General features: G+C 44.5%; 1 protein-coding gene across 1 annotated transcript; it reads right to left on the minus strand.

Moving 5' to 3' along the window:
- Positions 1–11,348: 11,348 nt before the first annotated feature.
- LOC147729587 (C-X-C chemokine receptor type 1-like) lies at positions 11,349–41,686 on the minus strand. Its single transcript, XM_086954480.1, has 2 exons — positions 41,631–41,686; positions 11,349–14,344 (listed from the first exon to the last, which is right to left on the minus strand). The coding sequence occupies exon 2, from the start codon at positions 14,316–14,318 to the stop codon at positions 13,263–13,265; it is 1,056 nt and encodes a 351-aa protein (XP_086810606.1). The 5' UTR covers positions 14,319–14,344; positions 41,631–41,686; the 3' UTR covers positions 11,349–13,262.
- Positions 41,687–72,089: the final 30,403 nt, after the last annotated feature.

Consider the following 72,089-nt stretch of genomic DNA (forward strand, 5'->3'; position numbering starts at 1 on the left):
TCTAGGATGATTTTATCAATTTTCTCAGTAAAAAAGCATGCTAACGCCTGACATTGTTGAGTATTTAATGGGGGTGCAGCAGCTGTAGTGTGTGCACCAGCCAGTTCTTTAACTTTGTTGAAAAGGGTTTTTGGCATATTTGTGGCTTCCACGATAGTTTTTGAGACGAAAACAGCTCTTGCTTTTGCACAGGCCGTGTGATAAAGATTCCTGGCTTCCTGGTAGCTTCTTTTTGCACCAGGGGTGTAATTCTTACGCCATTTGCGTTCGAGCGCTTTGCATTTGGATTTTTCGATCTTTAGGCTATCATTATACCATGGAGCCGGAGGGCGGTGTCTACTCCCTTTGATGCAAGTAGAGGGCAAACATTTGTTAGCTGCATCGCTAAGCCAATTTTGCGCTTCGGTTGCTAGGCAATCCATGTTAGAGCTACAGCTTGGTGGGTTTTGTTGTAGTGCCGAGTTTAGCAGTTCTAGGTCTACTAGCTTCCAGTTTTTCCTATATGAACCTTGAGCATCATATTGCAGGTTGGGGGAGGGTGGAAAAGTAATGCTGAATTTAATAAGATGGTGGTCAGACCAGCCTGTGGGCAAGGTGGCAATACAACTTAGTTCACTGATGTTGGATATTATAGGGTCCAGCAAGTGGCCAGCGATATGAGTAGGGCTAGAGTTTATCAGGGACAGATTTAAGGCCTTTACGGTCTTCAAGTAGGTTAGAACAGGAGGGGATGGTGGGGTCCTCTAGGTGCAGGTTCAAATCACCCAGCAGGGAAAAGTTGCTTAAAGTGATGTAATAAGGGGTGATAAGATTGGCTAAGTTGGATATCCATTGAGAGGAATTGCCTAGGGGTCGAGCAATCAGGATCTCACTCTCCTCCTGACTGAATCTATGTTTTCTCTTCCCATTCCCCGGGGACTCTGGCTGGTCATCCTCGCTGTAGGGGAAGTTGTTATCCTGTCTTGGTCCTGGCTGCTTAATTCTGCGTTCAGTTATTTATTTTTCCTTAGAGTCATATTTGTAATCTCTTTTTGCTGCTAGATGTTGAAAAGTAACGTTAGGCTGAGTAGCGTGAATTTTTGGCTGCTTTTTGGCCAGCCGTCACTTTTTTTCACGCTAACGTGTATTTTTTTATTGCCTTGACACTAGAGTTAGCGTCATTGTTTGCAGCCGGTGGCTGATCTTAATACCATTGCCCCTGTGTGAGGATGAAAGGGAGGCAATGAATGAGCATGTGGGTCAGGCAGTTTGGAAGCATATGAATCGGACAGTGTGTGGGGCATGTGAGTGAGACAATGTGAGCATGTGCGAATGGGCTATCATGTAAAGTAATATGGGGCATATTTACAAGCCCCTATCGCCACAGGAACGCCACTTTTTATGATGTTGCTGTGGTGATTAACCCTTCGCCTTATTTACAAGGCAGCGTTCAGCCTCTTAGCGTGGCTTAACACAGCCCTGTAAATAAGGCCCTGTTCCATGCTACACTTAGCATGAAAGGCACGCGCAATGGGTGCTGGGTGGGCGTTCCACCCCAAAACCCATAGATTTTGATGCTGCCCTCTATTTACAAGGGTGGCGTAAATAGGAGGCAGTACCAAAATTAAAGACCAGGGAAAAACTGGTCTTAACATGGCAGAACGAGCAGAAATGCTTTATTTCCCCTTGTTTTTCCTGTTTTCAAGTGTGCTGCATTGTGCAGCAGACATAGAAACAGCAAATTGCCAAGAATGATTGTTTATGTGAAAGGTGTCACTTCCTGCACATAAAAAATCATTAAAAAAATGACGATTTGCAAATTCTATGTGCCTTGAAGTGTCAGGTTTCTTTGGCTAGGCACACGATGAAAATACTTGGGTGTTTAGTTAGTGCCCTTTCAGAGCCTACGGTTGTTTAGCAAATTTATGTGAACATTTTGCTATAAAATGTACTATTTGACTCCATTTCTTTCATACTTTTCTTGAGATGAGAAGCTGCCCAGAACCCACACAGAAGAAGCAGAGCTCAGATGCATCACTCACTCAATGCACAACTTTGGGCGCAGCCTCATGCCCCACCACTTTGAAAGATCACTATTTGACACTGTAATTTGCAGCGGTCTAAATGAATCCACAGGAGGAGTGTGACTCGGTGCTGGACTGTTCAATAGGTAAATCAAACTGTTAAACTAGTGCCCTGTCTCATTTGCATGGCAATTTGATTTCACATGGCACACATTTTCCTGTTTATTCACTTATATCAAACCCTTCATATCCCAATTTTCGTGTGATTGGTGGAAATGATTTCACCGTTACTAGTGTAGGGTGTGAGTCTTTGTCCCTTAGCATTTGATGGAAGCAAACCCTCATTTACTCAATGTGACTGCCTCATCCTAGGGCCACTCCTCATCCCGGACAAAGGCCAAGAGGTGGGGGGGGGGCATTATTCAGGGTCTTTGAGTTTCCTCCCTAGGGTGGGCATTTTTCAGGTTCTTTGGGTTCTCTCCCTATGGTGGGCATTATTCAGTGTCTTTGGGGTTCCTCCCTAGGGTGGGAATTATTCAGGGTCTTCGGGTTCCCTCCCTGGGGTGGGCATTTTTCAGGGTCTTTGGATTTCCTCCCTAGGGTGGGCATTATTCAGGTTCTTTGGGTTCCCTCCCTAGGGTGGGCATTTTTCGGGGTCTTTGGGTTTCCTCCCTAGGGTGGGCATTTTTCAGGGTCTTTGGGTTTCCTCCATAGGGTGGGCATTATTCAGTGTCTTTGGGGTTCCTCCCTAGGGTGGGCATTTTTCAGGGTCATTGGGGTTCCTCCTAGGGTGGGCATTTTTCAGGGTCTTTGGGTTTCCTCCCTAGGGTGGGTATTTTTCAGGGTCTTTGTGTTTCCTCCCTATGGTGGGCATTATTCAGTGTCTTTGGGGTTCCTCCCTAGGGTGGGCATTTTTCAGAGTCTTTGGGTTTCCTCCCTAGGGTGGGCATTTTTCAGGGTCTTTGGGTTTCCTCCATTGAGTGGGCATTATTCAGTGTCTTTGGGGTTACTCCCTAGGGTGGGCATTTTTCAGGGTCTTTGGGGTTCCTCCCTAGGGTGGGTATTATTCGGGGTCTTTGGGTTCCCTTCCTAGATGGGGTTTGACTAATAATGCTACTGTTATAGCTGGAAAAGTGCCATACAAGACTACATTTGTGCACAAGTTAAAAAGATGTCAGAACTATCATGAACTCGTCTATCCTTAGAGATAGTCATCAATTGTTGAAATGTTGCTCCCCAAATGACGTCCCTACAACTGGTCACTGGGACTGTGCCCTACACATGTTTCATTTCATCTATGTATGTTGTGAAGGGTAGGAACAATGGGGTATATTTACAAGGGCATTGCAGCACAGGAACGTCACTTTTTCCGAGGTTCTGGTGGCGCAATGCCCCCCTCCATATTTACAAAGTGGCGTTAAGCCATTTTTGTGGCTTAAAGCCACTTTGTAAACATGGTACCCTTCAGGTATCTGTGTGAAAGGAGCATGTAATGGGTGTAGGTGTGGGTGTTCCCCCTCAACACATATTGCTTTTCGACGCTGCCCCAGATGTGCAATAATTTGTATATCTGAGGCAGCGCCAAAAACGAACGCCATGCCACAGCAGGCGTTAGAATTGCAAAAATTGGAGAAATACTTTTATTTTTCAGCGTTTTTGCTTTTTCTATGTATGCTGTTGTCTGCAGCACACATAGAAAGAGAAAAACGCCCAGAATGGTTGTTTATGTGCAGGAAAGTGTCCTTCCTGCACATAAACAATCATTAAATAATGACGATTTGCTACCTCTAGGTGTGCTGCGTTCTGCAATACACATAGAAGTCGCAAATCGCCATTATTTATTGTTTATGTACAGGTATGTGTCCCTTCCTACACATAAACAATAATTCCCGGGAACGCAGGTAACCTTGCACTTTGAAACAAGTGAGCCTGCATTGGCGCTTGGCAGCTAAATTTAGCGCTATTGCAGGGCAAAACGCAGGAATAAGCCGTATTGTTGTAAATACTGCACACCCCTGCGTTTCGGAAATATCGGTGCAAAGTGCTGCCAAATTTGCCATAGCTCCGCGCTCTGACATTTCCCTGTACATATGCCCCTATGTGATCCCTCCCTGCCATGACATACGTAGATGTATGGAGACCTGTAGGGTTGCAGTTCTTAGTGATTTCATGTAAAGTTGCCTGTGTATGATCACCTTTAAAAACAGCTAGAGCTGTATAAAATTCATGAATTTAAAAGGAACTCAATTTTATTGAGGCTTAGTGGTGCTTAAGCACTGCAAGCAAAGACGGATACATTCCAACTACTGGAACTGAACCTTGAGCAGATGTTACAGGATGTTTCGCATTTTGACCTCTACAAGAAAGTATTTATTTTGCTGTTTTCCTGCTGCACTGCCTGTAAGGTGCAAGCATGGCTCACTTATCTTGCACCACACCAATGTCTTTGGGAGAGAGTGATGCATGCATTACTGTAATGGCTTCCTTCTGGGACTAGCCCTTTCGAAGAACACAGTACTGTGTCTACACTGTGTTGGGAAGAACTGTAGCTAGTAATGTACCCAGGCTCTGTAGTCCCCCTGCCCCAGCAGCCTTCCAGTCACTGACACTAATACTTGGTTTGATTCACTAAACTACATGCCACTTTACACTAGAGGAAGCAAATGGCCGGCCCTTTTGGATGTTAAGGAACCCAGCACTACAGCTACCCTTGGGGTATCAGTTCTGCATTTAATTGAAGCTTGTACTACTCCTAACTCCGCTGCCTCTGTCCGAAGAAAGTCTGACTACTGCTGCACATGCTGTAAAAGTTGCGTTTGATGGAAGCTTACCCTGCTGTTGGCTCTGCTGCATCTATGCTCTTTCCGAAGAAAGTTGGCACTACCATTACCTGCTCTGTGTGTGATGGAAGCTTGCATTGCTGCTGGCTCTGCTGCCCTGTCCTCTGTCACAAGAAAGTGTGCCCTACCACTATCTGTTCTGTGTGTGATGGAAGCTTGCATTGCTGCTGGCTCTGCTGCCCTGTCCGCTGTCACAAGAAAGTGTGCCCTACCACTATCTGTTCTGTGTGTGATGGAAGCTTGCATTGCTGCTGGCTCTGCTGCCCATGTCCTCTGTCACAAGAAAGTCTGAACTGCCCCTACCCATACTGCACCTGTTCTGTGTGTGATGGAAGCTTGCCCTGCTGCTGGCTCTGCTGCCTTTGTCCTCTGTCAGAAGAAAGTCTGCACTGCCCCTACCCATACGGCACCTGTTCTGTGTTTGAGGAAGCTTGCATTGCTTCTGGCTCTGCTGCCCTGTCCTCTGTCAGAACAAAGTGTGCCCTACCGCTACTGTTCTGTGTGTGATGGAAGCTTGCCCTGCTGCTGGCTCTGCTGCCCTGTCCTCTGTCACAAGAGAGTGTGCCCTACCGCTACTGTTCTGTGTGTGATGGAAGCTTGCATTGCCACTGGCTCTGCTGCCTTTGTCCTCTGTCAGAAGAAAGTCTGCACTGCCCCTACCCATACAGCACCTGTTCTGTGTTTGAGGAAGTTTGCATTGCTGTTGGCTCTGCTGCATCTATGCTCTTTCCGAAGAAAGTGTGCCCTACCACTATCTGTTCTGTGTGTGATGGAAGCTTGCATTGCTGCTGGCTCTGCTGCCCTGTCCTCTGTCACAAGAAAGTGTGCCCTACCACTATCTGTTCTGTGTGTGACGGAAGCTTGCATTGCTGCTGGCTCTGCTGCACTTGTCCTCTGTCAGAAGAAAGTCTGAACTGCCCCTGCCCATACGGCACCTGTTCTGTGTTTGAGGAAGCTTGCCCTGCTGCTGGCTCTGCTGCCCCGTCCTATATCACAAGAAAGTGTGCCCTAACACAATCTGTTCTGTGTGTGACGGAAGCTTGCATTGCTGCTGGCTCTGCTGTCCTGTCCTCTGTCACAAGAAAGTGTGCCCTACCACTATCTGTTCTGTGTGTGATGGAAGCTTGCATTGCTGCTGGCTCTGCTGTCCTGTCCTCTGTCACAAGAAAGTGTGCCCTACCACTTACCTGTTCTGTGTGTGACGGAAGCTTGCATTGCTGCTGGCTCTGCTGCCCTGTCCTCTGTCACAAGAAAGTGTGCCCTACCACTTACCTGTTCTGTGTGTGACGGAAGCTTGCATTGCTGCTGGCTCTGCTGCCCTGTCCTCTATCACAAGAAAGTGTGCCCTACCACTACCTGTTCTGTGTGTGACGGAAGCTTGCATTGCTGCTGGCTCTGCTGCCCTGTCCTCTGTCACAAGAAAGTGTGCCCTACCACTATCTGTTCTGTGTGTGATGGAAGCTTGCATTGCTGCTGGCTCTGCTGCCCTGTCCTCTGTCACAAGAGAGTGTGCCCTACCACTATCTGTTCTGTGTGTGATGGAAGCTTGCATTGCTGCTGGCTCTGCTGCCCTGTCCTCTGTCATAAGAAAGTGTGCCCTACCACTATCTGTTCTGTGTGTGATGGAAGCTTGCATTGCTGCTGGCTCTGCTGCCCTGTCCTCTGTCACAAGAGAGTGTGCCCTACCACTATCTGTTCTGTGTGTGATGGAAGCTTGCATTGCTGCTGGCTCTGCTGCCCTGTCCTCTGTCATAAGAAAGCGTGCCCTACCACTATCTGTTCTGTGTGTGATGGAAGCTTGCCCTGCTGCTGGCTCTGCTGCCCTTTCCTCTGTCACAAGAGAGTGTGCCCTACCACTATCTGTTCTGTGTGTGATGGAAGCTTGCATTGCTGCTGGCTCTGCTGCCCATATCCTCTGTCACAAGAAAGTGTGCCCTACCACTATCTGTTCTGTGTGTGATGGAAGCTTGCATTGCTGCTGGCTCTGCTGCCCATGTCCTCTGTCAGAAGAAAGTCTGAACTGCCCCTGCCCATACTGCACCTGTTCTGTGTGTGATGGAAGCTTGCCCTGCTGCTGGCTCTGCTGCCCTGTCCTCTGTCACAAGAGAGTGTACCCTACCACTATCTGTTCTGTGTGTGATGGAAGCTTGCCCTGCTGCTGGCTCTGCTGCCCTGTCCTCTGTCACAAGAGAGTGTGCCCTACCACTATCTGTTCTGTGTGTGATGGAAGCTTGCATTGCTGCTGGCTCTGCTGCCCTGTCCTCTGTCACAAGAGAGTGTGCCCTACCACTATCTGTTCTGTGTGTGATGGAAGCTTGCATTGCTGCTGGCTCTGCTGCACTTGTCCTCTGGCAGCTGAAAGTCTGCACTGCCCCTACCCGTACTGCACCTGTTCCGTGTGTGGTGGAAGCTTTGTACTGCTGCTGTCTTTACTCTCTGTCCTGTAACAGACAGCAGACTGCACCCGTTAGAAACTGGCACTGCTGCTGTGTGTACCCCCTCTGTCCTGTGTGGATGAGACGTCGGCACTGTTGATACTCATGCTGCACCTGTTGTGTGTGTGATGGAAGCTTGCATTGCTGCTCTCTTTGCTCAGTCTGTCATCTATGGGACATCAGACTGTACCAGTTGGATGCTGCCACTGTTACTGGGAATAGGGTCTCTGTGTTGTGTGGATGAGACCTCGGCACTGCTGATACCCATGCTGCACGTGTTGTGTGTGTGATGGAAGCTCGCTCGGTTTGAGACTGTGCTGCCACAGTCTGTACCTCTTCTGTGTATATTAGCGAAGCTTGAGAAAACATTTAATTATACATAGGATAATATGATAAATTTTTTCAGTCCTAGTAGTTTTTAGTGTGATAATGTGATCTATTTAAAAGTTGTTTCCTAACTTTGGCCCAATATGCTCCAAGCAGACTTTATTTCTAAGCAGATTTATTCGCCTAGAGCTCATTCCTTAGTTATTGTAATTTACTATTGGTTCTTTATTTAGTGACTATTATACTATATATATATATATATATATATATATATATATATATATTTTTAAACCTTTGTGGAGACATTCTGATAGACATTCTTTTTATTTTGTTTCAATACTTAAAATATATACTATTAGTTTGTTCCGCGTTAATCGCATTAAAATATTACTTGTACTTTAGCTGAGGCATATTTATGGCAACAATGTTTTCAAGGAAAAATTAATTAGGCACTCGGTAATATCACATGTTTTATGGTACTTAATCCCGAAAACATCAGAGAAAGGATTTTGTAAACAGGCACAGAGCAAAATAGATGTCTATGTTCTTTGTGATGAATCTCACACGTACCACAAGGCTCACTGTTGGTTAACCAAATATTAAATCCAGTCAGTTTTCTGGAAACCCAAAATCAAGATTTATGAAGTTAATTTGCATATGATGAGTTTCAGTCCAAATTTCCTTATTGTTCCTAACTGTGAAAATCTAACGTGCATTTTTGCTAAAAAATAGTGCAGTGCAGCAAGTCACCTTACTGTGCTGCGCTGTGTGATAGAGAAAGGGCAGGAATGCACCGTATCTACCAACATAAAGCATATTTAGGCTGTCCTGTTTTAGGTTTAAACCTATAATAACTGATAAAACCCCACCGGAAGGGAAATGGCCCTGACCAGTGTAATCATATAAACACTGTAAAAAAAAACTGCACAACCACAAACTAAATGCCATTCAAAGAAAGGAAAAGGAGAGTGAAAGAGTAATTTGTATTTCTTTCTGAAGGGGCCAATACAATATAACTTTTTTATATAAGGTAGCTGTAAGAAAGACTGGGCTAACTTTATTCTGCTTGAGTTTTGTTGTGTAGGGATGTCACTAATATGTTGTTTCTTCTTCCTTTTTCCAGTTTTGTGGTCCTTTCGTCTAAAGATACAGGGGTTAGAAGCACGTTATAGGTGTTTTTTTAATTTATTTTATAAATTGTAGAGAAGCAGGAAATATCAAAATCAGATTTGATTTTTTGACTACGTTTGAGTCTTTTACTGATAGGAAAAATGTAGGATTGATAAGAATCTTTCCAATATATGTACCATCACATTAACCCACAGAGAAGGGGTGATAGCCCTTGATACATCATCCCCCTTTTCTAGTGAGTCAGTATTGATAGTAGGTGAATTGCCAAAAACCCCAGGCTTTAAACATTCAATGCAAGGTATAGTGATAGGTATATGTGAAACGAGTGCAGTCACAAACATCTGGGATAGTGGTGAAAACATAACACCAGCCTTTTGGAAAACTTGAAGAGCAGTGTCACTTGGAATGCTGCTGCAAAAAGTTCTTACTAAGTTCAACAAAGATTGTAGTGATATTGTATGTATTTGCAGTGATTCGGATACATATATGAAAAAGTTGTGATGACCTGTCAAAATCGATACCTGAGCTGAAGTGCTTCCCTGTAAGAGATCCTTGCCACTTGATAGAGAGTATGCTGAAAGCATCTTTACAATCTTCAGAGTTAATGAATAAAGCTATTGACTTTTTAGTCTATTCTAGTGCACTGTTTTGTTATGCGGGGAAACTAAAATGCAAATATTTCTCATTATGTGCTTTGTGTGGCATCAAAGAAAAAGTCATCCCAACTGTGTCACTTGGCTTGTGGTTCTCAGTCCTAGAGGCAATGAATGTTATATTATCCATATGGCAACCATTTATAGAACTTTTGCTGAGTGATGATGGCAAAGGCAAGAAATGTGAGGATCTTTGGTCACATATTGATAGTGATTTGAAAAATGTACACTCTACTGCATTCTTAGATTTTTACAGGAAAGCATGACTGCTGTAGTGGACATAATACAAAGTCTAGAGTCTAAAAACACCCCTGCCTACCAAGTGTTCAGCATAATTGGTTTAGATTTGAAACATCTCCTTGAGAGTAGGTTGGGAGACACTTTTAGTGACTTTGGCACTGCAACATATTCCATGTAAGAGGGCTTGCCACTCGGTAAGCAAATAAATATTAAGGAGCAATTCAGTAACTTTTATTTTACAATATATGAGAAATAGCCCTTCACCCACCATGGCATTTGAAGTCAATGAAGCCTCACTGTGGTACTATGCACAAGTTATAGATCCCTTCCGTAAAGGGAAATTTTCTCCGGAGTTTCAAAAGTGCTGCTTCATTTTTGACCACTTCAATAACTCTGAGGGCATATGCTCGCAATTCAACGTATATGTCGCAGAACCTGTCACAGAGAATCACGATCTTTAGGTGCACCAATATTGGCATGGAAAGCTAAGTCAGTGCCCAGAGTTAGCAAATTGTACACTGGCTGTTTTGGCGTTTCCTGTCTCAGGTGCCAATGTTGAGAGGGCCTTTTCACAGATAAAAGTTTACATGGGAAGGAAAGAGCTAGCGTGCATGACCAAAGACTCACTGAAGAAGTATTGTATGGTGTACTATGAAAAATGTGATTCGTAAAAATGTATTTGGACCTCATATACACTGTATGTACACTGCCTATATACCATGCACTATCAGTGCAAAGCAAGCAATAATAAAAGCAAAAAGTTCCATAAACACTGTAAAAATACTGTTTCTGTTGTTTGTAGCAGCATGAAAATGTGTAACAACTGATAACTGCTGTTTTTCTAAGGTATTGAAATCACTTGAAAACACTGAAAACCCGCACCAGAATTTACCAACAACTGAAACTGAAAACAAGAAAGCCTAAGCGTATTCCTGTCTTTTCCCTGTGCTGGCACACAACGTGATGCCTAGCTCCCCCAGCTCAGGATCCCGTGCACCGGGGTGCAAGGGTGCCTGCGCTGCAAGCAGGATTCTCTTTGTGCAGGAAGGGAAACCTTCCTGCACAAAAACAACCCTGAGAGGCATTGTCCACTTTTTATGTGTGCTGCAGAATAAAGTAACGAGGAGAAATAAAAATATTTCTACTCGTTATGCATCACCTGAGGAGGCGTAGCCTTTTGACGCAGTCCCAGGTCTATCAGTTATGGTAAATTTGTGAATGCACATCCCTGGGGCAGAAAAACGCAACACAGCCATTTGCATTGCCTTGCTTTACTGTAGATTTATCAAGCAACAGAGGGCCACACAAGACTGCCTTGTGTGGCTCTATAAATCTAATTTTAGATTTGCGTTGCACTTGTGTCCTTTTGTGTGACGCAAGGGAAACACACGTCTTTGATAATCTGGCCCTAATTGTGTTTTTCAATTTTGTGGGTCAACAAATTCAGTTCTACTCAAAGCTTTGAACTATCACAATGAGATGTCCCATTGGGAGTTCTTGTTCTGATTATGCCCTAAACAGTATCTTGGGGGATTTTGGGAGATTAGGCAAGACATCTTTTTGGGCTCCCTGTTCAGAAACAGTAGCATGAAAACATTGCCAAAACTTGGAACTATAGTAATAGCACTAAAACAACGTTTGAAAAATCATTGACAAAAATTTGTTTTGCTCCTGGATCTAGATCACTTTTGCCTTGTAACAACAATAAATTACCTGGAATTCAGTATCAACCCAACATTTTATTCCCACTGTAAGAAAGACAGAGTAAGGTGTATTGTTGTATGCCTACAGGACTAGTGCCTCATATTACACATAGCACTTGTAACTGCAACTTTAATTTCAGGTTTGTCTTAATCACAAATAAATCCCCCTTCACAATTGACTTACTTACTGTACAGTGAACATCAAAGCAGTGCTGCAAGGATTTTAACTACTCCATCAAATTAAATCTGATACATTTGTCATGTATATCTTTCTGGCTGGACAGTGTCCTCTGGCTGTGCTGGTTAATGACATTGGAGGTGGTATGAGACAGGAATAGGCAGTGCTTAATTTGAGCTGGTGGTTTCCGGTGCATGGTACTTACTTGTCAACACTGTCGCTTGTGATATTCTGCCACAAGGGGGCGCTGTCTGCGATGACCACAACAACAGTTTATTATTAATTTAATATACATTAAAATGACTATTATCTGCCACCCAAGCCATTCCAATAGCTTTGGGGGCCTGGAATAGTCTAAACTGTCACACTTGTTGGAGTGTGATCGTTAGTAGTTACGTTGGTACTATCACTGGTAGCGCTGGCAGGGGCAATGTGTGGTACATGATGCAGGGGCCTCCTGACGAGAGTCCTGGCACTAATTTTTTACAAACCAAGCACTCAGAGTAGGATAGAGAGGGATAGCAGAAAGAGAGTTAGAGATGACATGGAACAGTAGGTGAAATAGGGAAAGACGTAAGGTAAGTGGAGCAAGGCGAGATAGCAAGAAAGAAAGACATAAAGAGGTAAAAAGAGGAATATTTAATGGAGAAGTAGGGCCAATGAGATAGATAAGGTTTTTGAGTAAGGTACAGAGCTAGAAATAGTTAAAAATAGGTAGAAGGAAATATAGAAAACATGGTAGGTACACCAAGGGGGTCAGGTAGAGAGATAAGGCCAAAAGGGAGCTGAGTTAGAGAGTCAGAGAGTAGACATGTAGAGAGGTGAGAGAATGAAAGAAGTGCAGAGATGCAAGGTAGAAAGAAAGAGGTGTGCTGGAGAGATATAGGCAAATTGAGAAGTATAGAAATACAGGCTAGAAAAAATGAACACTTAGCCATACATAAAGATAGATAGAGATGGGTGAATTGTAGAAAGAGGGGTGAGGTGTATAGAGAAATAAGACGAAATAGAAGTAAGGTAGATAATTACAGTAGCAGAGAAGGTGTGATGTAGAGAGAGAAGTGGAAACAGAGGTGAGCTATGTCATTGAGTGGTAAAGCTGAGGTGAGACAGAAGGGGTTAGATAAAACAGAAGGAGGTGCATTGAGAAAAGGAGAGGGGAGATGATAATTAACCGCATCGCTGTGGCGGCTTTTCCCGCTGTGTGCGGCAATTTACGAAAAGTCGCGCTACATGACGAGCTCAGCTCGTCATCCGCACACGACTACAGTGGCTGATGACGAGCTGAGCTCGTCATCGGCAGCGAAGAAGATGAGGGAGAGGTAGAGAAAGGCATTGCATAAAGGAAGAAAAGTATTGAGGGATGTGAGGTAGAGAACAGAGTAAGAAAGGGGGGTAGTGAGATGAGTTAGTGAATGAATGATGAGGTCAATTCAGAGGCTCAGAATGTCTCAGCGAGAGATGGTGTTGAAAGGTAGAGACAGACAGAGCTGATGTAGATGGTGTATTGAGGGAGAGGTAAGGTAAACATAGGTGAGGTAGAAAGAGCTGAGACAGAGACAAATTCCATCGGTATAAAGAGATGTAGAGAAAGATCAGTGAAGAGAAAGGGATGAGGTAGAAGAGGAGAGTGGAAGTAATTAGAATTATTACTCTGGGAGACTTTAGAAGGTGGAGGTCCTAGGCAATCGCTCCCTTTGCCCAAGCCTTAAAATGTCTCTGTCCTCAAGAGTCTCAGGGCATTATCTGCCTCTACAATGTGCTGGAGACATTTCCTTGGGTGGACAGGGAGACACTGCGGCCATACTTTTTCAAAAAAGCCTTGCTGACCATTCCATGGTTAACTAAAATCCTCAAGAAACTGTTCTTAAACTTCTGTCCGATGAAGGCATACAGAATGGGGTTGATGCAATTGTGCATGTAGCTAAACATCTCTGTCACAGACATGGCAGTTTCAACCCGAGTCCTCTTTTTACATGTATCCTCAATTATGCCGCTCCGGATAAGTGAGTCAATGAAGATGACAATGTTGTACGGAAGCCAGCAGAAAAGGAAGGCCACCACTACGGCGAAGATGACCTTCATTGGCTTGAACTTCTGGTTGCTCTTGGTTTGACAAAGGGCTCTAAATGTAGAACCATAGCAGAAAAGCATGACAAGCAGTGGTAGGAAGAACCCAAAGATGTGCCGGCTGATTCGGAGTATGATCCTCCATCGGTCAGTTTTATCAGAGCCCAGGTTCTCGTGGCAGACCCAGCCAATCCTTGGAGCCTCAAAATCTTCTCGGAAAATAAGAAGAGGCAAAGACAACAAGGCTGAGAGTAGCCAAACACCGAGGCAGACATATTTGACATAGTCCCTCATCTGCATGGCTGCTCCTGTGGCACGGACAATGGCAAGATACCGGTCAATGCTGATGCACGCCAGAAGAAGGATCCCACTGTAGAAGTTGACCTCCTGCAGCCCGGAGACAACCTTGCACATGACGGTCCCGAACACCCACTCTTTTGCTCTGTAGACCGCCCAGAAAGGCAAAGTGATGGCAAACAACAGATCAGAGATGGCCAGGTTTAAGAGGTAAACATCGGTCGACGACTGCTTTAGTCGATTGTAGCAGATCACAAACACCACAAGGGAGTTACCCACCAGGCTGAGGAAGAACACCAGGCAATAGAGGATGGCTAAAAAGTATTTGTCCACGGTCTGTGGGTCACCGCAGGGAGTCGTGTCAGATCCTGGGAGAAGGTATGTGTCGTCACTGTAGTTAAACAAACCTCCTAAATCCGATCCATCGAAGATCTGCGACATTTTTGTAAATTGGTGCACACGCCTTCCTGAGGAAAGAAGGGAAAGGAAGATGAATATTTGGGTTGGTGCAGGTTTCATTCCCAATACACAAGTTTTGTACACATTTTTCATTCATCAATATTCTTACATAGCCGAAATGTCTTTCCTTTTTAGACGAATTGTGTGATTGTGATGATTCTGTCATTCACAGAACATTTTCGAACTTTGCTTATGAAAACTTATGGATATATAACATTTTTATAGTGCAACCCTCACCATGATGCCATGCCACCATACACAATGCAACATTCAGCATCTACTGTCAATACCACCAGGCCTGGCAACCACCCACACCAGAAATACAAATACTAGAGGTAGAAATAACTCACTGGAGTTGGTGTAGGTAGTACACATTGAAGAGTTTTGGAGGCGATAACTTGGGGAAATTGTTTTTTCTGTACTGATTCCCACATGTTTTGCACAGTGACTTCTGCATTAGAAAGTCACTTAGCTCTAAAACTGAAGCATTGCATGGGGCTATAACTGCACTGTTCAGGGCGAACAGCCTCCTAAAGTATGTGAATGGAACAGTTTGTGGTGTATCCGTGTAGGACTTCTAGGTACAGATGCAAAGTCATATTAACTTTAATAGTTGGGCCTGGCCTACCAACAAAAGCTAACACAAACGAAACCAGGTGCACACCAGAGTCCAAGCCATAGTTTGTGTATGGAACCAACATGGGTCATGTGTACTTTATACGAAAGCAAAGATATTATATGGATAGCCATTCTGTGATTCTATTTGAAGTCTAATTTATACTGTGTGAACCTCAACTAAAAGTCCACACTAAACACCACTGGGTCATCTTTGTCACATGGTACAAGGCTCTGCATGGGTCAAGGCTGCCTTTTTAGCTTCCTAGCCCCCCAATGTCATCATGAGCCAGTGATACTTTGTAAATCCAGCACTGTTCAGTTTTCAATCCTTTATGCAATGCAGCACTGCCATATTTCATGCAGCACTCCATCTATTGAAGGCTACTGAATTCAGGCCTTCAAGTGTACAACTGTGCATGCCTCCAGATGTGAGTTCATTGGAATACACATGTTTTGCTAGAGTGCTCCAGGAAAACAGTGACTCTTACCTTACCAGAGCACTCTTATGAAGCTTTCTGAATTACAGTAAATCGTAAATATATGCCCGTGAAAGGTAGTAAATGCAGGATTACAAATTATTAGAAGAATCATACCAAATGCACATTGAATCTTTAGTTAATATACCTGCTTTTTTCAAAGGGGTTAATTTTCTCATGGAGTTCTATGTTTTTTTGGCTAGATTGTATTATTTCTTTCTGTCCTGCCCCCACAGAGAAGACAACATAGGAATAAACATCTGCATCTGTGAATACAGAGGGAGGTAAGAGAATTTTCATCTGGCCAGCTCACAAACTAACCTGTACTGTCCTGTTACCATCTTTCCACAGTACCCTGCAGAATTCTGCGAATTGATGACACTATTATTTTGCTGTCTTCTATGATCATGTTTCCTTCTGTTGTAGCAACAATTCTACTACATTGCAACTTCGTCACTGCCAAGATCATGAATCACTAAACCTACATGGTGAACTAATACAAGCTACTGACAGATCATTGCATTTCTTTACCCAAAATGAATGTATCTTCGCCCTGCACGGAGAACTCGGATTTTTGAAAAACTTTTTTCCTTGTCTATCAACGTTGAGTTGGCAAGCACAAGTGAGGAAAATCCAACGCTAGACCGCCCTCCAGTGAAATTTATCAACGCTGGTGGTCGTTGATAGTTGCAACCAGAAATCTTTTGCATTGAGGAAGCGACCCCTCGAGTAGAAGATCTACTTGAGCGGCAGAAAGAAGCAGCCCCTGTTGCGCTGCGCAGGATGCAGTTTGCGCTGATTGTCCAGCAAGAGACATAACACCCGGTGGTAAAAATCAACATGAACGGCGTGAACTAACGCACTCCGTCGCTTGCGGAACTTCACAAAGTCCTGCACAGTTTTTTGGTCACTTTGCAGAGTCCCTCACAGCGGAACACGGAACTCTGCGAACTACGCCAGGCCTAGACCTAATGCTTCCCGCTTTGCATGTGTTCTGTCCTGGACAGCACATATGCAACGTGGGGAACGTTTCAAGTTAGTCTAAGCATAGTAATTTGTACTGGATGGGTACCCTTCCATTACACAGCCCATGCAAGACTCACTCACCCTTTTACTATAGTGCCAAGGAGTGTGCATGGCAATCGGCAGCCTGAATCTGTGCCAGAGGGGACAAGAGTGCAATTTTTCTGTAGATATGGCGTTGTCCTGTCTCCCTCACGTGCAACGCAGCGCAGAAACTCTGCGTGCTGTGCTACATTGTGTGAGAGCTTTGTAAATATGGGCCCTAGTACCCAAAGTTTTTATTTATTTCTTTTTGCTCCTATGAACACACTTTGCAGGAACAAAGAAGGGAAAATATGTCACATCAGTGGTAGGTAGGGGCATAGATTAGACAGTGAGATTTGCCCACCTAAATAGCAGCGGGCTGCAAGGTGAAGGGGTGAAATGACAAAGTTTTGGGATGGAGTGTTTCCATGAGGAACAGGATCAGCACTGCGTTACCCTAGCTGGGTCTCTGTTTAGAGTGTCACAGTGGGCGAAAAACGATGGGTTGAATGCTATCCCTAGGGATTGTCACTGGTTAGACTCTCTGCAAGCATTCATTCCATCACACTTTGGGTGTTTGGTTGCCAGTGGCATCTCTGGTAACTTGAGCCTGGCACAGCTTTCCAAGTTAACTACTGGCAATGTTTGTGAATTCTAAAAAGAAGTAAATTTGCACCCTTTCAAGGAGTACTACAATCCGTGCAAATGTACTACTATTTTGGTAAACCATTGACTATATATATCTAAGAACCCGATGCAGAAAAAGACCAAATTAAAACCAATTTCTTAGTGAAATGAGAAGGGAGGGAAAAAAAAATGACACAGACATAGTAGGCTGGACTCAGGGCCCCCAGGCCCAACTCCCAAGCAAAGAATGCATTTGAGGGGTGTCACACCAGTTAGAGGAGGCAGACCCGGACGCAGAGGTCAGACCCGGGACCAGGGTTCAATCCCTTACGAGGCAGGGTCTTGAGCTCAAAATGTCCACGGACTCGATAATTCTCGCCTCGGTGCCTACTCGAATCATGGGTTCACACTCTGCAACTCTGGGCAATAGCTTGCTTAATTTCCACTACGGCCCCACAGCGATGGGATGCCTGGCTTTCACCTTGGGGATGCCCAGTAGGGGTTATCTCGCAGGGAAAAGCCAGGACGGGTTCCCAAAGCAAGCGCCTTGAGACCTTACGGTGAAAGGCGCTATATAAGAATGTATGATTTACGATTTATTTTACCCCTGCTGAGGCTACATCCATGCCCATCTCACCTGGGCCTGGCAGTTCTCTCCAGGAACTCATCACTACAGTCATTACAAGACAATGTTCTAGAGCCCCTGCCCCGGCATCACCTTTTTTTAATTGCACTTCACTGCACACACTCTTCTTTGAACTCTACTACAAGAAGCCTTAATGATAGAGTTGTCAAATCAATGCTTTTCTAGTACTTGCCTTTTACAAAAGTGACTGAGGACATATGTACTTAGTCTGAGTTGCAAATGGAAGAGGGCACTCGGCAAATTAATATGCTGAGTTGATCCACAATCGAGCAATGATCACGTTTAGCATACATTTGTTGCAACATGGTTCAACAAACATAATGTAAAAATATGATGCAATCTCTTCAACATTCGAAAAAGTGTATTTGTTTAACATGCGGATGCGTTTCACGTTAACACATTGGATTGTTTCAAAAAGTGATAGATTTTTAGAAACATTTATTGCTCACCCCCAACAACATGAGTAGTGAAGTTAGATGCAAGTCAGCAGTCATGTAAACCCTAAACATGGCTAAGATTCCTAATACAAATTGAACAAAATATTAATCTAATAACTCAAACATAAGCGGTGCTTGTACAGTGCACATCCTGAAGCCACGTATTTAAAAGGGCGCCTGTATGTTGGAACAAAGAAAAAGGAACCTCTGCTAACTAAACTATTTCCCAAGAGTAACACAGTTTGCCCAAGTAGGGAAGCTGGCGTTGAATACAGGTAATCTAGTTTCACATTTTGAAATCCAGTCCCCAGATGGAAATCTCAGTCTCCCTCTAGCAAGTTTACATCAGAAGGTCACTGTTTTGTCTTTCATTCATTGCTCAGGATGAGAAAGAAAACCGACACAGATTGATATAGGAGACCCGAATCATGCACCCCACACTCGACTATCAACCAAGAATACATGTATTTGTGGTGCGTCCCAGCACATGACTGCCCCCACCCAGCTACGCCCCTAGTGGTAGGTGTGGGTTACCTCGCAGCTCAGCGTATTGTTATTTTACACTTTGCAGGATTGACAACTGCAGAACTTTAGATCCAATCACAGAGACAGGAAATGGTTCTGCTCAGGGCTCCACGGGGCAAAGGACCGACTTCCGCTGCTGCACAGATGCCACCCGGGCCCTGATTGGAGGCCCAATGCGGCAATAGCACAACTCTGTTTATGCCTGATAATGCCTGGTGTGGAGTGCGGCCACAGTTTCCTGCGGCATGCAAGGGTCGCCCAAGCAGGCCAGGCAGGCCAGACTTTGCCTGGGTGAAGAAAACACATTTCGCTCATCTTGACTATGCAACCAAGGTTCAACCACTCCTTGATAGGAAGAGAAAAAGAGTAGTTAGCAGAGGTAAGACTCCTGGCCAGCACTCATGCCTTATTGCCAGATTATAGTCACATGTCTGTCAACTTTTTTTTCAGTCCTGCCAAAAGGACCAGGTCACCAGCCACTGTGCCGGGAGAGGGCAGAGAGAGAAATCCTTCCTGGGCGTCATGTCCCAGTATGTGCAATGGTCCTACTTACGCATTTGTCAAAAGGGAAATGTACACTCACGCTACACATACATATTTTACGCAACTCAGTCATGCAGGCATTTGACATGTGATGCGCAAACGTAGTGCTTCCCTGGTTAGTTCATAAATGGTGACTCTGGATGTGCAATACAAATAAAGTCAACAACCACAAAATAGCACATTTGTGGATATTTACAATTGTTTGAAGATTAATTTCTCACTTTTATCTGGGCACCAATTTGATACACTTATCTTGTAATCACAAGTATTTTCACAAAGTGTGGGAAAGTACACTGCTTGGAATATTTAACAAAATGTATGTAGGAATGAGTTCACGTACAGTATTATTTACATAAGTACGAAAATGGTAACATAAAGAAATTACCCGTCCATTCATATTATATTAATTGCATACAGTATGCACAATGTGGCCTTATTCAGATGTTGGTGCTGCATTAAAGAAGCAATGGCAAAGCCAAAAGGTCTGGTATAGGCAAGCATGCAATTATTTACTATTTATTTTTTTAACATATGGAATGTACATTAAACAAGTAACACCACTGCATAAAAGTGGCCTGCAAAAAAATAATAAAGTAAGTAAAAAATATGACCCATGTCAAGAATAAATTCAAATGTAATAAAATCATTAATATAATGGCACATGGAGACATGCCACTGCCCTCCTACTGCTCAAAAAACCATCTATGGACCCTTCAAGCTTGCCAACTACAGACCAATCTCCTTGCTACATTACTCTGCCAAAGTCGCAGAAAAACTCATCAACAGACACCTCACCAACCAGCTTAGCTACCAACTCGACATCACAGTCTGGCTTCAGACCCAATAACAGCACAAAAACAGCACTCATGTCAGCGACAGACAACGCCTGTGTGATCATGGTCAGAGAGACATAGTGCCCTCTTACTCCTAGACATCTCTTACAGGTAGATGCATCAAGCATTTTTGCGAGCGCAAACGGTGCGAATCGCAAAATTCGGCCGTTTGCGCCCGCAAAAATGGCATTTGAGATGCATCAAGGGTTCATGCACTTGCAATTTAAGAATTCACAATTAATTACTAGTTCTCATATTGCGATTGCATTTAAGGAATCGTAATTTGCGATTCCTTAAATGCAATGCATGAACCATTCCAAGATTGCGAATTCGCAATCTGGGGTCGCTATTTACCGCAAATCCAAACTACGTGGTAAAAAGCAAAAGCTTAGAAATATGCACTTTAGTGCATTTTTGTAAGTTGTATATTACACACACACATGTCCTTGGGACATGTGTGTGCGCAACACCAGTGAACATTACCATTTTAGGGGTGCAACAGGGTGCCCTTTGGACACCCTGGCACCCTTGAAATTGCGGCACATTTGCGATTCGCTAATTGCTAATCGCAAATAAGGAATGGCTTTCCCATTCATTCCATCCTCATCGACTCCATACAACCTCATCTCAACCTCACAAGTATCCTCGCTAAGCCTAACTCTCTTTAACACATACATGATTCCACTGGCCAGCATGATCTGCCCCCACAACATCAACCTCCTTTCCTAAGCTGACAACACTCATCTCATACTCTCTCTCTCGGACAAGACTCCCAACATTCGGAACAAGTTCATCACCTGCATGATTTTAATCGGGGACTGGATTAAAACCATCTGTCTCAAACTGAACACTGACAAGACAGAAGTCATGATTTTTGGTAAAAACACCTCCCCATAGTACACTACCTGGTGGCTGATGGAAGTAGTACCCATACCCACCCCAGAAACGAGAAGATTGTTATATGCAGCAAACTCGACATTACTGCCCAAGTCAAAGCCATCACAGCCCGTTGCTTCCACAACCTGAAAATACTGAGGAAAATCTTTAAATAGCACATGATCAGCACACACAAAACCATCACGCATGCCCTTGACACAAGCAAGCTACACTACGGAGTAGGAGTCTGGCTGAGTGAAGGTACACTGAGGGAACGTGCTCTATGCCAGAATCACTAAACAACTCACCAGATAACTACAAACCAACTTGGCAGCCAGAATCACTCTCAACCGCCCTTGTGGTACACATTTCACACCACACCTCAAGGAGCATCACTGCCTCCTCATACACAAATGAGCTCAGTTCAAACTACTCACCTCCACCTTTGAAGCACTACACAACACTGGCACAACCTACTTCGACAGCTGCATCCGCTTCCACAAACCATCCAGATACCTTCACTCAGCCAGACTCCTACTTCCTCACATCCCAGGCATATGCAAAACATCTGGTGGTTGGGCCTTCTCCTATATCCTACCTAAAATGTGTATGCACCTGCTGCAACACATCAGAGCCTCCTCCTCACTTTTTGACTTCCACACGAAATTGAACACCTGACTCTTTTGAAAGCCCACCTGCATGCATTTGGCGAGGATGGTATCACACCTCTTCAATGCAAGGATACACTCCTGAGTGATAGTGCATTCTTACAAATACTCAGAACATAACAATTCCGAAAAACAATTTATTCAAGCAGTTTTTCTCAGGGTGTTTGAAGTAAGTTTCAGAAAAGACTGAAGAGTTCATCCATTGCTCTTCTTAGTTCTCTAGACCACTTTTAGATGTTTTTACCAGTGTTTGACCAGACCTGTGAAGATACCTGCCAAGTAGGTTCATTTTCCAGTTTTGTGGTACTGGTCTGGGCTTTTGACTCTTTACTGGTCCCAGTTTTAAACAATGCCCAGCTGGTTCATGTTTTTGATTATTGCTGAACACTCTTAGCGGCTTCCTGCAGGAGGGTCAGCTTCCTCTTCCTCCTTACAAAACTCTGTTGCAGAGATTTGGATGACAAGATAGCTCTTCTTGCTGCACCCCATCCATTGTAACATTTTGACATTCTGCAGGTAGAATTTTCTGTGTGGGCTTTGCGTTAGGATATAACATAGAATTAGGAGGGTTGTTACCCAATTCAGCTTTCTCAAGACCCCAAAAATGACTCAAAGAGGTCTCCTCACTTATTCTTCCCATATTTTCACCTGTTAAAACATTTGTTCTATGAAATATTTTCTGTCCTGGAAGGGTATGGCTGCCAATCACCAGTGGGTATATATTCATTCTACTCAGTAAAAGTGCAATATCAGCACACATTATTCACAATCTATCTTAAAAACACAGTAGAAGTTTTTTGTAAGGTGGAGTCATTTTCATGCAAAACACTATAGCTTTCTCTTAAATCAAAATGATAAACAGTGACATTTGTATTACTGAATAAATATTGTTTAAAACATCCAAAAATGCTGATACAGTTTGGTGGGAATTAAACATACTTATTTTGGTGCTGTTCTTAAATCTATATGAACAACTGCAAAGTTAGGGTAATCTTTGCCGATAATCATATCTCCAAAGGCACAAATTTACATGCAAAGATGATATTCTATATAATTTTAAAAATACAAAAAATAATATAAAAAATCAGAAATCTCTACTGAGGAACATGTCTACTATCACTTCAAAAGTTAAAGATGGTAGAATGCCTTCAAGATATTCAAAGAACTTGTCAAACAAGGAAAGAAAACGCAATACTAAAACTGGTGTCAATCATAAGAAGTGAGGTACCAGACATATTTAGTTCTCATGTTGGGTTTGTTAATTCTGTACATAACTGCTGTTGTTTCATCTGTCAGCTAGCCCTTTTTCGCAAAAGTATCAAAAACCCTTGTGAGATGATGGCACTGGAGCACATGAATGAAACCTTAGAGTTTGCCCTTTTGTAATAAATGGTTTGTTTGGGAGATGTAAGTCCTTCCCAAGTAATTATTCCAAAATCTTGTCAGGTCCAACACATAGGTGCAATAAAGTCAACTTAAGATCAACCCAATAGCCTTGGCGCAAAGCAGACAGGCTTAACTTAAGGAAAATGTAGTCAGTATTTAGCAGTACCAAAACAATTGGAAAGTCAATACCCGACACACAAAAAATCCCACAACAAATTTTTCAAACTCAAGAACATTTAGTAGGAAAATATGACACAAGATGAATAAGTCTAATCTAAAAAAGATATACATATTTTTTAATTTTATGACAAACAGCACCCAGAAAACGTAAAGTTCCAATCCTAAGTCACTGTTCATAGTTGACTGGAACCTAGGCCCGATTTCAGGCTGACTACAATGAAGCGGAGATCAGATGCATTGGTTGGGTCGTCCCAGTCAAAGTTTTACCTTTTAACTAGCGGTTTGATTGAGAGTTTGGCAGATGGGTTATTCCACCATAAATGTGACAGATATCCCATCAGCCTTATCATAAGTGAACTATATGCACTCGGTTCACCAAGGCACTATCTCAAGATTGACTTAAAGTAGGTGAGGTAACCACCATCCTAAAAAAACCTAATGCAAATAGCCTGGATCGTAACAATTTCAGGCCCGTCTCCAACATTCCCAATCTGACGAAGCTCCTAGAGAAGTGTGTTCAAAAACATCTTTGTAACCATATAGATCAATTCCAACTTCTCGAGCTATTCCAATCTGGCTTCCGCCGAGGCCACACGCACATGAGGATGTTCTAAAAATGCTGGATAAAAATGAGGCATGCCTTGTCATCCTCCTTGACCTATCTTCTGAGCTTGATACTGTTAAACACAGCAGTTTACTAGATTTTCTTGAACATAGGATGGAGATGTCTGGAACCGTACCAAACTGGTTCATTTAATTCCTCCACAACAGATTCCAAAGAGCTACGGTGAATCAAGCCCTGTCTTTATCAACATTGGTCACTTTAGGGGTTCCACCAGGGCCCTCAAACATTCAATATCACATGCACGCAGACAACACCCAACTGTATTTGAAACTCTCCTCCCCAGAGGACATCAGGTCACTCAACACAACTCTAGAAAATAGCCTGCAAAACTTCTGGGGATAACATTAGATAAGAAATTGAACATGTAGGCACACATAAGTGCTGCCACCAAAGGAGTAAACTACCAAATAAACTTTCTAAGGAAATGATAACCTATCCTACCTCTCGACTACTTCAAATCAGTTTTCCAAGCCTTAGTTATTCCAAGATTTGATTACGGAAGTGCAACTCTTTGTGGCCTTCCTAGATCCAAGCTGTCACCTTTAATGACCTCGCTTAATGCTGTTGCCAGAGTCGTCACTGGAATGATAAGAAACAAACACATCACCCTGGATCTAAAACCTCTTAACTGGCTATCTTCTGAGTCAAGAATACAACTAAAACTTGCTTGCATGACTCACAAAACCAGACACAAAACACTAAAATACTTGGCACAAAAATTTGAATTATCTGGCAGAGGTAGATGCTCAGCAGTAACATCACCCTGCTGCTAAAACCACAGATATTCCATAAAAAGAAAACTTACAACAGAGCCTTCTCAGGTATTGCCCCAAATATTTGGAACTTCCTGCAACCTGAAATCAGATTGATCCCTTCTACTGCATCATTCAAAAAAGAACTGGAATCAATTCTTATGAACAAATTGCTACCCTAAATGCATTACCCTGGACTCTTGTTCCTCACATATGTTTATTATTTGCCTGATTAAATTCATGTATTTTTTTGTCTTTTCACTTAGAGGTTACTTTCCGCAATTTGCTGTTTTTCACCTCTTTATTGTACTTTTTTTCACTGACATCTCACTGACTTTGTAGCACCTGTAAAGCACTCTAATGCCCGCTGGGGTCCTGTTCGCACTATGTAAAAGTTTATGAATAAATAAATAAAATGATTTATAGCTTATGGCATGTGTAATAATGAGGATGGACTATGTGTCATATTTGTGAATGATTAACCCTTTCGCTAAATTCAAAATGTGGCCCTTAGTCTACTTTTTGGAAGCAGAAATCCTCCAGTGGGGCAAGGCTGAAGGCTTTATCTAACTAGGTCCTCTCAAAGTGGGATAACCATTGGCAGAGACCCCACTGAAGTATGCGGTATTAGAGAGAAAAGCTCTGACTGGGAATATTTACATTTCGCACCAAGTAATGTCATAACATCAGCCGAATAATTTTTGTTACCTCACGCCATCACAATTTCAACATTGGGACTTAGTCTCTTTTTTGGAACTTTAAAACTTCAGAGACAGGGCAGGACAGGGTACAGCAACCAGCCCTGGCAAATTGCTGCTCGACTTTCCCTGGTAGCGGGACAGGTACAGGGGGTGCTAACAAGAAGCACCACTCCCATTTTTGTTACAGGTGGCCCCTATTGCATCACTGCTGCAAAACCATCCTTCAGTGATAAAACAGGCGCACAATGGCACAAAACCGACCCTCACCCCTCAGGCCCACTGGAGAAATGCCCAGAGCCTGCAACGGCCCGTCTGGCCCTGTTCAGTGGGACAAGCCTGGAAGCTGTGGCCAACCAGGCTGCACCAAAGATGGATACACGAATTGTTGTTTCAGAATGCTAAAAGGCTTAAGAGGGAGTAACCTGATTTTCTTGCTCACTCAGGAGGTTGGTCCTGATCATCTGGAGGTCCAAGATGTTTTAACCACATCCGCGCTAGTGGAATTCTCCTTCTATGCTGGGATTTACTAAATCCCATGCTTCATGACGAGCTGGGCTCGTCATCAGTGTGCGAGGAGGCTACACCATGACGAGCCCAGCTCGTCATGAGCCTGGAAGGGGTTAAATCACAATTTTTCCAACTATTTACAGTAGCTTCTCTTGGTCTGTCACTTCTGAAACTCTCAGGGTCCAGGGCCCACTCCAGTAGAGGCCACCAGTATTGGTTAACTTCCAGCTTCTGATGTCCCTATTGCCACACAGGAAGTCTGGCAAATGACCCTTGGAGTCCTCTTCTTAGTCCTGGGTAAATGTGGGTGGAGGGCCAACCATTCAAGTCTGCACACAGGCCACAGTCAGCAGGCTCAGGCTTCTTTGGTTCTTCTTAAGGTTCAGATGTATTATAAGGAGTTGGGTGTTCGGTCCCACTTTGTACAATTCACTAGCCATTGAGTGAGGGCGACTTTCAGCCGAATATCTGACTTTACAACGCATGCCATTACATTGCATGCCGTTGCAATGCAAAACTTTACCCCAACTTTCTGTCGGGGGAGCGCTGGAAGTTGGAATAGATTAATTTTCTATTCCAACTCCAGTGTGTGCAACAGTAGGGAAGGTGTTGGAGTTAAATCCAACACCTTCTACCCACTGTTGCACACCTTTTGCGTTGCAATGGCATGCAATGTAATGGCATGTCTTGTAACTCTTGCGTTGAAAAGGCTGTTTCTCCTTTCAGCCACTCCCTAAACAAGGAGCAAACCATCCCTCTTTTGCTCCATATCCTGTAAGTACTTACTGTAAGCTATCCTGTAGTGCACCATTCTCAGGGAAAATCAAGAGGAGGAATCCTTTCTGTGGAGAAGGCTAATAGACCAGTCAAAGTTGTGCCTTTGGAAATGACCAGTCTCGCCCTCTTCAACCACACCATACTGATACAGGGATCAGCTCCCCACACCAATGCAATGGAGACAGGCTGCCCACATTAGACCCTGGAATCATGGGACTCCTCATCCCCAGGTCTCACTTTACACCTACCTATGCATGGCGGGCTTCATCCTGGTACGTTTCAAGTTAGTAAAGTTCCTGAACCCTCCACAACTGCCATTCCTGAGAGAGGATGGGTCACAAACCACACCCTCATGCCTTCCTGCCAAAAGTCCCATGCAACTTTATCTATTCTGGGAGTAGCGTTCACATTTCATCAGGGTGAGTGAACTGACGAGCGCGGCTGCAAGGAAGGCTAATACTAAAAGACCTCTTGAGTTTCGGGCAGGCAAAGACTAACTTTTTAAGATTACTAGTCCTGTATTGTTGCAATAAGTAGGGCTGTGGCCTAGTTCTACGAGTTCTGGGTTCCAAACTGACTGGTGCAGGGGCACTGAGTTCAGTACACCAGTGATAAGTAGTGAATTCCAGGTTACTGTATCCTCACCAAACCCGCTGGGCATACCTGCCGATGTGGGTCAGTGCTGTGTGGGCTACTAAGAGGGAGCAGTGGTAATCCAAATGATTGTTCATCAATGAGTTACCACTCATGGATCCCTAGAAAAAGAATATGCAATTCAAAATATTTATTTTAAAATGGTTATTTTAAACCTCATGGACCTAGTGCACTCAATGCTGGTTGGTGACATCACAGGAGATCAGAATTAAAAGCAGCTATGCATTTTCATGAACTGTGCAAACGACAAAGAAACATTGCAGCATCACAATATATAGTCCTTAACACGCTCGCTGTGCTATCTCCAGCCACTATGCTAATTCTATCAGGTGAATAAATGATCAACTAATTTCTACTATATTGGAGGTGGTGCACATACCTGGAACAACAGGATTTGCCATGTTTTGGAGCACAAGGGCAAGGAGATTGTGTTTGGGCAAGAACACAGTACTGGCACTAATCAGTGAGGGCATGATGTTTTGCAGAATAATAATAATCCATATTTGTAAAGCGCAAACAATCACCCGTAAGGGTCTCTAGGCGCTGGGGGCCGTCAGGAAGATTAAGCAAGCTATTGCCCAGATTCACATGGTGCTGGGCTGACCTGCCGCCAGTGCTGGGGATCAAACAGTGATCCCCAGATTCCAACGTCAGCCACCCGGGCCGCGGCGCCACACCTCTCCCCAGAAATGTAGCAGCTTCGGTGATGGTAGTGGAATATGGTTCTGTGCCAATTTGTATCTGCATCTGGATAATAGGTCTGGCCGAAGATTCTCTCTCCTTCCGTGGTCATGTCAAGAGGTTTACATAGGGCTGACCACTGCCTTTCAGCCTACATTAGAGTACTTTCAATTTAATCCGAAAAGTTACCATTATGAACTAGCTTGGTGAAAATACATAATCTCTAACTATATTTGCTTCACATATTCATTGTCATTCCTTGAGAGGCAGATTTCATGGATCTCATAGCAGACTTCTGTCACCTTATGTGTTAACAAAGTTATTGTTTGAATGACATGACAGCTTCACGAGTTCTGTGAAAATATAATGACATCTTGAGTGCGGGCAAAAGTGCAGACAGGCCAGCTAAAATGGAAATTGCAGCTAAAATGTAACATGACCTTTATGTGTTTAAGGATTTAAATCTACAATAAAGAAGCCTAAAAGCAAGCAATTAAAATAGAATTATGAAGGGGAACAGTCTATCCCATTCATTTCTATGGGCCAGGAGGCCCACAGCAATGAATGTGAAATTATTCTCAATTTGCGATTCGCAATTTGCTAATCGCAAATTGAGAATAATTTCAAGGGTGCAAGGGTGTCCAAAGGACACCCTGTTGCACCCCTGAAATAAGCATGGGTACACATGTGGTGCACATACATGCCCTAGGGGCATGTATGTGCATCACATGACACTTTGAAAAATGCAAAATTGGCATTTTTCAAGAAATTCGCAAATTACCACCAACTTGAAGTTGGTGGTAATTTGCGATTCCTTAGGGACAATTAGCAATTTTTTTTGCATCATACATTGCATTTAAGGAATCGGAAATTTTGCGATTACTTACATGCAATCGCAAAATAATTAATCGCAAATTTGCGATTCCTTATTTTGCACTAAAATTTGCTACATACATACCATTTTGCCCAAACGAGTTCGCAAATGCCGAAATTCTGCGAATTTCAGCGTTTGCGAATCCATTTGTGCTTCATACATCTAGCCCCATGTGTTTATGATAACCCTGGAATAACTCTGAAACTAAACAATCACTAAACAATCACTGAATGTGTTTTTGCATGCTCATGGTATCATAACACATTTACAGAACAGAAGCACGTGCTATAAGCGTGCATTTGATGGAAAAGCTGTTCATTGTGTGTTTGTTATACAATAATGTGCATCTAAAATGAAAGGACTCTCTGCATGGGAAGGTATGACTTTAAGACACAATTTTTATTAACAAGCCAACTTCACCATCGAATTTGATTTTTTGTTAATATTAAGAGCAGGAATTGAATGGGTTCTGTAGCCTTATGAAAAAAAATATTATATGTGTAACTTTATTTTTTACTCATAGGAACAGCTACAGACCTATACAGTAAAAATCACTTTTGGGGAGTTGTCACTGTAAGAATATGCCAATCTTAAATTCTTACATGTTCCACTTATAAATACAAAGCACCCTACCTTGTGGGTATAGTGGCCTATTTAGGCATGGCTTAATTTATACCTAAAAGCAGAATTCTTTTATGTCATAAAGGGTTATTTATACAAGTTTAAAAGCTTTAGCAGTCTGGCTACACATGTAGGAGTGAAGACCTGTTTTTCTTGTCTGCCTAGTTGATGGCAAAAATGTATGCTTTAGTGCACAGGTTATGGTAGATAAAGTGAGCAACCCAGTAAACCTTTGGGGGCTTGGGTAAGTGTAATAGGATAGGTAAAAATGCCTCCAGTCCCTGGACTTCTTCCTTTTGGCCCTCTTCCTTTGGTCCCTCTCCCACTCCCTCCCCTACAGTTAAGACCCTTGGCATAAGAATGAATAACCTCCTCACCCTTCATTCACAAGTTAGCTCTGTCGTCTCTTCTTGTTTTTTCACCCTCCGCACTATCCGCACCGTCTCTCGTTTCTTTTCCCCTCTGGCACTAAAACTAATCATGTCTGCCCTTGTGATCTCCCGGTTGGACTATGCCAATGCCCTATATAACGGTATCCCGGCCTACAGTCTAAGGAAACTCCAGCTAGTGCAAAATCAGGCGGCTCGGCTAGTCTATGGCCTCTCCCGCTCTCATCACTCCACGCCACTTCTAAAGGCTCTACACTGGCTGCCTATCCGGCAACGCTCTCTTTTTAAGATGGGCTGTATGGTCTTTCAGTCACGCCAGGGAACTGCCCCTGCTTTTATCTCCGCCATGTTAAAGGAATATGTTCCCTCCAGGGAGCTCCGGTCCTCGTCCCAAGCTCTCCTACAGGTTCCCCGTTTTAAGAGAAAAAAATGGGGTGGGTCCAAATTTTCATTTCTGGCACCCACCTTTTGGAATTCCCTCCCTGCCCATTTACGACAGGCCAAAGATTATTCTTTCTTTCGTAAGGGCCTGAAGACTTTTTTGTTCAGCCAAGCCTTTCCATTGTGAACTCACTTTTGAATCTATTTCTGTTTATCTCTCTGCCTCTGCACTCCATGTTCCTAAAGCGCCAAGAAACCGTCTGGTGAACGTCGCGCTATAGAAATATTTTAAATTCAAATTCAAAGGAGTTTGTTTAAATAAAAATCTTTGATTGATAACTAAGTTGTAAAGGATAACTTAATTATCCAGGGTGAAGTTAATTTACAATAGCTTAAATAAACATTGATAAACTATACTAAACAGAACAGTACTTTACATAAGACAAAAACAAATAGACATGTGTATAGGCAAAAAATGAGTTTTATCAGAATTAAATCATGAAGGGAAAGATACAAAGCATTAAGAATCTGCAGAACAGGAATACAGGATAGGTATACTGAAATTAATCAAAAAAATCTCTGTAAAGCCTGTTAGGGGCCTATCCAAAATAAAGATTGTGGGAAAATCTTCTTTGGATCAGGTTGGAGTCGACGTTTCGGTCTTTATGGTTTACTCTCCAAGACCATCATCAGGACAGTAGTCAATTAACAGTTGTAAATCCCTTAAAATCAAAGAACTTGCACTCCGTATGGTGGAGACAGATGATTTCTAGAGCCAAGGCTGAGGTGAATCTCTGATTTCACAAGGACGTTTAGCATTTATGAACTGATTGTAGTTGTTTAATCGGTCCGCGTCAAATACTTGTGCGGAGAGTCACAGGGGGGTTCAAGTCGTCTCAGTTGGACGATCTGAAGACGCGTTGGATAAAGCAGGAAACCGAGCAATTGAGGTTCCGCTGGAAGCTTCCAGAGTGACGGCTAACACTTCGTGCCTCGAACTTCCACAGATCGTGCATTTTTTGGCGACTTGGCAAATAACAGATATCTCCTCAACTTGTGAGGATTGATATACAGACAGCAGAACCTCAATTGCTCGGTTTCCTGCTTTATCCAACGCGTCTTCAGATCGTCCAACTGAGACGACTTGAACCCCCCTGTGACTCTCCGCACAAGTATTTGACGCGGACCGATTAAACAACTACAATCAGTTCATAAATGCTAAACGTCCTTGTGAAATCAGAGATTCACCTCAGCCTTGGCTCTAGAAATCATCTGTCTCCACCATACGGAGTGCAAGTTCTTTGATTTTAAGGGATTTACAACTGTTAATTGACTACTGTCCTGATGATGGTCTTGGAGAGTAAACCATAAAGACCGAAACGTCGACTCCAACCTGATCCAAAGAAGATTTTCCCACAATCTTTATTTTGGATAGGCCCCTAACAGGCTTTACAGAGATTTTTTTGATTAATTTCAGTATACCTATCCTGTATTCTTGTTCTGCAGATTCTTAATGCTTTGTATCTTTCCCTTCATGATTTAATTCTGATAAAACTCATTTTTTGCCTATACACATGTCTATTTTTTTTGTCTTATGTAAAGTACTGTTCTGTTTAGTATAGTTTATCAATGTTTATTTAAGCTATTGTAAATTAACTTCACCCTGGATAATTAAGTTATCCTTTACAACTTAGTTATCAATCAAAGATTTTTATTTAAACAAACTCCTTTGGAGGCATTTTTACCTATCTTAGTGCACAGGTGGCATTTAACCTCCATGCCATTAGTGTATTTTCTGCACCATATACTACTTACTGGAAAGCTACCTACGTCAATTGGAGATTAGCCCATTCTATCATGCTTAAGAGTCACAGGGCATAGATTGGTGACTGGTCAGCAATACTTTAGTGTGAAAAGTTCAAAAGCCAGAAATACCTGACGGAGGAGGAGGAACATGGCGGCGGCAGGCTAACGGCTGCTGCGAGGCTCCGTTCCCTAAGCCCTATGGAGTACTTCGACAGGTCTCGTCCCCCTTGTGACAATGGAGGATTGCGGTTTATTTAACGGTGAGATGTGGAGTTGCTACTGATTAATGCTATATTTCGCAATATTGAGTTTTTTTTTCTTTTCCCTGCACGGTCTGCGGTCTGCGGTCTGCGGTTTGTGAGGCTGCCGAGCACGGGACGCGGAAAAGCCGGAGGCGCTAGGACCTACTCAACCAGCGTATTGGGATGCGAGGGGAGGACCGAAAGCGAGAATCCGAGCGGAGGTACGCTGAGGAGCCTAGAACGGGGCAGCTGTATCGAGTCACGAGACACGAGGAGTCCCTGAAGCTAGGGGGCACAGGACACGGCAGTAATTCCACGCAAGTAGCGCAATATACAGGATTACGGGTAAGCTGTTATAATGCGTGGTTGCGCTCGAGAGCAGCCTTCTGGTATCGGGCAGCAGCAGTATTTACACGCCGTGCCCCTGCTATAGCTATAGTGTCTCTTGCCTGCGGTGATTTGGCTGTGTGCATGGAGGCAGATAAAGCAGCGCCTAAGTCACAGTGTGATACCCTTAGCTTAGAAGTTGCCTTCAGTGGTGTATCTAGAGTTGGCTTTCCTGAGTTACCCTCTAAAGAAACTGTTTGTGCTAGTAGCAGTGAAAAAAGAAGCGCTGCTAAAAATCGTTATCAGCTACGCTCTAAACAAGAACTTAAGAAGAAAGGAGTTCTAAATACTGCCGACTTACATGAGGGTGGAAGTAGTGGCCCTATGCCTATCTCACCCTGTAAGCAAAGTAAGAAAGGGGGGGCACGAAGGGGGAAAGCTAAAGGATTAAAACAGACCCAAACTTTGAAAGGGACTCCTTCACTTAAGAGTTATTTCAAGATCATGGAGCAAGCAGTATCATCTAAAGTAAACAATATTGAGACAAATATCGAAACTACTACAGAGGAAAGAGAAATAAGAGAAATAAGAGAAATAAATAACCAGCATGGGCCTGTGAAGTCTGCAGGTAGCTCCACTGAGAGTACAAGCATGGTCACAGCCTCCCCTCTTTTAGCTATTTTTCCTCTGAGCAACAAATATACGGCTTTGGAATCAGCCAATTCTTCAGAGGTATCTGCGGCGGCTGGAAGTGCGGGGGGAGCCAGGGGTCCAGTACAACCTCCCCCGAATTACACCGGTATACAGCCTGGTGAGGCTTTAATGAGTGGCGAACAAGTATCTCAGACTACAGAGCCCCAATCTTCTCTCGCAGCCCCCCACATAGTGCCTATACTGAGTCTGGAAAGCGATGGTTTGTTCTCACCCTTAAATGAGGAAGTTGGGGCTTGTGGAGGAAGTGAAGCAGTAGAGAAAAGCCTGGGTTCCCTACTTCACTCATTAAGAGGAGACTTGTTGGAAAGATTCGAGATCTCCGAAAAGAATCAGAAAGGATTGCATGACAGATTCGATCTTTTGGAGGCCAAAATTGAGGGCATTAGTATCAGAACAAGCACTTTAGAGGGAAAAGTATCTTCACTTACAGAGTCCTCAAAAAATAACTCTCAAGACATAGTTGCCTTAAAAGCTTAGAATCGGACCATAACAATGGACCTGGAGAGGTTGGAAACTCAATCACGACGTAACAACCTGAGGATCTTAAAAATTCCGGAAGGGGCAGAAGTGGAAGATATTAAGGGATTTGTTTGCAGACTGCTGCGGGAAGATATTCTTAAGGATCGACCGGATATTAACTTGGAAGCTGAGATCCAGCGGGTCCATAGAGATCCATTTAGGTTACATCCGGATCGAAAGGCGCCTAGGAAGATCTTGGTATACTTTCAAACCTACAGCATAAAAGAGCTGATTCTTACTAGATGTTTATCTCGCACTTCCTTACATTTTCGTGCTAAACCCTATCACATCAGATCTGATATAGGTAGTAAGACTGCCCAAAGACAATGGGAGCTAGGCTCTAGAATGCCAGAATTACGTTCTTATGGGGCACAGGTCCAAATGAAATTTCCAGCGCTCCTCAAAATTATGTGGAATAATAAAACGTACACATGCCACTTCCCTGAGGAAGCTGACGCAGTTTTAGCTAGGATGAAAGAACAGGCACAATAATGTACACTTGGGTTGTCCGCTGTACCTCCTATCACCTGCCTAACTCTAAGTAAGTTCAAAGAGGGTGAGAGTGAGAGTATAAAAAAAAAATAACATAACATGTTGTGGGGTGATTAACAAGGGTTTAAAAAAAAAAAAACACAAAAAATAAATGAGTGTGGTGCGGTCTGATTTAGTAAAACAGGTAGATAAAGTAAGGGGAAAAAAAAAACTCTAGGTAGTAAACAAATAATACAGGTACAGACGGGGATATAGAGACCTATACTTCTTTATAGGGAGGGCAACAGGGGTTCAGGGCCTCTTAGGGCGTACTTTCGCCAATCAGGAGGGAAGGGTTCCTCAGGGGGTGGGGGGGCGGGCTTGTAAGGGTTGGGGGAAAAAAGCAGATAAAAATGTCCTCATGCGCCTTAAAGTATCATTTTTCTTTTAAATTTAATTGTCACCACAGGTTAATATGCTCTGGACAAGACACAATTCATAGCTTAAAACTTCGTATGTCTCAAGTTAGGCATACTAAAATCCTTTCCTGGAACTTGAACGGTTTAGGGAGTCGCAAGAAACAATTAAATGTTCTCCATTTCTTGGAAAATAAGGGGGCTTCTTTAATTCTTCTACAAGAGACCCATTTGGAAGCAGATGAATGTAGAAAAATCTTTACTAAGAATAAATGGGTTCAGGACATTTTTTGTTCAAAACAATCAGGTAACACGAGAGGGGTGGCGATAATAATCTGTGCTAATAAAGGAATTGTTATGCATGACTGGGCCACAGATCAGACAGGCAGGTGGTTAGTTGCAATTGTATCAATTAATGCAGTTACATTTTTATGTGGGGTTTACTATGGCCCAAATGAGGATAAGCCCTGTTTTTTACAGAAATTAGAAAATTATATGTTGCAATATACGATACCTATTGTATTAGGAGGTGACTTTAATTTGTTATTAGATCCTGTAGTAGACCGCACTTCAAAATCTAAATATAACTGCCCTAAGAAATCTCTGTCTGCTTTGAAAAATATTATGAAGGAGCATTTGTTGAGTGATGTATGGAGAGTTAAGTACGGTACTCGTAGAGAGTATTCTTTCTACAGTAAAAAATATCATCAGTTCTCCAGGATAGATTTTTTTTTTATTAATAGATCACTGCTAGCAAATACTGAATCCATTTTTTAAATTCCAATTGGGTTGTCTGACCACTCAGTAGTTGAGTTAAATATTAACTTTCAAAAGAATTTTTCAGAATATAGGTGGACTTTAGACAGGACCATTTTGTTAAATGAAGAGTATAAGATTAAAAACAAGAAGAATATATTGGAGTTTTTTGTGTTTAACCATAAAACAGCTCCAGACTATATAATATGGGACGCATTTAAATCTGTTTTAAGAGGAATATATGGTTCCCAAATGGCCCTGACTAGAAAGTTAAATAAAGAAATGGATAGTAATGATCTTAGAGCGATCAAATCAAAAGAACAGCAACTCCTTTCTGCCATTTCTAATGATCAATCTGATATATCAAGACTGGAAAAAGAACTTTTTGACTTACAAACAAAGTTCAGGTTAAGAAACGAAAAAATACTTAAAGATAAATGGGAAGTAAGCAAATTAAGAAATTTTGAATATGGTGAAAAATGTGGGTCATTGCTAGCCTGGAAAGCCAGGTCGGAGAGGACCAGGAACAACATCAAAACTCTAAAACAAAGAAGGACGGGTTCTGTTCTGTCTGAAGATGGCGAGATCAAGGAGGAAGCTAGATCCTTTTACGAAGAACTTTATTCTGAAAATATTAATAGCTCAACTGTCGATTTAGAAAATGTGGCTACTTTGAGAAACCTACCACAACTAAGCAATGAAGATATAGCCTTCCTGGTAAAGGAAATAACTGAGGGGGAGATCAGATCTCAAGTGAAGAAGATGGCAAGGAATAAAGCAGCAGGTCCAGACGGTCTGCCAATAGAGATTTATAAGGACAATATAGATGAAATTACAGGCCCACTTCAGAAATTATTCAATAATATTCTTATCCAGGGAGAACAAATTCCGTCCTCTTGGTTAGATGCTACAATTTCATTAATTGCAAAACCGAATAAAGACCGGGAAAAAATAGGGTCATATCGACCCATTTCACTTTTGAACTCTGATTTTAAAATGTATTCGGGTATATTAGCAAGCAGATTGGCTAAGGTCATAAAGACTATTATTCACCCTGATCAGCGAGGATATATCCCTGGCCGACAACTGAATAAACTCACATTTCAAGTGATTGGCGCGATAGACTATGCAATCCAGAAGAAGAAGCCACTCGCCATTGTTGCGATAGACGCTGCCAAAGCTTTCGACCAAGTGAACTGGCTTTATTTATGGAAAGTGATGAAGAAATTTGGCTTCCCTGAGATCTATATAAAAGGCGTTGAAACTCTATACAGGGGCCCGAGAGCCAAGATTTTGGTAAATGGCGGCTTGTCAGATTGGTTGAATGTTTGCAGAGGAACAAGGCAGGGATGTCCCCTGTCCCCACTATTATTTGACATATATATTGAGCCCTTTGTTTGTTCCTTAAGGCAAGACCCTATAATTTCTTCGTTTAGTATTGGAGAGTTATCTATTAGGACTGCACTATATGTAGATGACCTTCTCCTCTATACCTCTAATCCACTAGCAGCAATCCCAAGATTATTCAGCCTAGCTGAGGATTTTGGTTCTGTCTCAGGTTATTGTATTAATCGGGACAAAACTGATGTTATGTGCTGGAATATCCCAGTTCCTATTCCAGAAGCTAAACCAAAGATGAGATATCTGGGTATCCAATTAACCCATAATCTTGAGGAAATTTCTAAGACTAGTTGGGAAGAAGTAATAAAGGAGATTAAAAAACTCTTGTCCAGGTGGAACGCTCTTCCTTTCAATATTTATGGCAGAGTTAATTTAGTTAAAATGATTATCCTGCCTAAGGTGACGTTTCTGTTTAATTCTATTCCTTTAGTATTTAACAAAAAATATATTATTAATTTGCAAAGCAGGATAGGATCTTTTATTTGGGCAACTAAAACTCCAAGGATAGCTTGGAAGACGTTAAGGAGAGGATTGAAAGTAGGCGGACTATCTCTCCCGGATTTATTACTGTACTGTTATGCCTTCCAACTTAAAAATTTTAGGTTATTAGCCAATAAGTTGGACTCAACTTCTAACAGTTTACTGTTTCAGGCTATGCTGCAAGACCTTCCATATGACGCAGACTTTTTTCTGTTTAAGTTTGGTGATAAAAAATTCTTCAAAAAGGTTAGACTAAAGCTTCTGAAGGCGGCTCTATATTATTGGTCACAGAGCTGTAAGTTGTTACGTATTCCCTACTATCATCTATACGCCCCGATTTGGGACTCCCCCGGCACCCCCGAATGCTTAACTGACCAATTGGCCCTTCCCTTAAAGAGAGCTGGCCTTTTTAGATGGGGAGATTTCTGTGATGAATCAAGAGTCTTAGAATGGGACTTTCTGGTTGGTATAACTGGTGGCACTCTCACGAGATTTAAATTTTATCGACTCTCGGCTTGGCGGGAAAGCCAATATTGGGGTACTGAGGATGAAAACCCCCTGTTGAGATTCATTAGTAGCACTGGTGGCAGGAAAGGAGAGACCGCCCAATGTAATAAAATCTTATTAGACTACAAAGATAATCTGGAATTAGAAATCACCAAACTATGGGATCTTAGTACGGTTCCGATTACAGAAAACTCAGAAAACTTAGAAAATCTGTGGATAGATTCTTTTTCGATATCTCAGAAAGTAATCAAACCATCCAATTTAAGAAGAAACCATGTATATACAATGTATAGAGTATATTGGACTCCAGCTAAACTTTCCAAATTGTCAGCAACCCAGTATCTTTGTCCCAGATGCAACTCACAAGATGCAAATGATATCCATATGTTTTTGATTGCCCTAATATAAGTAACTTTTGGGGACAAGTGTGTAAGTTCTTGGAGGAGGTACTATCATTTCCAATTATATGTACCCCTAGATTGGTTTTTTTTGGTTTTACCCCGGATTATGTTGTTAATAGTAATCTATCACAGTTTATTTTTTATGTAATTGTGATCGCTAGAAGAGAGATATGTAAAGTATGGAAGTCGGCGCTCCCTCCGACGTTTGCAGACTGTCTTAAAAACATCATGGTGGTGTGTAAATTAGATACTTTATGTGGGGGTGAAAAGTCTGCTAAACTATGGTCGGTGCTAAAAACCTGGAGTGAGAAATAATCTAATAGTCCAATGATTATGCCAGAGGTCCTGTGGTCCTGTCCTTCCTATGCAGCAAGCACCATTACGAGAGGAAGTTGGACGGGTAACAACCTTACCTCTGGGCAATCTTCAATGGCTATCCACAAACATAAGGGCCGTAACAGAAGGTTTGTGTCAGTGGCTTGAAGAGCGCCAATTCAGAGTATCAATTTACTGGTGGCATGTATGAGGAAAAAAAAAAAAAAAGCCAGAAATACCAGTCAAAAGAATATATGGATTTTATCACAATTTCCAACCTTCATATCTGTTGTTGATCTTTCACACAGTATTTTACCGTAATGTGTTTATTCCATTTATAATCTTTTCTAACGATTATGAGCCTGTGCCAGTTCACCTAGCACTGTGAAGTGACCAATGGCGATATACTTAGCACTAACAAACATTTAAATATAGAAATAAATGCAATGATGGTGAGCCATTAAAATACTGACATTGGAAAATGGAGCCTGAATCTGCATTAACTAGAAGTGCAACCACATATCTGATGTAGCTTTATTGTCCCAAAACAGAAACCACAGGTTGCAACTATGTAATTCTTCATGGAAAGTTCCTGATATAATTTGATGTCCAGATTTTTTACACCGTAACTTGGAGGGGGAATGGCCCCCAATTGCGAGGGCCACCAATTGAGGGCTGAGCTTTTCCAAACAGCAAGATTTCTGTTTTTTCACTTTTTACGCTGGAGACAGTTAGTAACCATCCAACCCTCAATTCTCCTCAGACAATACTGAAACCGATGTTTTACATCACAACGTTAATATCCTGTCCCAGGGAGATGATCAGCTGGGTGTAATCGGCATGTGAGATTACATCAAATGCAGAGGATTAAACAATCTGGGCCAGGGGGCCACATTGACGTTAAACAAGGTCAGCCTCAAAGATGAGCCCTGAGGCAGGCACGGCCCATGCCGGGCGTTATACTGGGGAGGTGACGTCAGGCAGGGGAGGGTCAGGGTGGGGGGGTTGTAAAATGCGGGATATGAGCCATTAGAGGTAAGTACCGATAAAAATAAATAAAACTAATTTAGTTGCCCACGCTGCATCGCCAAATGTGATGCAGCGTGGGCAACGAAATTCGTTTTATTTATTTTTATCGGTACTTACCTCTAATGGTCCATATCCCGCATTTTACAACCCCCCACCCTGACCCTCCCATGCCTGACGTCACCGCCCCAGTATAACGCCCGGCACGGGCCGTGCTTGCCCTGAGGCACCCCTTTATTGATAGGAATCGTGCTGGATTTAAATGTACCCAGCCAGATAGTTTGGGTGCGACTATCTAAAGACGTTGGCAAACCACCAAAGGGCCTTGCCCTCGACATTGATCATCTGCAGTCTGCTGATCAAAACTGCATGAGAAATGGTGTTGAAGGCCGCTGAGAGATCTAGCAACCCAATCCTGGCAGGTGAGCCAGCATCCAAAAGAGGGGGGGGGTGGGGTGTCCAGGAATGCCCCCAGTCTTTGTGCCGCGGGCGGCTCTGAATCCTGATTGGGATGGGTCCAGAGTCTTATGGTCCTCCAAGAATGCCGTAAGCTGTTTGTTGACACAGCTTTCCTACATTTCCCCCAGAAGGTGCTAGGGGGCTATAGGAGGACAGACTGGCTGGATCGTCATCGATTTTTTTAAATATAGGGAACCCACAGCCGCCTTCCAGGCTCGTGGTATTTTGGGTGATTCTAGCGAAAGGTTGAACTGAGACAGAATGGAAGGAGCAGCCACAGATGCACGATTTGCAGAAACTCTAGGTCATAACTTTGCTGCAGCTGAAAAAGATTTGGCATTAGCCAATAACCCCTGAATGTGGTCCAAGGTGAGAGGTTCGAACCTGTTTCAGTGGCATGTTTGAATAATGATCTAACTTTAGAGTGAGTGCCACAAATAGGCACAGTGAGGTCGATCTGTTACTATCTTCAGTGGAAGGCGTCAGACAAACTGCTGGGGTGAACCCCAACAGAGAACCGGAATCCTCCTGTCTGCCAAAAGGGGAGAGATGAAAGCCCCCACAAGCCTCAGCTACTAAGAAGGGAGACAAACAGGAAACCCTGCATGCCCTACAAACAAATGGACCTTTCCAGACACTGGAAAGCGAGAGCGCCGGCCTCAGGATGGCTCACATTTGCCTATATGAGCCAGGTTGTTGGCAATATTGCAAAGAAATGCAGCAGAGATGCTAAATCAGTGCTTAAAAAGGGAGAAGGAGAGAGAGCGCGAGAGAAGGCGTTGCCTGGGTGACAGACAGGTAAGCAGAGACCGTCAGGGTGTTAGGGGGCATGTGGTATAGGAAAACGAAGAGGGGGAGAGGACTAGGGACCGCGAGTTAAAGAAAATGAAGAAGGGAGGCGGAATCTACACGAGCGAGAGATCTAGAGAGATCTAGGGAGAGAAAGAGGGCTAAAGAGAAACGTTATCGGGGAGAGATGGAGACACGGGAGGGGCCGATACTCTGTGCGTGACTGTGCGCGTGTGTAGGCGTCCATACACGTCCACGTGATGGAGTGGAGGTGAAGTTAGACAGAAGCCAGGGAAAAAAAAGAGTTCCGAGGTGTGTGCGTGACAAGAAAGAGGAAAAGACAACGAGAGACTGAGAAAGTACGTGCGTGCGTGTTTTATGGAAGGAGAGAGAACAAGAGACGGAGGAAGGTCGTGCGTGCGTGCGTGCGTGTTTTACGGAAAGAGAGCGAGAGATGGAGGAAGGACGTGCGTGCGTGTTTTACGGAAGGAGAGCGCGAGGCGAAAGATTTGGTACAAGAGGGCTGAGAACGGAAAGAATGGCTAAAGGGGAAGAGGACGGGCGGTGTGCACGTGCTTCTGCACGTACATGTATGTGTGAGGTGGCCGAGGAAAGAAATAAGTGAAGGAAAAGCATGATGTGTCATGTGTGGGATGCGGAAGGAGGGAGTGTGCAAGAGGCAGAGAGGCAACGGCGATACAGTGCGAAAGCGTGAGTCCAGGGCGGAATGAGTGTGAATGGACGGGCGTGAGGGGACTCCGAGCGTGGGATGTGCAGAGAGACGGAGGAGGACAGAAAAGGACCCACCCTGTTCAAAAAGAGCCACAAAGCCGCCTCTTACCTGGTGTCACCGCAGTCCATGTACCCCGTCTCCTCTCAGTGTCTGGAGCCTCTGAGTGCCCCGCATGGTGAAAAAGATTAAAAGAGGAACTCACGTTTCACAATCTCTCTGTACCAGTGCTTGTTGCACGAAGGTCGCTCGTGCCAGCCAGCTTAATCTGAGCTCTTCCTAAAATCCAGCTTTTAATCATGCATTGATAAAGCCAATAGGTTGTGCAATAGATGGACTGTGCGAGTAGGTTGGTTACCTCTTTTGTGGCACTTTCAATTGAGTTCTGCGCTCTCTCTCTGAGACACTCACAAGAGTACCGGTATGCCCACCCTTTCGTTAGGGAGCAGATACACCGTACAGATAAATGTCTTTTTGCACTGAAAAAAAAGAGTTCAAGGACATTATAGGGAGGAATTAGCATTTACAAAACCTTTAGAAATTCACGAGAAAAAAAATTACAGGTTACAGGAACGTTATAGTTAGGCTGACATTTTACTTATACAAAACCTGTGAAATACAGCCGTTATTAACTATAACTCGCGCCCCTGCAATGCACTGCTGATGTCGCCACTTATTACATCACTCATGACATGACCAGTGACAACACTGATGACATCACTCATGACATCTCAAATGACATCCCTGATGACACCATACAGTGACAGTAAAGTTTAAGAATGTTATGTATATATATATATATATATATATATATATATATATATATATCAACACACAGAATTTTGGCTAGCTTAAGCCACTTGCAACGGCGGGCTCCCGGCGGAATCGCCACTTCCTCGTTATAATACCTTTCCCTGGTATACCACGATTTTTGAATCAAAAAACCAGTGCCGAGGCCCAAATGGTGCTTGATGTTGGTATTTATTGGCTCACGAAAAAAACAACCCAACGCGTTTCGAAGCCAAGCTTCTTGCTCACGGGTAACATTGCTTAAAGCGGCCATTCTATTTAAAGTGACATGATACAAAGTAACGTGCACGTGTTTGCAAGGACATGAAAGAAATACTTTGCTACAATGTTTTCTCTTTTCACTTTGTGACAATTACAAAACGTGATTTAACAAATAATAATAGAGAAACATGTTCCAATAAAAATAATGGTCCTTGATAGCATTTTTATGTGTGTATCAACCCAAGTGGGTAATGATTCAATCTCGTGATCCCTCACATTAAGCTACAAGGTTAATCCACAAATTAATGTTCAGTCAAGTTGACGTTGTTTCTCAATTCATAGTCATAAGTCTGACTGTGTGTTACCCAAGTGGGTGATTTCTAATCAGTCACGTTTCAAGACGACATCTGTAAATAAAGAAAAACACGAATATATCCACCAGCAAAATTATTCTCGAGCGATACGGCGAAAAGCTTGATGTTAGCAGCGAAGCGCCTGTATGCAAGCTGAAAGGTATTTACAATGGCGGAATCACGAAGGAGTAAGAGAGAGGAGGCAGCAACTAAACTGTTTGCAGGCATTAACAGCTCAAGTGACGACAAACCGTCAGCTTCTAACCCAAAGGTCGATGATGTAAAAAAGCTGTGGGACACGTTATGGAGAATTCTTAAAAAAGAACAATCCAAGTGGTGGGAGGCGGCTGCCCTCACGAAGTATGTAGAATGTAGTCGGATTCCACGGGGGCTTCGGATTTTCGTGATCCCAACTTTCCAGGACCCTGACCCGGAGTTGATAGATGAGTGGATGACCAACAACCACACGTGTTCCATGAATATGCTAAGAATGTTAATCAAACATGCGGAGAAAGAATGTGTAAAATTGAATCTGGAAAGCGAGGAGCTTATAACCAAATTGAAGGAAAAATATACAGAGGATGATTTCTCTGCTGAAATGGTGAAAATGGAAAAGAAATTAGAAAAAGTTGAAGAAGAAATAAAGGCAAAAAAACAAAGAAAATTTATCAGAGATGAAATCGACTATAAAAATGGGCAAATCCTAACCTTCGCCAAAAAATATCAAGCGATGCGTGAAGCGACTACCAAAGTAAGCAAAACAAAAGCTACCGTCAATCAAACGTCAGTCCTGGAAGCAAGTGTGAATGATGATGAAACTCCACCAGCGAGGTCTGACAATGAAAGTTCTGAAAGTGATATAACGGAGGTAATGGCTCCAACTAATGTAAAAGACAAAATTTTAAACGAAGTAGTCCTCATGAATCGTGGTCGTCAAACGTACACTCCACCAAAAGGTCGTGGAAGAGGCGGCAGAGGCGGATTGGCAGCAAGAGTAGGATTAACCAGTGTAACGAGATCAGCAAGCCCCGTGGGAACCAGAACAAGAGGCAAAAAAGCACAGACATGATGGGAGACGACAAAAAAACTGTGGTAAACCTTTCTAAACACATTTTAACACCAGAACAAATTGTAGTCTTGTCACGCGGTCTGTCATTTTGTCCGACGGCCAAATTTAATTTTACTGATGCCCGAATTGATTTATTTAAGTTTACAAGGAAACTTAAACTCAGGAAATGGTTTGCAACGAAGTCTCGCCCCAAGTGTACCATTGATAAAACTGCTAAATGCGCTTTGTCAGTTAATGATGCAGAGACATTGCAAGTGGTGCAGGAATTAGCAGGGTGTGACGATATTTTAGATGACCCACTCCTGAATTTACTTGACAGCAATGTCGATATTGGGGCAAGTAGTGCTAGTACATTCAAGCCTAAATCAGTATTTTTGCCACAAATCAGCAATAGCTGCATTGAAAGTTTTGAGTTGGGCATGATCAAAGAAATTAGGATGATTGAGAAATGTAAAACAAAACCTAATTTAAATTTGAGCAAAGCGCAGTATTTGGCCATACGAGACATACAAAGTTGGACCGATGTTGTCATTAAAGGCTCTGATAAGGGGGGTAATGTTGTTATATGGCCATTGGAAATGTATTTGGCAGAAGGTTTACTTCAATTGAACAATGTGGAGAACTATGTGACCTCCAACTTACAAGAGTATAATACGTCTAAACAAATGTATTATGACAAACTAATGGATTGGAGGGATAGAGGAATCATTGAAGACAGTGAATATAATTATCTCCTGTGCAGACATCCACAAATTCCAGCATTGTATTTGCTCCCTAAGGTGCACAAGAATTTGGAGGTACCCCCCGGCAGACCCATAGTCTCCTCCAATGGGAGTCTGCTCGAGAATACCTCCATTTACATTGATCACTTCTTGCAGCCCTTAGTTCGTGCTTTACCATCTTACATCAGGGATACTTCCGATTTCTTAAGAATCATTAATGATTTGACATGGAATGAGAAGTATTGGCTTATAAGCTTTGATGTAACAAGCTTATACACAAGCATACCGCAAAATCTTGGTGTGGACGCGTGTAAACATTTTCTAAATAATCGGTCTATTAACTACTTACTCCATACACATATGTTGTTGGAGATGATCAGTATTTGTCTGAAGAATAATTTCTTCATTTTCAACAAAGCAATGTACAGGCAGACCCGGGGGACCTCAATGGGAAGTTGCTTCGCCCCCAGCTTTGCGGGGTTGTACCTGGGCTGGTGGGAGGAGCAAGTGGTGAAGAACATCTCCCACTTTTCTGACCATGTGGTCCTCTGGGTCCGCTTCATTGATGATATTTTTTGTGTGTGGAAGGGTAGTTTGGAGGAGGCCGAGGAATTTGAAAACATCTTGAACAATAACTCGTTGAATCTAAAATTTACCAGCAATATGCACAAAAGTCACCTTGAATTTCTGGACGTTCACTTGGCTGTTGTGGGTGAAGTGTTAACCAGTTCTCTCTTTCGCAAGCCGACGGCTGGCAACAGCTTACTGCATGCTGAAAGTTGTCATCCACCAAACTTGAAACGCAGTATCCCTTTTGGTGAACTTATCAGGGCTAAACGAAACTGCAGCATGCAGGAGTCATATCAAACTGAGAAGAGAGTGATGTGTAAAAGATTTTGTGAAAGGGGTTACAGCAAACATGTCATTAAACAAGCAGAAGCCAAGGTTGAACTCATGGAAAGGAAAAATTTACTGGTTCCCAAGGCTCGTACGAATTCTGACCAGATCAGATTTATCACAAGCTTTGATAGTCAGTCATGGAGAGTCAGGAAAAGTCTTGAGAAATATTGGGATGTTCTAAAACTCGATGATGACATAAAGGAAGTAATCAGTGACCGTCCTGCAGTTACCTTTAAGAAGGCAAAGTCGCTCAAAGACACTCTAAGTAATGCCTTAATAAAGGAAAAAACTAAAAACTTGCAAACTGCTGGATTTTTTCCGTGTAGAAACTGCAAGGCTTGCAAACATAGCTATAAATGTAAAAGCGCAAAAATCTCCCAAGATCAAGAAGAACACAAAATCACGAAACAACTGGGATGTAACACTGAATTCGCGGTATACGCGTTACAGTGTCCCTGTAACAAATGGTATATAGGGATGACCACAAAAAAAGCCAAATTGAGGGTATTGGAACACATGAGGGCCATTAAAAATGTCAATCCACAGTATCCGGTGGCCAGGCATTTTGCCTCTGTACATAACCAAGATCCTGATCTGTTGAGATTCATGGTGATTGACTGTGTGGAAAAGAAAGAAAGGGGTGGTAACAGGTTGTTGGCTCTGCGAAAACTCGAGTCCCGTTACATCATAAGATATAACACCACACATCCGAATGGGCACAATTTGGGGGAAGAATTGGCTGTTCATTTGCAAACTTGAAAATGCATTAATAGCTGTTTACTGTTCTCCATCATTTTCCATTCTTGAAGTTTATGAATGTTTTAAATTCACTCTGGTGCAAGGACTTTTTTAAAAAAAAATTGCATATATTCGTGTTTTTCTTTATTTACAGATGTCGTCTTGAAACGTGACTGATTAGAAATCACCCACTTGGGTAACACACAGTCAGACTTATGACTATGAATTGAGAAACAACGTCAACTTGACTGAACATTAATTTGTGGATTAACCTTGTAGCTTAATGTGAGGGATCACGAGATTGAATCATTACCCACTTGGGTTGATACACACATAAAAATGCTATCAAGGACCATTATTTTTATTGGAACATGTTTCTCTATTATTATTTGTTAAATCACGTTTTGTAATTGTCACAAAGTGAAAAGAGAAAACATTGTAGCAAAGTATTTCTTTCATGTCCTTGCAAACACGTGCACGTTACTTTGTATCATGTCACTTTAAATAGAATGGCCGCTTTAAGCAATGTTACCCGTGAGCAAGAAGCTTGGCTTCGAAACGCGTTGGGTTGTTTTTTTCGTGAGCCAATAAATACCAACATCAAGCACCATTTGGGCCTCGGCACTGGTTTTTTGATTCAAAAATCGTGGTATACCAGGGAAAGGTATTATATATATATATATATATACATACATACAGCAAGGTGTATTGAAAAGTGAATGGGTGTAGGAGTTTCTGTATGGATGATTCAGTGGGTGCATGACTGACTGTATAAGTGAGTGATTATACGTGTCTCAGTGAATGTATAGGTGAGTGACGAACCTGTGCTAGTGTCTGCATCAGCAATTTGGCCCCTCTCCTTTTTTATTTGAAATGTTTTAAAAAATTGGTCAGCCCCCCGGGGATTGGGCCTAAAAGCATCAAGAGAGGAGAGGGGAACACCACCTCCCTTCCTTAAATAAAAAAAAAATCAAAAGACGGCAACTCACCGGAGGTCCCACCCCCTTTTCCCACTACTCTGCAAACGCGCCTCCTGACATGCTCTTGGTTGGGGGATGAAGGCGCCTACGCTCTTGGCGGTCCTCAGGGGCCAACTAGCCTACCTGTTACCTCCACTAAGCCCCACATAGTGGGATTGCTGAGACATGCCCCAAAAGGCGCGTTTACAGAGTAGTGGAGAAAGGGGGCTTGTAGGCCCTAAGGTTTCCCAGCAGCCTAGGGGACTACATCCCCTAACCAAGGACATGCCAAAAGACATGTTTGCAGACTGGTGGAGAAAGAAGGGGGTGGCCTGCTATCAGAACTCAGAAATCCTGATGTGTGGGACTTACTGGGGGTAACAGGAGGGGTAGTTGGCCCACAAGGACGTCCTTGGGACCAACTACCCCTCGTTACCTTCAGTAAGTCCCACTTAGTGAGATTGCTAAGAGGTCTTTGGAGGCGACTGCCTCTTTTTCCACCACTCTGTAAATGTGCCTCCTGGTGCATTACATTTCACGTGTAGAAAACCTGTGACACAACTGATGACATCACTGATGACATCTCAAATTACATCACTGATGACATAATCCACATAATTTCTGATGCACCTAATTACACCCCAATATAATCTTTCATACACCCACTCCGAATTTCAGACTACCATCCTCAAAACCATGGACACACCAATACCAGTATGTGCATACCCACTCACTGATTCATAAGTCTACACACATATCCACTCACTCACCAATACAGGCACTCATGCACCCAGTCACTCAGCAATACAGCCACTGATATATGCACTCATATACCCATACAGATACTCACACACCGCCACTCACACATAGAGTTACTCACACACGTAGTCAGTCACCCAAAGAGTCAATCACACTGCCATTTACTCACCTATACAGTTATACACACACCACCTCACTTGTTCATACAGATACTAGCACATACTTATACTCTTATACAATCACGGACACAAGTAGATGCTCATCCATGCAGCCACTCTCACAATCACTCACTCTCACATACAGTCACTTACATACTCCAACACTCACATATGCTGCATTTCACATATGCAGTTACTCACCCATACACCACAGAGACATCCATTCACTCACTGACACAGCCATAAGCACTTTCACTCACCCATAAAGCCCCTCGCAGATGCACTCATGAACCCATACACCCAGTGAATCATCTACTCACACATCCATGGAGAAAGTCACCAACCCTCCTCCCACCTACACAGACAATCAAACACCCATACAGGTACTCAGACAACCAATCAATAACCCATATAGACACTCATGTAGCTATTCACCAACCCATGCAGCCACTTACACACCAACTGCCAATTTTGGGAGTTCCGTTTAAATTGGCGGGGTCTATAAAGAGGCGACTTTGCCACAAAGACCAGGTCGAGCATTGCAGACAGTCCTTGCTATAGCGTGACAAACCGGTTATTGCTGAAGCTTTGCGTTGGTTGATCATCGTAGACGCCCACTGTCTGCACAGAGTGCATGTCTTCTGCTGCCATTCATTGCAGATGGTCGATGTTGGCACGAAGAGCAGGTCCCTCTGAGCTTAGCGTTGGCGGCTGTGGCAGACGGTTGATTTTTGGTCGAAAGATGTCACTTTGGTCTCGCGAGGATCCCACTTCAGAATTTTCATCTTTTCTTGAGGAGTAGTTCTCAATGATGACAGCCTAGGATCCAGGCCCTCGGAGACACCGCCTAGGAATCAGGGCTCACTCTAACATTCGCCACAGTGTTGTCTCTTTTTGATACCAATGATATTAATTTGCAGGAATGTTCTTTACATGATGACATAATAAATGTATGAATTGTATGTTTTTTAATTAATTTTTATTATCATACAGTAACGGTTATACCAGTTACCTGTATGATTTTTATTTATGTTTATTAAAATCATGATTATTTGTATTTTAATTCTCTATGTATGATTTTTTCGCTGTCAGTTTATATTACTTGTTTGCCTATTTGTTGACTGCCTAGGGTTTTTCCACATGTTGTTATCCATACCCTAGGAGTTCATTGACACCAGTGTTCAGGAGGTCCTTGTTTTTCTCAAACCATCACTCTAACAGAGGCCAGCAGCAGGGATCAGGCAGGTCTGGGTGGTGTTGGTCAGCTGAACAGTTGCAGGGAGGGCTCTGGAAGCTTGTTGTGTCACTCTAGCTCACACAGGTGGTCAGCCAACTGAGCATTGAAGTCATTCTAGATAACATGGGATCAAGGCAAGTAGGTCCAATCATCCTTTTTCAGAAAACAAGGCAGTCCTTCCGGGAGCAGGGCCGTCCTTTTTGTGAATCTTCCATTGATCCAGGAGTGTTACGACCGTAGCTTTCATAGGTCCCTTAATTATATCCCTTCTGCCAGCCTTTGTGTGGGGCAATTCCTTGACCTACCCCCAAATCAGGTTCTGGTCAGTTCTTCCCCTTCTTCTCGCTCAAGATTATCTAGCGTGAAAATAGCAAGGGCAGGCCTGGTGTCAGGTTTCTTTGTGTATGCTTGAGGCAAGGCCCTTTTAATGCAATTATGCCAGGGTACAGCTTCTCCCCAGCAATCCTGCCAGGGAGACACTGCCCCCTTACACTTGTCTTACTGTCTAGAAGCAGTACACAACTCACCATAAGAGAGTCATTTTCAGTCATGTGACCCAGGACACTGGCAGACAGGCACAGTTGGTTTAAACAAAAAAATACCACATTTCTGAAAGTGTTATTTTCAAAAGGGTAAACAGCATATCCTTATCCACTCCCAGTTTGAATGTAGCACTTACTAAAGGTAATAAGGTAACCCTGTGTTAGTCTATGGGAGAGATAGGCTTTACAATAGTGAAAAATGACCGTAGGAATTTTTCACTGTCAGGACATGTACAAATGTAATACAGATGTTCTACTTTTTAAATACCATTCCCTTGCCCTGTGAGTGGTTAGGGCCTACCTTAGGGGTGAGGTATGGGTATTAAAAAGGAAGGCTAGGCCTGACAAAATGTTTATTTTCCTGGGTCGAAAAGGCAGTATAAAACTACACCATAGGCGCCCACGAGATTTAATTTACAGGCCCTGGGTACAGGCAGTACCATTTAGTAGCAACTTACAAGTAAATTAAATGTGCCAGTTTTGTTTAGCCCAATGTTACCATGCTGCTTTATGGCGAAAGAAGCACTTTGGCACTGGTTACCAGGGGTAAAGGGCACAGAGTAATAATGCCAACAGAAACGAGTTCTGCCAAAGATCAGTGAGTGAAGGCAAAAAAAGCATGGGAGAACACTGCACCAAGGATGACAGGTTCAACAGGGGGATTGAAAATAGAAAAGTGAAAAAAAATCAAAAGTGACCTGAGAAGGTGTAAGGAATGCTGATTTTAGGCATCTAGGCCCTTATTTGTGAGGCCTTGCGTCAGTTTTGCGCCGCCGGTGCGTCACTTTTTGTGACGCACCAGCGGCGTAAAATATGCGCCTTGTTGCGCCATATTTAAAAAGTGACGCATCTAGGTAGATGCGTCACTTTTTAAACCCCTGCGCCACATTATACCTGCGTCAGGTATAATGTATGCAGAGGGAGCGTTCCCCCGCAAAAATCCTCGTAATAGTGACGCAGTGAAATCTATGAGATTTCACTGCGTCACTTTTAGGATGCTGTTGGGTCAAAATCTTGCGCCTGCCTCACAGCAGGCGTAAGACTGACGCAAGCCCTTTCATATAGGGTTTCCCTATGTGAAAGGACGCATTGCTGGAGTTGCGTCACTTTTGTGACACACTCCAGCAATGCGTCACTTTTGCGCTTACAGATACGTCAGAAATACTGATGTATCTGTAAGTCCTTGCGACATGATGCGTCATACATTAAATATGACGCATCATTGGTGTGGCAAGGAGTGAGCAGTGAAAAGTGACGCATCGCTGTTTTCACGGAGCAATGCGTCACTTTTCATAAATGAGGCCCCTAGCTTGCAAGGTCAGCACCCACTCTGGAGACTAAGGAGGCTTGGATATGTCTGTATCAAAAGGTGGATGTTTACTGATATTTGTTTGACAATGACAATTTCTAGCCTAATATTTAGTGCCACAAGGCTCAACAGAGATAGGCCTTGGCCATGGAAGGTCCTTTGTTAAATTTGCTCCAGCTGATTTTCAATATGAAAAGTAATTTATCATTTGCTGACACTAGTTGAAAATTAGTGGGAGAACAACTTGACCAGGTATTCTGGTGATCGGCCACGTAATGCTTTGTCATCTTCACTACTGGCCACACAGTACCAAAGCTTTCCCCCACCCAACAGCACTCCTAACAGCCACTTAAATACTCCTTGCTCAGTACATACCAAAGCCGCACTTCACCTCATGCATAGATATATCACCCCTTCAAAACAATTGTATTTACCACTTCACACCATTCAGTCAACAGTCAGTATAAACTTCTCTTCTAGTCGTGAAATAGTTCAACACCAGTATCTTACTCTTCGTTCACCCTCAGCCAAGCACAACTCACCTGAGCAGCAGCTTCTACTGCAACATAACAACATTTATTCTTTCGCTTTAACATCTATTCAGCCACTCGCTAACACCACAACATAGATGTACACATCACTCAGCCACTTGCAACGCAACTCAGCAACACCACTCACCCACACACTCACTTCAACATCCATGCGTAAGGATTAAATTATTCACATACCTCCCTCAACGTCATTCTTATCCAAATCCCACACTCTCAACAATACCCTCACACATCAGCCACCAAACTATGAATCCATTCACTCAGCTGTACAACATCTGTGAGCCCACCACACCATCACTCAGCCATCCACATGTCTTCAGTACTACTCACTGTGGACCCAGCGTTGCTAGAAGGTGGAACCTACTCTTTTGAGGCTGGAGGATCTTGGAGCGCTTACCTGAACATTACTGTGGGGTGTGAGGATTGAGCCCTAAGCAAGTTCGAATATCCCATGAAGAGTAGCCTCACTGTCTGGTGGCGCAATGGACTAATGCATTCATTGTAGGGGACTGTGTTCAACCTCATGGTCACAGGTTATGTTATGTTATGTTATGCTATGTTATGGTGCTTCTGTATAGCGCACGGCTACTCTAAAAGAGTGTCCCGGCGCTTTCCACCTGCAACTCAGAGTAAAAATAACACAACACAGCAAAAACAAAATAAGAAGACAAAAAGAAACAGTAAAAACAGCCTAAAGATTAAAAAGCCAGGTCTTCAGGCTCTTCCTGAACTGGTTCAGAAAAGGGGGTGGTGATGAACAGAGTGTCTGAATTAAGCAGACCACTCTTACCCAGTCCAAAGATGAGGGCTTGATCCATCACCGTTATTTATCTCACTGCACCATCCCAGCTCAGAACCTGGCTATGCAAATCAGTCTGTCCCTGGCCCAGTGCATCATGGGAACAGGGCAGACTAAACTACCAAGCCAATTCTTCACCAGAAAGGAGACAAGCTACCGGGGACCGGTTTCTGGCATTTCAGCCTTCTTCGGCCCGGCTTGCTTGAATCCTGATGGTGCAGTGAGAAAGGGACTCATGTCTGAGTATACCCTGCCACACCTATAGTGGCCAAAAACGATTCAGAAAAGGGGGTGGTGATGAAATGCCAGAAACCGGTCCCCGGGAGCTTGTTTCCTTCCCAGTGTAAGAATTGGCTTTTGTAGTTTGGTTTGCCCTGTTCCCATCATGCACTGGGACAGGAACAGACTAATTTGCATACAGCCAGATTCTGAAACTGGGATGGTGCAGTGAGCTAAAAAACGGTGTTGGATCTAGCCCTGATCTCTTGACTGGGTGAGAGCTTTCTGCTTAATTCAGAGACTCTGTCCCTCACCACCCCTTGTTGTAAATATTTTTGTCCACCCTAAGCGTGGAAGGGTATTCTCAGATGTGAGACCCTTGCTCATTGCACCATCAGGTTTCAAGCAAACCGGGCCGAAGACAGCTGTAATGCCAGAAACCGGTCCCCGGGAGCTTGTTTCCTTCCCAGTGTAAGAATTGGCTTTTGTAGTTTGGTTTGCCCTGTTCCCATCATGCACTGGGACAGGAACAGACTAATTTGCATACAGCCAGATTCTGAAACTGGGATGGTGCAGTGAGCTAAAAAACGGTGTTGGATCTAGCCCTGATCTCTTGACTGGGTGAGAGCTTTCTGCTTAATTCAGAGACTCTGTCCCTCACCACCCCTTGTTGTAAATATCTTCCTGAACTGGAGCAGATTGGCAGTGCTGCGGAGCGAGAGAGGAAGCGAGTTCCACAGCTGGGGAGCTTTACAGCTGAAAGAGCGCCCACCCGCACGAGCCTTCCTCACCCGCGGAACCACCGCTTTATAAAGGGATTCCGAGCGCAAGGAACGGACTGGTCGATAGAAGGCCAGTCTCTGTCGCAAATATCCGGCCCCTGATCCAAACAAGGCCTTGTGCATCAACGTCAGGGATTTGAACTGAATCCGCTTCCGTATGGGCAGCCAATGTAGTGTCTGTAACAGCCCGGAGGCTCGGGCTCGTCTACGCAGGCCGAAGATAGCCCAGGTTTTAGTCCAGGTGGGTCCACTCAGCCTTTTATCCATCTGAGGTCGATAAAATGAGTACCATTGATTTGGGTAACAATATGCATCTATTATTCAGCACCTTGAGATTGGGTGATACGTGTGCTTTACAAAAAAAAGTACACATGTTATGTTATGTCTACTCCCACTGCTGTTGACCTCTGTGTCTTGAAGATAATAGGTGGATAAGGTCTCGGACTGAAGTTTTCTGGTTATCTCAGTTATGGCCTTCACCTGTGTCTGCAGTGTGCCTGTGGGTGTTTTCTGGCTTTATCTGTTCCTGTATGTGTTGTGTTTCTATGTATCATCATCATATAAGTACAGGTACATGTATTTAAGTAAATCTAAACATATTATACAAGATAGTGTCATTACATCAAAGAACATAGTCACTTAAAATACTTCAGATCTGTTTATTTCGCCAATGCTTGTTTTTAATGTTGCAGCTCGAAGGTCACTTGTCTTTGAGGTCAGGCTATCTTTTGCATAATAATTAATCTCACTTTAAGCATCCCTTAGGTTTCAGATTAAATACAGGGGTAATACCCTGCACAGGAGCAGGACAGCGGGAAGGCATTAGCAGTCCTTTCTGCCAAACTTACATCTTGGGCCGTCATTTTGGGGAACTCAGTATAAATGTTGTTTCTTTCTGTAATTCTGATAGCTTCCTGTGTCAGTAAAAAGATCCCTGCTAGATCTTCACAAGTTACTGTGAGATGTGGGCAACACAGGCATTGGGTTGTTGTGGCAGTACTTAATTTGTCAAAAATTAAGCCCCAGGGCCCTTGGAAGGCCACAGCAGCCCACATCACCCATACTCTGCCAGCGCTGCCAATGATATTATCAACATAACACCTAGCCATCGCACTTCTACAAGTGCCAGAATTCAGACTATTTCAGGCCATACAGAGTTATAATAATGTCATGAGAGTCTGGTATTAATAATTTTAATACATATTGATTTAACAAACATGATTGGTGTGCTGATCTCAAAATTAAAACGAGAGTGCCACCTTGTGGTGGACTGTCACTAGAGCCAGTGCTCACAATTAAGTGCTGTTGCCGAGCACAAGAAACCACCGGCACAAATTAAGCACTGAATAGTGGAAATAAACACAGCAAGCATTTTAGCTCACTTGGTACCGACAGCTATCTAGTACCCACAGCTACCTCTGGCAGCAAGCAGAAGTCTGAGAGATCTTTGAGACTCACTGGTGTAGTGTCGCGATGCCCCAAGGACCACGCAACACGATTCCGTTGTAATGCAGGTACCTTTATTTTTTCTCTTGTCGCACAGCTTCTCATGCGTCCTACCCCTAAGCCCCTTGGTCCTGATCTGTCCCGCCCTGCCCCTTGACTGGATGTGGTGTCCGGTGTCCCCTCCCCACACCCCTCACCCCAGGGTCCTAATGCCCACTGCCTGGGCATGACATCTCCCCCTTTGTTGCAAACAAACATTACATGACGCAGCCTGTGGTCACTGATCGACCAGTGCTGAGAGAGAGAGAGAGAGAGAGAGAGAGAGAGAGAGAGAGAGAGAGAGAGAGAGAGAGAGAGAGAGAGAGAGAGAGAGGGAATTCCTCACAGGCCCTTGTCACATGACATGTCTTCAATCAGTCTCTGTGGTTTCTTGCATGTTCTTCTCGGTTGTGTTTCTTCGTTGTCCACTGGTCTGTTTTCTTCCTCCTTGACTGCCTCCGGCGCTGGTGCCAGCTGTTCTTCCTCCTTTGGTCTCAGTTCTTTGAAATGCGAGCTGTTTCGTGTGATGTGATACCGCCCTGCTGATGCTGTTATCATAGGTCCTTTCACTCCATCACCGTCAGTGGGGCCTTCGAGAATGCACTGTCTGATCTCCTCTTCTGTCTTTGCCGCACTACCACTGAGTTCCCTTCTTTTAGTTTTGCTTTGGTGGCGTGCCTCCTCTGATTTGCGTATGCCTTCATTTTTGCTTTTGCCTCTTCATCTTTGGCAGCTATGTGACTTCGCTCCACACTTGTCTTTGCTTCCATCTGCGGTAGCCGTGTCCTGCTTGATCGTCAGAGCACGAGCTCGGCCGGGCACCGGCCGGTGGAGCTGTGTGAGGGGTGTTCCGGTAGTCCCTCAATATCTGGCATAGGGCTTGCCCTGTCGATATTTGTGTTATCTTTGCTCTCTGTACCGCCTTCTTTATTGTTCCGATGAACCGTTCCGCCATCCCGTTCGCTTGTGGCCACAGAGGCGTTATTTTCCGATGACGGATTTCTAGGTACTCGATAAATTTATGGACGCTTCTCCTAAGAATGGTGGGCCATTGTCAGTCTTTAGTGTTTGTGGCGAGCCCCATGCTGCAAAGACATCATCCATTACTGGCAGGATTGCGCTTGCTGACGTTGACGATACTTGTCTTACAATTGGAAAATGGGAGAATTCATCTATTATCACTAACAGGTAGTTACCCGTCTCCAGGGGTCCATAGAAGTCTGCTGCCAGTTCGGTCCACACTGCTTTCGGTAGTTCTGACATCTGTAGCGGCTCCGGCTTGGGCAGCTGCCCCGTCACTTGGCAGATGTGGCAACGTATAACAGTCGCCGCAACCATGCTATCCAGTCCCGGGAACCACACTTTTTCTCACAGCATTTTCTTGGTTGCAACCATCCCTGGGTGTGATTCGTGCGCCAGTTCTATCGTCCGTCTCCTCAGGGTTCATGGCATCACTATTCTCGTTCCTCTCATCATGATGCCATTTTCGGTCTCTGAGAGCTCTTCATGGATTTTCTTGAATGCTAGCAGTTCCCCTTTTATTACTCCTTCATCTAGGATGCTGTTGTTGTTGATGTGTCTCCACCTTTGCTGTCTTGTCACTTTCTGTATCACTTGCATGGTGAGGTCTCTCTTTGTCTCTTGCTCCAGCTCTGTCATTGTTATTGACACCAGTTGTAGTGTCGCGATGCCCCAAGGACCACGCAACACGATTCCGTTGTAATGCAGGTACCTCTATTGTTTCTCTTGTCGCACAGCTTCACATGCGTCCTACCCCTAAGCCCCTTGGTCCTGATCTGTCCCGTCCTGCCCCTTGACCGGATGTGGTGTCCGGTGTCCCCTCCCCACACCCCTGACCCGAGGGTCCTAATGCCCACTGTCTGGGCATGACAACTGGGTGATGCTTAGTGTTACTGGGGAGCTCTAAGTATTTCTACTTTTTCTTCCTGTAATACTAAGATTAGGACATGGAGTGGAAAAAAGGCAGCCAGATCACTTCATATTTTTTCTGCTCCACACCTGCATCCTCATGTTTAGGAGAAAGTCGCGTCTGGTGGCTCAGTGGGCTAATGTATCCACTGTAGGATCCTATGTTTGATCTCATGGTCACAGTTTCAAACACCAGTGGGTCCACTCAGCCTTTCATCCTTGTGAGGTGAATAACATGAGTACCATTGAGTTGGGTAACATTAAACATCTGTTATTCAGCGCCAAGAAACATGCACTTTACAACACACACTTTATGTTTAGAAGTAAATGCAACAGAGCTGTAAAAAGCTGTGGTTATTCCTGGATACACAAAGCTCTCTGTTACATAGCTGCCTTTAGATGCATGGAAGGTGAGTGGTGTAATTATTTATTATGTCCAGTTGAAAGGGGTTTCAGAGGAAGATATCTGTAATGGAGCGACTTGGGTGGGCCCTAGTACCTTCATGGATCACTAGCATTTCTAACTAAGAAGGACTTCTTCAGCAAATTTCACTTTGCCAGTGTTGAATGTGGTCAGGGCCGGACTGGCTGTAGCGGGCACCGGGCATTTCCCTGGTGGGTCGCCAGGGTGGGGGCCGGGTTTGGGTTCCTGAGGGCTGTTTTTGTTACCGGGGTCAGTTTTGCAGCATAACTGCAATTTCGGCCCCTGTAACAAAATCAGCCGAAACCGGCCCTGGCAAACAGCTCGGCCGCACCCACCCAAGTCCCCTTGGGGTCAGCCAAGCAGTTTGCCACAGCTGAAATCAGTTCCTAATCCGGCCCTGAATGTGGTCTCAGATACATAACATGTGCAGTAACATATGAAGAATGTAAGACTTTACTGACCTTGATTAAAGCAATACATTGATTTTAAGTATATGTTTGTGAGACATTTAATTGGTGATTACCGTCATGAAGCCAATATTTACTTGGGTATCAGCACAGTAGTAATGACAGTAGCGAGGATCACGGATGAGGAGGGAATGCCCTTCTTACTTAATGGTAAACTTCATTATTCAGAGTCCAGGTCTTCCTTGCCACAGTCAGGGTTTTCCATCCTGGAAGAGGGACGACTTCAGACTAAGAGCCTAATTAGGAGTTTGGCAGTCCGTGGATAGGCGCAGCTGAGGCGGTGTGGCTACTGCTGCACCAGCGGTCCAACCGCAGTATTATATCTCTGGCTGTCGGACTGTCATGGCACTGCCGCCACTGCCAGGGATCCGTGATCTCTTGGCGGTGGCACATCGGTCTGGGGCTTGCAATATGCTGGTGGTGCCACTGTGCCACCACCAACATATTACAAGTTTCCTCACCGCCACAGTTTTCATGGCGATGATCCCACCATGAAAAGAGTGGCTGTGAGGAAACTAAGGGGGCCCTACAAGGGTCCCTATTGCCTCGGGGTCTGGGAATGCATGCAAGGGGGCACATGCACTCCCTGTTCCTGCGCAGCTTGGACGGCACAGTCCATGCGTGCAGGAACGGGCTTAGGTGGTCCCTCGGCTCACTTATGAGCTTTAGAACTGCACAACCAAAGGATGGCCTGCCAGACCAGGAGATAACTCCCAATCTGGTGGGTGGCAGGGTCGGATTGATAAGGCGGGCACTTGGGCAATGGCCGAGGGGCTGGTATCCAAGTTCCAGCTGTGGGCTGCTTTTTTGGGCAGCCTGGAGGGCCTATTTGGGCGGTGTCGGATGCCGCCAGTGGCCCAGTGGGTGCCTGAGTGGTCTTTCTAGCAGCAGATGGGTGTCCATTACCTCCCTTTTATCAATGGGCAGAGGTGTCACTCCCTTTCTCTTGCTGGGCCAACCTATTAATGTATGCATATAGAGCGGGGACAGGGGGCCTGAGCAGAAGTCGCCTCACTTGTTTTCAGATGTGTTTCACCAGTGTGAACTAATCCGTGCATTTTTTTTTATCTAAGTGAAGTTAAGAAAACATGCCTCTATCAGAGTAGCCCCCCCAACCCCCCACTTTCATAAATCTCCACAGTGTTTTGTGGAACGGCAATATGCAAATGTGGGCCACTTTTTTTTTTATCTTGCCATGGCTGATTTTTATCCCAATCCAACCTAGGCGGGTGGTCAACTTTGTGGGTGTGACAGCAGTGCACTGGCATGGCGGACCGCGCCACACTACCAAAGCTGTAATCAGGCCCTGAACCCAGTGCTTTCGATGGCAGGAAGTTATTGGGGTCGACTTCCTTTTTATGTCAAAGTATCAGAAGAGGAAGTCAGCCATCTTGGAGGGGTGGGAAACTAGAAAGTCAAGGGCATTTGTTTTGACTTTGGTGTTTTGTGTCCGCAGGAGCCAGGCTCACTCGTAATGATTGTGGCGAGGAAGACCTGGGCTCGGAGTAATGAAGAATCCCGGGGCACGAGTCTCAGTCTCAAAAATTAGTTCCGGGGCCTGCCACCTGTAACCACCGTCTCAAATGAAGCACTGGTCCATGAGTCAATTCACTATTGTAAACATTAGATAATTTCATACCAGTATGACGTAAAACCACAAGAGAGTAAACCTGTCACGAGATTGTTTATTCTCCAGCAAGGATGTCTGTCTACAGGTGTCATTTATGGCGACTGGGAACGCCCAGCATGGACCAGCGTCCGCATCTTTAAAGTACAGAACAAGCGCACAGCGTGAAAGCCGGTTCCTTCGTGTTTTTTCGAAACGTGAAAAGTTCCGCCCACAATTCAGATGTTGTTTCTTCTAACCTCTGAGTTTGTGATGCCGAGTTGTGTAATAGCGCCACTTGTTACTTAAGCGCTTGATATTTTGGCGATAAAGCGCTATCTATAGGGAGCTTGGTTTCTTCATCCTGTGAGGCCAAACACGAACCACGGATGTGGTAAGGTTCCCTGTCGTAATGCGGCTTCGAAGACACGATTGAGAAACGTCCTGTCCTGTTTGTGGGCCTCAGACCTGACTGACGGATCACAGAGCCCCGCCCACATTCCCGTCAGCCAAGTTTGGGTGCGTCGTGGGACACAAACACGCGCACAGATTGCAGTGAGCTGGTGGTTGCACCACTGGGCTCTTTCAAAAGGCGAGCCGAGCCGGATGTTGACATTCGCTGCAGGGAATTAGAAATATTATGGCGCCTGTTAATTCTCAACCCACACACTCATACCTCTGTTTTAAAGCACGACACTTAATGCCGCCATGAGGTAAATGATGTACTGCACAGTCTATCCTACGCGCCGCAAACTGCGCCTAGCCCGCTGGGAATTGTAATTTTATGTAATGACATCACTGTTTGATAACAGCATAACTTGTTTTTGGTTGCACTTGTTACTCCAGTTTTGTCGAGTTTAGCATTCTAAATGACAGGTGTTAATAGTACTCATTTAATGGCACTCAGTGTATCGACCTTGAAAGCATGAAAGGTTAAGTTGGCCCTTTTGGGATATGACCGATCGACATCCATGCCACAAAGGTGTCAGACGGGAGCAGTTCACCCCACAAGTCGGAGCATGCAGTCTGTTGTCAGATAAAAAGACAAGACCGGGTCAAGGGGTCACAATGACACGAGTGCGCTTGACAACTACGGCTATTCAAACACATATACTTTCCACCATTGACCCTGCTCCTCTCTAGGCCAGAGGGGGGGAGTTGTTCCATGACATGTCTGATTAGCTCTAATGTCACTTCTGTTGTTTTCTTTGCATTATTTTACATGTTCTCCTGCACAAATAACGGGCAAACAGAACTACAGGACCCAGAATGCAAATGGAAAAACAAGCCTTGTGGAGTTAAACACACACACACATCTGCTACGGGGCAGCATTATTGAGTGCAATGAAATGTTACCCATGTACAAAGTGAATGTCATTATAATGATAATATTACACAAATATGCAGTACTTCGCTGAACACAGTTGAAGGAAAGGCTTCCCACGGGTTGAAACCATAGATTTGCACACAGATGTATTTTGTAAGTGTTCATTAACCTATCAAGCTACCTCGGCTATGATGCTGCTTTCCTCCCCCCCTCCCCCCCGTCAGACTCACTTGTTGAGACCCCCTGGGCTCAGGGTCAGCCTGGTTTGGGGCTTTTTCTCTGGGGTAGTTAGAGGTAAAACATCCCGTCCGCCTGAACTATGACCAGCTGTCCCCCAACCACCAATCATTTGCCTGGCATGACGGGGCAGGAGTCCCCCTTAATTGTCAGCGCAGGTATTTTTTAAGGGGACCCTGGTCCTGGAGAGTGCCGCTGAAATCACATTACCGGGGAGTGGTTTAAGTGGGCTCATCTAGTCAACTGGAGCAAGCACAAAGCACATTTAGAGCCTGCCATAGGACCACTACCGCCAGCAGGGACCCCCAATCCGTGGCGCGGCGGTCTGTGAGTCGCAGTATGTTGGCAGTGCTGCTGTGGCACCACCAAGCATATTACTAGTTTCCTCATCGCCTGCGCTCTCATGAGGGTGATCATGCCATGAAAATGATGGAGGTGAGGAAACCCAGGGGGCCCCATATGGCCCCTTGTTCCTGCAGGGCTTGGGGATGCATGGTGTGCATCCCGTCTGCATGCACCCCCTGTTCCAGCACAGCATGGACTTTACAGTACGTGCTGTGCTGGAACGTGTTGTGGCGGTCCCATGGCGCTGTCCTATTAAGGCTCTCCTAAGAGCCTTTTAAAAGCAGTGCCGTGGGTCGAGCCGCCGCATTACCGCCTGCCCGGATTACAACTTGGAATCCGGTGTGTGGAGGAGTTTGGCGGAGTGGCATCGGGGCGGTGGGGTGCTGCCCTGCTCCAGCACTGCCAGACTCATAATCTGACCCTTAGAATGGAGGGCACCACTTCTGGACTCGTGCGGGGGCCTGTGTGTGGTATGGGGCCTAGTGAGATGTAATAAGGTACATGTCTTTGTTTGACATGTTGTGGTGTTAAAAGATGTGGAATAGTCCAATAAGATGGGTGATGTGGAGAGGTGTTGTGTTTTGAGCTGTGTCCTGTAATTTAGTAATCCTGTATATTTATCTCTCTTTCCTCTATTGCTAGACTCCCTCCTTTACAATATTAGACTTAGTTGACACAGCAGATATCTAATTAAACACAGGTGGGACCAACTTTCTCTGCAACTGTTCGTTATCCCCATGTCCCATATCCACAAAGCAGTCATTATGATTGGGGTGTTTCCACCTCATGACAGGAAAAAAGAATTTAGGAAGTAGGAGTTGTCAAGCCTAGTACCCACCCACCCCCATGGGCATGAATAAGAGACTTGACTACCCACAGTTCCTTCATTTTCTTTTTCCAGTCTCATGGCTTGACCGTCATGTTGGAAGGGGTCTCTGTCTGGCATGGTTCTCCGATAGCCCGGCATACTCAGATCCTAGTGTGCCAGGCACAGAGAGATATGTATGTGTGCTATGCATCTCGGAGACCTCTGGAAAAGCTGTTTGGATCCCGGAGGCTTGTGGTGACAGATGATATCGACTGCCAAGTTGGGAGGCGTGAGTTGGTAAGCACGAAAGGTGGGCGCCTTACCTCTGATTGTTGCTAGTAATGCTTTTTCCCTTCTATTTAACATTGCTTTTAGGTCAGGCACAGCAGTGACTTCATGGTTTTGTAGGATTTCTCCACGCATACGTGAGAGACTTGTATAGGCTCTCCGCGTATGAGCCCTGGTTACTTCCTGATTCGCTGCATTAAAGCAATGGCTGGATCAGATATGGTTGTGTTTTTCTCGCTCTCCTCTTTTTGCGGCATTTATGATGGGGAAAGACTAAAGGAATTTGAAACATTTGTCATCCTCTCACTCTGGATCTCCATCTCCTCCTTCCATGAAAAGACCTAAGAAACAACATATGTGTCAAGAAGATGAGAAGTTCCTGAGTAAAGTTAGAAGAATTCTTTGGGAGACCTTACCCTTAGTAAAATCTAAAGAAAAAGCCAAGGAGAAAACGGATTTATCAGATGTTTCTTCTAACTCTCAAGAGGACGAACCTGTTTCCCATTACAAGTAAAAGGGCAAATACATAGATAAATAAATCCTGCCTGAGATCTTGTCCAGGATTCTATGTACTATGGGATTTCCAGTGGAAACACATCCTTCATCTTCTACTGAACCTGTTTTGCATCACTTTCTTAAGTCAGGTGCTCCGTCTTTACCTCTACACCAGCACGTCCGAGATGTCATATTCCGTGAGTCGAAGAACCCAGACAAGATCATGATTCCTTGTCTCATGTCCAAATTATATAATGGAAGAACTGTAGAAGAAGATACATGGACAGCATCAGTTGATTCCTTGCTTGCCAGCCTGGTTGGTAGATCCTCCTTTGCTTAAGAAATTAGGTCAAAGGATTCCACTGCCAATAGGGTAGACTCTGCTCCAAAGAAGACAAATGCTGGACCCAATCTGGCTATGCGAGCAAGTATATATGGGGCCTGTACGCCTTAGAGCCTTATCTTGAATTTCAAATTAAGGTTTAAGCCCATTCAGGATCAAACATTATGTGCAGAGCTTCTGGAAAGTCTAGAAAAACAGACCAAATGTCTCTCTTCCATCTTCTTTGAGGTTTTCGGAGTGGCGGCTCTTTCAGAAGTGCAATTGTAGCAGCCAGGAAAAACATCTCTCTTGGGGACTGGCTCACTGACTCAGTGCAAAAAAACACTGACTTGCATCTCCCTTCGGAAGGTTTCAAGCTCTTTGGAGCAGACCCAGATGAAACACTTTATAGGATTTTCAAGAAGAAGAAGCATCCTTTTGCTCTAAACCGTCACTTACTTCTTCTAGTCCAAATTTCTCAACATTTTTATTCAGACAACCTTCTAGTAGACAATCAATTTTCTTCTATTTTCCAGAAAGCAAAAATAAAAGAGTTTCGATGGTCAATCAGAACAGAAAAATAAATATTTTTCTCCCAAGAACTCTTAGTGGTCCTGACTATGCTGGGGTGACCCAGAGTGGCAGGTTGGGAGGAGGATACAACATTTCCTACATGGCCAAGTATGGTGAACCAGGTCCTTGCAGATGCTTGACTCTGAGATAAGAGTTGTCTAAGAGCTTGTCTTAGTCTGACCCCTCTCTCCTGAAGAAGGAAGACAATAACTAGAGCTGTTCTGAAATGTGCCCCAATGAAGACTTGATCCTGACTGAGAATTAGCTAACACTTTGGAGCATTCAAGGGTCCAGTAAGGCTGGGGCCTTAGGGCCCCATGCAGTTATAATAATCACGCAGACACAGAGGCATGGCCCAGGACATGTGCACATGGTCTCTTTTATTGGCTTGGTCACCTGACCGGTGACACCTGTGATGGATGGGTTGGGGGTGATTGTGGATGCCAGCCGTCTAGTAGTGGCTAGTTGAAACATGTTACTTAGAAACATTAGAGCGTGACCAGCAAGTCACTAAATCCCTCCCAAACTTTATTAAAAATGGGACAACGAATCCAACCTGTGGGCGAGAAGAAAATGACAAAACAAAAATTCCACTAAGTCTCTGCAGGGTGCCTGCAGGATATGATGAGTGGGCTGGTGTAGCTGGGAGCACCAGGCATCACTGCATGCTTCGGTTACTTAACCAGACTACTCTGGGCATGAATGGCCGTGTGGATGAAGTCTGGATTACTCACTCGCCAGTCAAAGTTGTCACAGTCCACCTGGGCACTGTTGGTCCTGTATCACCTGTTTTCACTGTGTAGAAGTCTATTTACAAAGTTCACTGAGAGGTGCATTTGGAGCAATAGTGGAGTCTTCAAAGGCGTCCCGGCTTCATGGGTAGCAAGCCTCCAAAGACAGATGATCTCACAGCGACTGTTGAAGAATCTTTCTCGGATGTCGCTGTGCTTCAAGCTGCCCGATGGTGGAGTAACTTCAGGCTTCCCTCTCTTACCAGGATACCCCTCTCACTGGAATCCCCTGAGGTCTTCTTTACCAGGCTACCACAGGACTGTATGGACTGTGCAGTATCCTTCCCATGCCACACCATAGGGCCATGAAGAAATCACCACCAGACCCACCTTCAAGTCACTCGCTCTGTCTCACTGATAGTTGTTTCAGAGTGAGTGTGTTCTCCTGCAGTCCCAACTGTGGTGCACAGGCACCTAAAGGACAGCTTTTGGGGTGACCTAGTCACCCTGCACTCTTTTGTTGCTTCCTGATACCTGTCGTGCAGCAGCTGCAGACACATCTCTTTCAGCGGCACTCCCCACTCACGGGGTCTTGTCCCTGTATTGCCACGGGACTGCGAGGGCTGTGCAGGCCTCTCGTAGGCATCGCCAAAGGGTCACTAAAGAACTCTCAACAGGGCCATATTCAAGCCTCATGTGCAATCCCATGGGTGAATTGTCCAATGGTCGAGAGTGCTCATATCAGCAAGCCTCAGGTTCACTGATGCACCCATCTTGTTTCTGGGTGGCCAGCCTCCCACAGCACCAAAGATGCCTAATTACCCTCTTGTGTTTGATATGCGCAGGTCTCCACTCTAGATGTCCAGTGCTCCTTGGATGTTCTTAGTGATACACTTGATTACGATAACACTCACAGTTCTTATTCTGTAACTTGCGCTGCAACAGATGTCCACTACACACCTCTCTCATCTTCGTTTATCTTCTTTGTACTCTAGTACTGTGGCCTGGTGCCACACTTTACTTCTACTTTTCCATCTTCTCTACAACGTGGCAATATACCAACTTGTCACACTCTTCACCTCTTTTCACTTCACCTTGCAGATGTAGCCTTATTCCATCTTGTCAAACTCTTCTGACCAGGCCTCTCCATGTGATGTCCACTTCACTTGGACCTTGCTGATCACATCCTACCCCTAGGACTGACTTTCTTCTCTTCTTTATTCCCTGACCAGGCCTCTCGCTGTGATCTTCTTTTCACAGGGACCTACGTGGTTGTGCCATATCCTTTCTGTAGGACTCGACTCTTTCCGTGGACCTCTCACAGGTCTCCTCTTCATGGACCTCTCAAAGGTATCCTCTTCATGGACCTCTCACAGGTCTTCTCTTCATGGACCTCTCACAGGTCTCCTCTTCATGGACCTCTCACAGGTCTCCTCTTCGTGGACCTCTCAAAGGTCTCCTCTTCGTGGACCTCTCACAGGTCTCCTCTTCGTGGACATTTCACAGGTCTCCTCTTCATGGACCTCTCAAAGGTCTCCTCTTCATGGACATCTCACAGGTCTCCTCTACGTGGACCTCTAAAAGGTCTCCTCTTCGTGGACTTTTCACAGGTCTTCTCTTCATGGACTTCTCAAAGGTCTCCTCTTCATGGACATCTCACAGGTCTCCTCTTCGTGGATCTCTCAAAGGTCTCCTCTTCATGGACCGCTCACAGGTCTCCTCTTCGTGGACCTCTCACAGGTCTCCTCTTCGTGGACCTCTTAACACCTTGGCTGCTAGGTGTTTTCCCCTCCTGTGCTGGAAATTGCCATTTTGCTGGTGTCATGACGAGCTCAGCTCGTCATGAGCACAGCTCAACTGTGCATCATGACGAGCTGAGCTCGTCATGAGCATCGAAAGGGTTAAAGGTCTCCTCTTCGTGGACATTTCACAGTTCTCCTCTTCATGGACCTCTCAAAGGTCTCCTCTTCATGGACCTCTCACAGGTCTCCTCTTCATGGACCTCTCACAGGTCTCCTCTTCGTGGACCTCTCACAGGTCTCCTCTTCATGGACCTCTCACAGGTCTCCTCTTCGTGGAACTCTCACAGGTCTCCTCTTTGTGGACCTCTCACAGGTCTCCTCTTCATGGACCTCTCACAGGTCTTCTCTTCGTGGACCTCTCAAAGGTCTCCTCTTCGTGGACATTTCACAGTTCTCCTCTTCATGGACCTCTCACAGGTCTCCTCTTCGTGGACATTTCACAGGTCTCCTCTTCATGGACCTCTCACAGGTCTTCTCTTCGTGGACTTCTCAAAGGTCTCCTCTTCGTGGACCTTTCACAGGTCTCTTCTTCGTGGACCTCTCACAGGTCTCCTCTTCGTGGACCTCTCAAAGGTCTCCTCTTCGTGGATATTTCAGAGGTCTCCTCTTCATGGACCTCTCACAGGTCTCCTCTTCGTGCATATTTCAGAGGTCTCCTCTTCATGGACCTCTCACAGGTCTCCTCTTCGTGGACCTCTCACAGGTCTCCTCTTCATGGACCTCTCAAAAGTCTCCTCTTCATGGACCTTTCACACGTCTCCTCTTCGTGGACCTCTCAAATGTCTCCTCTTCGTGGACATTTCACAGGTCTCCTCTTCATGGACCTCTCACAGGTCTCCTCTTCGTGGACCTCTCACTGGTCTCCTCTTCGTGGACCTCTCACAGGTCTCCTCTTCATGGACCTCTCACAGGTCTCCTCTTCGTGGACCTATCACAGGTCTCCTCTTTGTGGACATTTCAGAGGTCTCCTCTTTGTGGACCTCTCACAGGTCTCCTCTTCATGGACCTATCACAGGTCTCCTCATCATGGACCTCTCACAGGTCTCCTCATCATGGACCTCTCAAAGGTCTCCTCTTCATGGACCTCACAAAGGTCTCCTCTTCATGGACCTCTCACACGTCTCCTCTTCGTGGACCTCTCAAAGGTCTCCTCTTCATGGACCTCTCACAGGTCTCCTCTTCGTGGACCTCTCACAGGTCACCTCTTCGTGGACCTCTCAAAGGTCTCCTCTTCGTGGACCTCTCAAAGGTCTCCTCTTCGTGGACATTTCAGAGGTCTCCTCTTTGTGGACTTCTCACAGGTCTCCTCTTCATGAACCTATCACAGGTCTCCTCTTCATGGACCTCTCACAGGTCTCCTCTTCGTGGACCTCTCAAAGGTCTCCTCTTCGTGGACATTTCACAGGTCTCCTCTTCGTGGACCTCTCACAGGTCTCCTCTTCGTGGACCTCTCACAGGTCTCCTCTTCGTGGACCTCTCAAATGTCTCCTCTTCGTGGATATTTCAGAGGTCTCCTCTTCATGGACATCTCACAGGTCTCCTCTACGTGGACCTCTGAAAGGTCTTTTCGTTTTATGGACTTCTCACAGGTCTCCTCTCCATGTACCTCTCACAGGTCTCCTCTACGTGGACCTCTCAAAGGTCTCCTCTTCATGGACCTCTCACACGTCTCCTCTTCATGGACCTCTCAAAGGTCTCCTCTTCATGGATGTTGGATTTCCCCCAACTTGACCCACACCACGGAAGTGAGGATGGCCCCAATCCTCTGCCCCTATTCGGAACGCAACACGCCCCTTATATCACAGCGTGGCCGCGGACCGAACAAAGGGAGAAGGTAGGAAAAAAACAAAAAGAAATAGAAACGCCAAGGCTCTTTCTATGTTACAGCTAGGCAGACCCTATTCTTGCATATATGGATAGGTCTTCTAACCTGCAGCAAAACAAAAGAAGAAACAAAGAAAAGAACAGAATGTCAACTCAATTTCCCAGTGTCCTCTCACCTGAATCCTCCTCAGTACACCCTTATCACTGCCCAACACAAGCCAATTCCCCTCCTTACTTGTGTAACATGGAAGAATCCTCCAATGGGAGACGTGTGGAGGGAAGTCCAAAAGGTAACAGTCGACAAGCTCCCTGTTGCCCAGCGTTTTGTTTATAGGGGGGAAAAAGTCATAATTCTGACATAAAAAACCCCTTGAAAAGTTATTAACAGCAAAAACCGCTGTAATCACATAACGTTTACCCTACTTGTGGCCACAAACTAAAGCGCGTTCCTTGATTAACGCCAGAAGCAAACTGCTTCGTGAAATAGTCTAAACATTCACATAACAATGTGAATCGGGTTACACAAAACCCGGAAATCAGCTCCGCCGTATATCACACAATATCAAGGATGTACACTGTCCAAAAACAAAAAAGAAATGTCCCAATCCCTTCCAGTGCTCTTTCGATCAGAAGCACAACGTACAACTCTGATGGAGAACAGCAAACGGGAAGGCGTCCGACGCGTACCGAATCCAGGAAGCAGAACGAAGCCTCGTTCTGCTCGGCACAGCTTCCCAGCGTCTAATATCCGAACGCGGAAGAACACACCCAAAGGGAGAAGCGCTAACTCCCCTAAACACGATCTGGATAGTAGAAAAACCAACCAGGTAAGAAACCAAGCACCGAGCACTGGCGCTGGCACCCAGATAAGGAAGGAGGAAAAAAGGGGCGGAGGCTACCAAAAAGGAGGAAACAGAAAGAGGACACCGGGATTACCATGCACAAAGAAGCATAGAAAGGAGGACAACCGGCTAATCCCTAACAGTACCTCCCCTCAAAGGCCTCCCAACAGGACGGGGTTTAGTCGGATGACAGAGATGAAACAGTCTGATCAAACGAGGTGCATGCACCCCTGTAGCTCGTTCCCATGTACGGTCCTCTGGAGGGTACCCTTTCCAATCGAAAGTACATCAACCTCCCCCGCCTCCTCCTCGAATCAAGGATAGCATTAACCTCAAATTCTTCCTCTCCATCAACCAACACTGAAGGGGGAGGGGGCAAGGTCTGATCGGTGTCTTTATATGGCTTCAAAAAAGAAGTGTGAAACACCGGATGAATGCGATATTCATCAGGCAGCTCCAACCTCATGGCCACAGGATTTATCACTCGTGCTATAGGAAAAGGACCCAAGAATCTTGGTTGCAGTTTCCTAGAGCCTTCCAATCTCAAGTTCTTTGTTGACAACCAAACACGATCACCGACTACATAAGAGGGGGAGGGTACCCTGTGTTTTTCAGCCTGCCGTTTCATGTCCTCCTTTGCCTTTACCAAATGCTCCTGAGCTATACCCCAAATCCTGCCCAATGCTATTCCCAATGAATCGACCGCTGGCACATGACCCGAGGGTTGAATAGGGATGGCCTTTGGATGAAATCCCATAGAACAGTAAAAGGGGGACATACCAACAGCGGAATGAACGCTGTTGTTATATGCGAATTCCGCAAGAGGGAGGGCTAACACCCAATTACAGGTAGATACTGTTCCATCGTTTGGTTGATCCTCTCAGTCTGACCATCGGATTGAGGATGATAGGCAGAAGACAGGCAGATTTTCATTTGTAACGCCTCACATAACTCAGTCCAGAAATGGGACACAAACTGAGCCCCCCTATCGGACACAATGGCAGATGGTAAACCGTGCAGTCTCACTATAGATGACACAAAGACTAAAGCCATTTCCTTAGCGGTAGGCAGTTTAGATAAGGGGATAAAGTGGGCCATTTTTGTGAAGGAATCAACCACAACAAGAATCACCGTACAACCTGACTCTAACGGTAAATCCGTAACAAAGTCCATACTAATCGTATGCCATGGCGCAGGGGGTACAGGTAAAGGTTGTAACAGGCCAGACGGACTGGAATGAGATGGCTTACTCACAGCACATACTGGGCAGGATGCCACAAACTGTTGAACATCATGTGCCAATGACTCCCACCAAAACCAACGTAAACAAAATTCTCGGGTTTTATTTATTCCAGGATGACCGACTAAAGCCGATGAATGACACCATTTCAACACTGTTTCCCTCAAAGCAGGAGGAATGAACAATTGGGTTCCATGATACAACAATCCGTCTCTCACAGAAAAGAAAGGCTGGGATTCCCAAGGAGTCAGATCTATACCTCTCAACTTGTCTTTCACCGAAGTCAAAAAGCCATCCATAGAAATACTGCCCACAATCTTTTCTGGTGAGATGAAAGACCCCATTTATTTATTTATTTAAATGCTTCTATAGCGCCAGAATCGAGCCCGAAAGGGTTATCTCCACGCTTTGACAACAACAGGTTACGAAGGTACTGTATAGGCAGCAGTCCTAAAATTATTTCTCCATAAACAGATTCGTTTTTAGCATTTTCCTAAAAGTGAGGTGATTGGGGATCTGTCTTAGGCTAAGGGGCAGGTTGTTCCACAAGGCCAGCCCCACTGATGACAGGGCTCGGCCGCCTTGTCTGGCTTTTTTAATGAAAGGTGGTTTGAGCAGGAGTAGGTTACTTGACCGTAATTCTCGTTCTGGTTTGTATGGCTGGAGTAGTTTGGCTAGGTATTTGGGGCCATTTCCAAATAGACCCATGTCCTTGTCTGTCCCCCACTCGTTCTGTTTCACATGTATTCTGGACAAGGCATCTGATTTCAATTGCTGTGCGGCAGGCCTGTAGGTAATTATGAAATCATATTCATTGAAGAATGAAACCCACCTCATCTGCCTAGGGGTCAAGGCACGAGCGGACCTAAAGAATTCAAGATTCTTATGGTCCGTAAAGATGGTAATGGAATGGCGAGCCCCCCACAAGTGATGTCTCCACTCCTCAAAGGATAGCTTGATTGCCAACAATTCACGTTCTGCTACCGTATAGTTTCTTTCAGCAGGTAACAGTGTTTTTGAAAAGAAAGCTATAGGATGCATAAACCCAGTTTCTACATCTCTCTGTAAATGTAAATGTAGGTATACTTATATAGCGCAACCTGTCACACAAAGGGCATCCTGGCGCTTGCCTAGGGAACCCGTCCTGGTATTCCCCTGTGAGAAGCCCCAACAGGGTGTCCACAGGGTGAAAGTCAGGCATCCCGCCGCGAGGGGCCGTTGTGGAGATTAAGCAAGCTATTGCCCAGAGTCGCAGAGTGTGAACCCGTGAGTCGAGGAGGCACCGGGACGAGAATTATTGAGTCCGTGGAATTTTTAGCCCAAGACCCGCCGGGGCGGGGAATTGAACCCTGGTCCAGGACCGATCTCAGATTCCGGGTCTGCCGCATCTAACCCCTGAGCCACACTTCTCCACCTGAGACAAGGCTCCCCCCGCTGCACCCAAAGAAGCATCCGCTTCAACAAAAAAGGGTAGCGCAGGGTCAGGATGTACAAGAACAGGGGCTGAGATGTACAAGAACAGGGGCCGAGGTGAACCGTTCAATCAATTGATCTAACGACATTTGCGCCAAATAGGACCACACAAAAGGAACTCCCTTTTTCAACAAAACAGTCATGGGGGCAACAATCTCCGAGAAATGGGAGATAAACCGCCGATAGAAATTAGCGAATCCAATCAACACCTGCACCTCCTTTACACATTTAGGCGATGGCCAAG

The sequence above is a fragment of the Lissotriton vulgaris genome, chromosome 2_1, assembly GCF_964263255.1.
Source record: "Lissotriton vulgaris chromosome 2_1, aLisVul1.2, whole genome shotgun sequence".
NCBI classification, from domain to species: domain Eukaryota; kingdom Metazoa; phylum Chordata; class Amphibia; order Caudata; family Salamandridae; genus Lissotriton; species Lissotriton vulgaris.

What these genes read in the sequence shown, in the direction of transcription:
- LOC147729587 (XM_086954480.1), bottom strand. Translation starts at nt 14,318, where the DNA reads ATGTCGCAGATCTTCGATGGATCGGATTTAGGAGGTTTGTTTAACTAC.